The sequence below is a fragment of the Schistocerca piceifrons genome, chromosome X (assembly GCF_021461385.2).
Source record: "Schistocerca piceifrons isolate TAMUIC-IGC-003096 chromosome X, iqSchPice1.1, whole genome shotgun sequence".
In the NCBI taxonomy this organism is placed as follows: Eukaryota; Metazoa; Arthropoda; class Insecta; order Orthoptera; family Acrididae; genus Schistocerca; species Schistocerca piceifrons.
Window position 1 is genome coordinate 906,939,792 of NC_060149.1, and position 72,089 is coordinate 907,011,880.

General features: G+C 40.8%; 1 protein-coding gene across 1 annotated transcript; it reads right to left on the reverse strand.

Moving 5' to 3' along the window:
- Positions 1-16,753: 16,753 nt before the first annotated feature.
- On the reverse strand, positions 16,754-40,708 carry LOC124721450 (zinc finger CCHC domain-containing protein 10-like). Its single transcript, XM_047246431.1, has 3 exons — positions 40,488-40,708; positions 32,408-32,572; positions 16,754-18,740 (listed from the first exon to the last, which is right to left on the reverse strand). Exons 1-3 carry the CDS (start codon positions 40,529-40,531, stop codon positions 18,173-18,175), a joined length of 777 nt encoding a protein of 258 aa, XP_047102387.1. The 5' UTR covers positions 40,532-40,708; the 3' UTR covers positions 16,754-18,172.
- Positions 40,709-72,089: the final 31,381 nt, after the last annotated feature.

The window sequence follows — 72,089 nt, forward strand, 5'->3', positions numbered from 1 at the left end:
TTCAAGGACAGCTCCATGACAGATGCCCTGCAGCGTGCATGCGTTCCACTGACCCCCAAACCAATGCTATTTGCAACATCACTGGTGTCAAGTGAGAGCTCATTAGAGGGCAGGGTGATGAAAGATGGTTCTGCCTCAGTGCCAGTGATGGTCATGTGTTGGTTAGGAGGAAGCCACTTGAGGACCTGCAACCAACATGTATGTGTGCTAGTTGCAATGGACGTTCACCTGGAGTTATGGTCTGGGGTGCAATGTTGTATAACAGCAGGAGCACTCTTGTGGTTATCATATGCACCCTGACTGCAAATTGGTACATCTATCTGGTGATTCAACCTGTTGTGCTGCCATTCATGAACAGCGTTCCAGGGGTTGTTTCCCAATGTGATAATGCTCGCCCATATACCTCTGTTGTAACTCAACATACTCTATAGAGTGGTTGACATGTTGCCTCGGACTGCTCAGTCACCAGATAAGGCTCCAATAGAGCATATATAGGACCACATTGGATGTCAGTTCCAGTGTCAACATTAACCATCCCTGTATTGACAGACCAAGTGCAACAGGTATGGGCTTCATCCCACAAACACCAGCACCTTTACAGTACAATGCATGCACATTTGCATGCTTGTATTCAATATTCTGGTGGTTACACCTGTTATTAATGTACCATCATTTTGCATTTGCACTGGCTTATCTCGCACTTACATTAACCTTTGAACTTGCAAGGTTAATCACTTAAATATGTTACCTAGACAAATGTATTCCTGAAATGTCACTACTCTACATTAATTACTTTTTGATGTTGCAATTTTTTTCATCAGTGTAGTTCAGGCTTCAAATTTTTCAATACAGTATGTACAACTTACATTAGCAAAAGTTAAGAGACTCATCACAATAAATTCTTATGTTGTTTTGATGACCTTGGAAGTAATCAGAAACTTATTTGTACTGTTATCAGGCCAAATAAAGCTAAAACAGATTTCCTTTCACAAGTATAGGAATGTTTGCACAAATTATTGGTGAATAAACTGAAGTTTAGTGGACCTGTAGTTCCAGTGTATGTAATTTATAAATTTCATTATTTCCACCCTAGCATTTATTGAAGTTTAAGCACTTGATTAACAATATCAGCACTTGATTAACAATATCAGAATTTGTATGTGTGTGTAGTCACCATTAAAGACAAATGATCATAAACAGCCACACACTAGCCCCATTTGCTGAGACAAGACTGTTCACAGCAGTTAACTCATCTCCCAGGTACAAAGGCATAAGGTGTAGGACTCAGCGTAGTGTCACAAGGTTCATAACACTCTCATCAGCCAACCACTAAATTATCTACACATGCCACTGCTTGGAAGAGGATCGAATACATGTCTGAACACCATTTATAGTTTGTATGATATGATGTTATATCACATCACAATCTGCAATAGATAGCAAAACACTCCAGCTCCTACTGGATTCTCAATTTGCTGTATTTGAATTTTGCAGCATAGTGATTCCTCTGTGACAACCCAATAATCATTTGAATTTCGGTCATAAGTGCAATGTATGATCCTGGATCTGTTGGTGGCAGGGACCTGCAACAGACCACAATTTAAGAAGTCAAATCACTGAGAAACCTTATAGTATCTTCTCTTTATCATCCACATATCATATCTGCTTATGAGAGGTATCAATTGTATCTTTGTTACAAATGACATTGATAACACCATTCCATTTCTGCTTAGTGTTCTGCATTACATATTGTATGAGACAATCTTCACACATAATATCTGGAATGAGGAGTAACAGGCACAATGGATGTGTATAAATTGTACACGTGGGTCATAATTCCTTTTATGCTGATAATTGTTTAAGCCTCTCAGTTGCAAAATGAAACCCTTATATGGATATCAACTGTGGGAGCAGAAAGTGACATAAATTTACAAGGCTTTTAAAATTGCTAAATAGAAGAACACATTTTCACTCATATAGTGTAAAGATTCCTCTTATAATTACTCAGCAATTACTTATGAAGGCATGAGAGATTGATAATTATCCACTGATTAAAAATTGATTATCCCTTCTTTTTTCCAAGGATAATTAAGCACAATGAAGTTTAGTTGATGTCTAAGATCAGATGCACATGTTGTCACTGCTCTAAACATCTTAACTTGAAAGTTAAGATGTGGCATATCACTCAGTTTCTGTTTTGAAGTTATGCCGAAATAAGACATAAGAGTACCATATTTAACAATGACCATATCAGGTCAATAATGATAAAGTGAAGAGGTCAAACAGTCTTTGCTGGCTACTTACACACCCAATAAATCACAAAAGATCTTAGTCAGTTTAGCAACTGACAGTATTGGAAAATAAAAACATAAGCATTTGAAACAAGTGTAACATGATTTGCAGAGGTTAGCTGCTTTGATACACTCTTATGAAAAATAAGCACCACACGTAATATGTTTAACAAATTATATCCACTGGCTATGTAAACTTTATGAACTTCTGCTGAGGTATGGAAAAAGTGTACAGTGGTGATTTATTTCTGGAAAACATCAAATTCACTGACAATACAAATTACATTATATGTTTGTCAGTAATTTACGTGCATACCTGGGAAAAGGAAATCCTCATGCCACGGAAGTAATAAAGTATAATTTTCACTGCACAGTTGGTGTAGCATTATTTGTACCTATGGAACTGCACCTAACATGCCAAAAACATAGCTGTTCACACTGTGTGATGTTCATGTGGCAGAAGTTTATTGAAGACATGAATTTGGCTATATGAACTGGAGTATGATCCCAAAATGTTGCCCTTTGTCATTTTTGTATGCAAGTAATAAATCATATGAATATCACTTAGGGCTGTAACTGTATTGATGTGGATGTGGTTGTCTTGTGGTTAGAGCACTAGGCCCTTGAGGTCTTGGATTCAGTCCCTGATAGGGACAAAGATTTTTCCTCATTCCAGTCCCTCCAGAATGGCCCCATGTCCATTCAGCCTGCTGTCAAAATGAGTAGCAGGTAACGTTCCTGAGGGGGAAACAGCAGCCTGGTAAGCGGCCCAATATCCCTCCTCCTAGTGCCTTGACAAATGGGAAGGTTGCACTCTACCTGTAGTCAGGCTGATAGCCCAGTCACAGGCTTGCAGCACAGGCTTTACTTTTACCTTTTAGAACAGGGCTGATGGTATGGTTTTGTAGATTCTCATAATTTTATCATGCTTCCTAGGGCTGCTCTGGTGCACATTAAACATAAATCTATGAACTGCAAAAAGCATGCACCATGTATGTTGCTGTAACTACTACCAGTTTTGTGAGTGCACCGCTTCATAGTTTGTGCACGAAATTTGTGGTGGTTTTGGCTACTAGAGGCAACACGGCCTGCTAATGTGACAGTAGTTGCATGCACAGCCTACCGGCAGCACCCTCTGTTGGAACTAATGCCTATAAAGGATGGAGTGCTAGGCTCTACCAGCCACTTGCATATTGCTGATTTATTATACCTTGCCTTATACATGTGGTTACTGTTTGAGCAATAAATTACAGTGTTCTTCGATTAGAACACTGGGTTGGCGACGAGTATGGTATTCAGCTCCAGGTGTTCCACTTTAGTCATTGGTCCTGTGAGTTTAATTTCCCTGGAGGCAGTGCTTAAATCTCTTCTCCAGCAACAGCAGGTGCTGACAGTTGCTATCTCCAGTTTAACAACTACATTGGCACAACTACCAACAATATATCCGCAGCCATTCCATGCATGCAATGATGTAACAAAAGACTGGGATGTTTATGAAAAACACCTGCAGAAACATTTCCAGGTATTTGGGTAACAGACATACACTTGTGCAAGGCCCCTTTTTTGTTGTGGATTTTGTCATCGGCTCACCCCCTTACAAGAATCTTCAAAGTCTTTCTTTGTCAGCTCGCCATCTTACAAGAACCTTAAAGTCTTTCTTTTGCACAGGTGTGTGAGTTACTTTCTACTTGTCATTATAAACTTACATTATTGCTGCTTGTGTGGAGTTTCACCACTGTCAAAACAGTCATACAGGGCATGGGCAGCAGAACTACATGGAGTCAGCCATCATAATAATTTTGTGACAAGTGTTCATAAGGAATCCTATGCAGATCAAACAGTTACTGATGTAATCGTATGTTTTGCTTCTGACTTGGGAAATTCAAGTGAGTTTTACAGTGTGAAAATTCTGTGCTTTAGGAAGTATTGTGCATAACTCAGTCATTTGAAGTTTCACAGACTGCAGGTAGTCAGATAGAAGCCTGGTCCGAAGTTTCAGAAATCAGTTCCTCTTACCTCTTCCAACCTTCAGTCAGTTCACAAGGGAATGTAGACACTTTTGCAGCAGTCCAGCAGACATCTCAGTGTCATATAGGTAACTGCCATTCGCGATAACAACAGTCTGCATCACAACCATGACAGCCTCAGGTTCCACTGCTTTCATGTCCATACTACTTCATTCAATATGAACAGATCACATGTCCCAAGTGCAGGGCAATGTGTAGTAGGTGCATAAGAAAGGACACAATGTTTCTGTATGTAATTCCTTTCCACACCAGAGTCAGGATGAAATGAATATGGATGTGAACAGTGTGTCAGCAGTGACAGTGTCTTAAAGCAAGTTATACACTGAAGTGCATGTTTTTAAACAAACAATTGAGAATGTAGGTGGACACATGTGCAGCACCATCATTGGTGGATTCTCAGACTTATGTGGATTTGGCTTCTCCCACTTCGACTCCAGTGTCATGGAGGCTGGTGAGTTATACCAAACAACCGATTCCCATTCTTGGACCGTTTTCTGCACCTGTGACTTACAAGGCTGTGGTTCATTCATTACATTCCTAGTTGTGGAAAATGCTTACACTGAAAATCTGTTTGGTTTGGACATTTTTAAAATGTCTGGATTGTCCATCAGTGATGAAGTGCATTTGTTTTCTGATCAAGTAACATATCAACAGTTACATGCCCTCTGTGTAAATTTACCTATTATTCCAGGACTGGGTTGTGCAACAGAATTTCTGGTTCATATTATGATGAAACAGTCTGCCCGCTCTCATTTTTCCAAGGCCCGTCCAAGAGAGGTAACTTTACAGGATCAAGTAAAAGCAGAATTAGATCATCTTCAGTCCCTTGATGTTATTCAACCTATTTCTTCCAGTGAATGGTCAACATCACTGGTGACTGTCAACAAACCTACCAGTAAATTATGCCTATGCGGTGATTTTTAAAATTCTATCCATGCACAGTCAATCATTGACACCTATCCTTTGTCGTGTCCTGATAAGCTGTTAGCAAAATTACTGGATGGGGGGCATTATTTTTCAAAGACTGACTTGGCAGAGGCATATTTACAGCTGCCACTCAACTAGGAATCTAAATGCTTTCTAGTTATCAATAAGCAATTTGGGCTTAATCAATACCAGTATTTGCCTTTTGGTGTGGCAAACGCACCTGCTATTTTTCAATGCTTTTTAGAGCAACTTATTGTATCAGTTCCAGGCTGCATCAACTATTTAGATGATATAGTAATGTCTGGTGCCTCTACAGAGGAACATTTGCACAATCTTTGTGCTGTTTTCTGTTTTACAGTTTGCAGGGTTAAAGTGCAGTTTGGACAAGACACAGTTTTTTCAGCTATCCATTCTTTATTTGGGTTTTGAAGTGTCACAGGCTGGCATTGATGCTATTGCCATGTTGCCACATCCCACGTCTGTCACGGAATTACAGGCATTTTCAGGCAAAATAGTGTACTATCACATATTCAAATCAGACACTGCCACTGTAACACAACCACACCATGCATTATTTTGTAAAGATCTTTCTTTCCATTGGTCCCTGGCTTGTTACGAGGCATTCAAGCTGTTGAAATCTGCACTGCAGTTGGCTCCTTATTTGGCCCATTTTCAGCTGGGCCAGCACCTTGTGTTTGCGAATGACGCATATCAGTTTAGCCTTGGCGTGTTCCTTGCTCATAAGTATGCGGATGGATCTGAACGCTGTATTGCATATGCTCCTAATGCAACAGCATTTCTCAGATAGAGAAAGATCGTGTATGCTCTAAAAAAAAAAAATTCATATTTTTCTATACATGTTGAAATTTCACCTGATCACAGACCACAAATCACTTGTATCTCTTTTCAACCCTTCAGCATCCTTGCCGGGTAAAGCCACATTTCACTTACAGCGGTGGGTTATTTTCCTGTCACAATACAATTATGAGATACATTTTCGACCAAGGAGCACATGGAAATGCTGATGTCTTATCGCAATTACCGATTGGTCTGTATCCAGAGTTTGATAAAGAGGAATTACTTTGATTTCATTTATATGTGGAAGCTGAAAATGATGATGGTTTTCCTGGTACTAGCACTAAAATTACATCCTGTTTTAAGTAAAGTTGTTTCTTTTGTGCAACATGGCTGGCCCCAGACAAACCTCCGGGTCGTGCTCCTGATCCTTTGAGAAATTATTTTGTATTACAGAATAATCTTTCTGTTTGGGATGGAGCACTGCAGTTAGCTACAGAGGACATTGCTCTCAGGTTGTAGTCCCGTCCCCCCTTCACTTTCAGGTTATGCATTTATTACATACAGACCACCAGGATGCATCAGATCCAAAAGCATTAGCATGCAGCCATGGCTTTTAGCCAGGCATTGATGGGGAAATAGTGTGAGTTGTTGCAGCCAGCCCACAATGTGCTATCCACCACGTGGCACCCCATGCTTCTTTGTTGCCATGGCTAGAGCCACAGCAGCCTTGGGAATGACACCATGTACTTTTTGCGGTACCTTTAATTACTACTGGCTTGTAATTGATGCTTATTCTGAAGTTTCCATATGTGATGCGTTGTCTGTCTGCTCCTGCAATGACAACAATTTCAACTTTGTCAAAAATTTTTGAAATGCAAAGTCTTCCATATACATTAGTTACAGTCAATGGCCCCCAGTTCATATCTCAGGAATTTGAAGATACTGGTAAAAAAAAAAAAATAAAAAAAGTGGTGTTCACCATGTCCCCCTTTCCACCCTCAATCGAATGGGGAAGCAGAATGACTAGTAGGAATATTTGAGACTCAGATGAAAAAATATGTTTCGGATGTGTCACTGGAAGTAGGTCTTGACCGGTTCCTCAGTTGTTATAGGTTCGCCCCTGTTGGCAATATGAGTCCAGCAGAGTTTTTGCATGGTTGTCAGCCCCGACTCTGCTTCAGCTGATGCCAGCAACAGCACTGCAATACTTCCAGCCTGGCACAGCTGCTTTGGCTCGCAGGTTTCGCTGCCAGCCAAAAAGGGTGCAGGCGGTAATCGACAGTACCCACGGCTGACGTGTGTCGTCTGCATGGCTGAGAGGAAGGCTTCGTGACACGTCGACCAGCTACAACTTCACGTAGGCAGCTGAGCACCTGAAGCGCCTCCGCCATCCATGCATCCTCCGTCTGCCCGGCTCTCTCTTACATTTTAGCTGATGTCCTCACCTTCTCTGCTGCCCTCACTTTCTCCACTGCCACTGCTGACATTTTCACAGCTGTCTCCTCCCTGTGGGAGCCCCCTTCAGCTGTCACGAGCCACGGCGGGCCCCTGGCTTCCGTGTTGCTGAATCTGACACCTCCAACACTGCCATCTCCATTGCAGCTAGCATGACCTGTTCTGCCGTCACCTCCTTCCCTGGATTTGGACGTGGAAATAAAAGCTGCACCAGCGTCGCCTGTCCTACCATATGGCCTCTCACAGTGGAGCAGACGCCACACCTGTCTGCCCTCGCATCATTCCGACCTTACACACTGACAGTAGTGCGTTGCACGACTCTACAGCCTACATTGACCACAGAAGAAAGGGACGTGAGCACAGTGCTTTCTTCGCTAAGTAGGATAAGTGCTGTTAAGTACCAATTTTGTGTGTGTGCCACTTAGAATTTCGGGTGTGAAGCTTGTGTTTGATTCGGCAACTAGGCCTGCTTGTATGACAGCAGTCGTGCGCACAGCCTGCACCCTGTTGCAACTACGGTCTGTATAGGATGGAGTTCTATGTTCAGCCAAACACTTGTGTATTCCTAACTGTATTGTACTTTGTCTTCCAAGTGTGTGTGTCCTGTTCGCGCAATAAATTACAGTGTTCTTGGGTTAGAATATATGTATGTGTGTACTTTCACTGTCTGTGAGTAAAAGAGCGGAAACTGTTCATTTTATTGTATCGCTCAAATGCAGCATCCTGAAAAGTGCATGACACAGTAAATGTTTTTAAGCAAAAATACATAAAATGAACTATTTAATAACTTAAAGCATAAGTATTTCAGTTCTTTTTTCTAAATATGCATGTACCACCAACACGCACAGCAGTATACCTCACATACATCAACTGCCACATGTTAACAGAAAGGTGAAAGGTTGATAGTTGTGCTACAACATGTATTAATTGTATACTGTTTCCTAGACTTGTTGTTTAGAATAAATCCTGGCAACAATTATTTTCCAAACCATAGAATAAACACAAAATGAAAAAAAGGAACTATTTGCAAAAGATTTCACTTTTATTGAGAAAGTTTCCACATACATTGTGAAACACTTTGTATACATGAAGCATAAATAAATTTAAAAAAATACTGTTAGGAATAATCACAATGTATCACGCTGGTAGACAGTTTGCCTTTGGAGGTCGTACAAGATACAGTGCTAAACCCAAATGACAAAAAGAAATTCGTCAAGCATTAAAAGTGTAACACCTACTTTGGACTCAAACGTGATTGTCTCAATGTTCGATAGACAGATGAAGGCAAAGAATAATGGGTGAATAGAAAAAAATTGAGTGACAGAAACTGTGTGATTCAAGAGTAAAATAATAAACAAATACAGAGGACATTTGAAGGTATAATATTAAACAATTTATGAAAAAGCAACGACGCAGATCTTAGGTTTGACAGCTCATATCAAGTCTAAATGACGAAGGAGTGTTCCCCGTACACCCAGTGACAAGGTATGTTATTTCCGGGTGCTGGCATTAAAACTGAATATTAATGTATTATCAAAAAGCTTGGCAGGTACTAATACAAGAATTGCTCATCGTAATAGTATTGTACCATACTGATTCTGCACTCCGCTTATAATGCAAAGGGCAGAATCAAATATACTGAAGGATGCAATAAGGATGAGCCAAGACATAAATAAAGAGATGGAAGAGTTGCACATCGTGATAACCTGCTGCTCTGTGAGGCTGTTTTCCCATCTGGTCTGGTCCTTGTGAACCAGGGACAGGACGTGTCCCACTGCAAGGTGAGGCCTGGCTGCTGCATCAAGGCCTCATGCACCTATTCAGAGCTGTACACTATGTTCGAGCTGCTGCAGATCACATGCTGCTCTTGCCCAAGAAACCCAGACAGTGAAACCCTGTTCACTTGAGCTCAAAGTCAGTTCATGAAGCTGGCTGTTCATCATTGTCAGAGTGAAATCAAGGATTACAGAAAGTTGTCAGAGAGGTGTTGAGCCAACTTCCATTATGTTATGACAGAGCCGAATAACCCACTGACAAGAAAAGAGATGGCAGCAAAAATCCTGATGTCAGGTAGTTTTTAGTTGTTAGCTACAGGCCCTCGAAGGGAAACAATGAGATGTATTAGCTCATCTGCAATTCTTTCAAAAGTAATTGCTTTGTTTGATCACACAAAGGCCTTAATGAGGAACTGAAGCATTTAGTATTTCAAAAGTCACAATAGCAATGATCTAACAGGACTCTCTTCAGGATTTCTCTCCAGTATCAAGCACTGATATATTTCCTATTCAACTATCAATAGCAAAAAGCACATCATTGATCAAGGTATCAAGTCTGCACTCCATGTAATCTTCACTGGAAACACTCAGTAAAAGGCGAAATTCACATATAATAGAAAAGTTTGAATGTTTCGACACAGAGCTTGGTCACAGTCTATCACCTGCCACTGGTAACAGCACTAACATAATGGAAAGAACAAGAAAGCTTCATACAGTTACCAATGCCGCACAAAATTCAACACTAAGAAAATTTTCCAAGTAGAGTGACACATCAGTCTCGAGGATACTGCCAAGACCACCCACAGTACACTGGGACTGAACTGTGAAGATAAAGGCTCAATCAGAATTTAAAAAGTTCTGTTCTGTACGTAAGTGACAAACCTGCTTTCAGATCTGGATTTGACTGTGGTTATGATGTGGCACTATAAAGGCTAACAATATTCCCAAAAACAAAATCATCTTTCATGTAAAGTAAGAATCGTAGGACATCTGAGGTCTTGGTACAACAGGAAGCTGTGTATGTGAATATTAGCCTAGTGTGATGGAAAAGTACATTCTGCACTCAAAAGGTATGATACATCATCTCATGGGATATGGGCCTTGTCCTATGTACTTAAGCCCCCTCCCTCTTTCTTTCTTTCTTTCTAAGAAGGTTCTCTGTAGCTGACAGTAGGAGTTGCACAATAGATAAAAGTCAGAAGACAGTGTATTATGAGATGTACACTGATATTCACTTGCTTCCAGTACACACATAAACTTAGCTTACAGTATGTGTACTAGCAATGTAATATCTACGCAGTAACTTCCATCTGCTTCACTAAACCTTTCTATATAACTATGGAAAGTAAGGAGCAGTGGAAGAAAGATGCATTACATCATTCAGGTGACACAGTCTGGTTTACTGATTGGTACAAAACAGACAAAGAAGCTATGGCCAGAGTAATCCTTGACTGAAAAGTGCAATTCCTGCAGGGAAGCAGGCTGTGGTATTCCAGAGGGGGATATACACTAGAAGAGTATGCACAGAGGAGAATCTACAAAGGTGGTACAAGAATTGTAGCATCTACATTTATTTGGACAACCAAGCAACTCTTAAATTTTGTATCAGCCCCTGCAACAAGATCAAAGAGCATTGCAGAATATCAAGTACGCTTTTGAGGCTAGGGGAAACCAACAGGGTAATCCTGCCATGGTTTGTTGACGATTCAGGAATTATTGGATATGAACGAGTTGAGAGGCCGGCCAGGGCAGGGACAATTACTCCATTTGTTGGATGGAACCTGTCTTAACCATCACTTATGCAATGGTAAAATCTAAACTAAGTAGTTCGATCAGGAGGCAGCATGTAGACTATTAGACTAAAACCCAACAACAAAAACAGGGCAAGGAATGATACCATTACCATGTTTTACGAGAAGTTCTGTAAAATGGGTTTGAACAGGGAGGTAGTTTAGAGTCAGGGTAGATGTAATGACTGGCCATGGGAACTTCAGGAAACATATGCATATGATGGGAATTGAGAAAGAAACCATTAAGTGTCGACAGTGGTATGGGGGATGAAGCTGCAAATCATTTAATCTTCCAGTGCAAAGCGTTGGAGACAAAGAGAGACAGAATATTTGAATCATTAATTCCTCAAGAAATTGTGGCCGACAGAGATGTAGTAAAGCGGCTCCTACTACCATTTAATGGTACTGGCTGGCTTTTCTAGAATGATATGTAGCGATACCACACAATAAACTTAAGTTTCACTATTGGCAACAAGGGGTTAGGACCACAGTTGTTTTGTCTCCCTGGTTAAAAAAAAAAAAAGGTGGTACTATTGTAAATGCAAGGTTTCTATATGAGCTGCATCTCAAGTCGCCACTTGTGCTGTGTGATCTGTTATTGTTTTATAATTTGGTGGGGGGGGGGGGGGGCGGGGAGGGAGGTTAGGCAGTTACCAGTCCATCAACTCTCATTACTCTTAACAGAAAGCAATCAGCAATATGAAGCCAAGCTCATAAAATAATGCTAAAATGCCGTGACACAAAAAAAAGCAGAATATACTAATCAAACACAGTTGCACAAACTATGAAGATGAGCTGCTTTGAAACTCGGCTTGACTAGCTAGTCCCCTGGGACTCGTGACTCCTAGAAATAAGAAGCTAGTTTCATTTATTATTCTATTCCACAACCTTCAACAAAGCTTTTTATTCTGCTAGAATTACATTAATACATGTATGCGTATTCAGGTACTGCCGACTTACAGTGTAGAGAAGCACAGCTGCATACTGCTTGGGCTACTAAATTTATTTTTACCTTATTTCACAGTAGTCAGTGGCCAATACACAATCTGGTCATAGTTTCTATGGGATCTTTTATCTATCATTCTGGTAAAATGGAAACGAAAGTTGTTTGTGTTAATAGCATGCAAAAGCTTCTCACAGAGATTTCATAGTGGAAGTGTAGACTGATGAATAATTCTCTCAAGCAAGCTCAGCTTCAGTTCCAACAGCATCTATTATGAACAGGTGAACTCAGCCAATAATGAAAACTGCATTCAGTGATTTATGCTGTGAAATCTTCCTCTGGTTTCAATGCCTGTCTTAGACAATTCACCATACATTACACAGATAAAAAAATTGTAACTAGATGAATGACGGTGAAAATGAAATGACTGAATCGTGCAGAGAATCTCACAATGATTATAACGTGAGAAGAAAGCCTTTACACAACTCAGCTCAATTAATAAGCTGTGAAACATGACTGAACTCCCAAGCACTCAAATTAACAGGCACTTTAGAGAGAGTACTATAAATCTGAAAATGCTTCTCTTGTTTATTATTGCAGAGGACTCAACACTGTACTGCTGCAAGTTCGGTCATTTTGAGATGAAACTTGAATGAATGATGAAATAATCTAAATTGCCACCAACAACATTATTATTAATGTGTGTACTTCTCACTTCAGTGATAGTAAATCAGAGCACTCCAGTACAGACAGAGGGCAAGTGATGGCCGGAAGTGAATGGAATATTGGGCGAATGGTGGAACAAACCAAGTTGCCTCAATGACACTATTATCGTTCCAAGATTCTTTTCACTCCGGTACAAACAAAATGGAAATAATTGGCCGAAATGAATTCATCCTGATGTGTAATGTCTTATTTAGTTTATCACACTGTAAATGTAGAAAAAATTCCGAAAAAGTCGAAGTCCAATATTCAACAGGATATTACATTGCAGCATTTTCAAATTCACTAAAATATAATACAGCATTATTCCAAATGATGGACCCATTTTCAAAACTTCATATTTATTCAAGTACAAATCCAAAATGAACAAGCTTTATACCAATGGAAAGAGGTAGTTTCAAAGTTTTTAGCAGGGGGGGGGGGGGCATGGGCGAACAGTAACGGTTTCAGAAGCGGCTGGTAGAGTTTGCGCGGCAATAGGTCCGTCATTCCATTTCACTGTCAGTTGTGAGTGAGATGGCGACTGTGGAGCACAAGATTTCCTGTGTTCTTGAGTTCGCGAAAATTGATACGCAAATTACAGTGCAGCAGGCATTTAGTACCAAATTTGGTAATCAACCACCAACTCGCAAAAGCATTAGCTGTTGGTTTAAGCAATTTAAACGGATTGGAAGTGTGTGCAAAGGAAAAAGCACAGGCCGACCGTGTGTGTCAGAGAATGATGTCCGACGGATTCAAGAAAGTTTGTGTGCAGTCTCATTAAGTTTACCAATAGAGCCAGTCAAGAACTTGGAATATCCCAACCAACTGTATGGAAAGTTCTGAGACAGTGTTTGCTGTACAAGCCCTACCAATTACAACTTGTGCAGTCTCTCAACCCCAACAACAAAATGAAGCGTCTTGCATTTTGTGGTTATGTGCTAGAAAAGATGGAGGATTACGCATTTCTACAACATCTAATTTTTAGCTATGAAGCGACATTCCACCTTAGCGGAAAAGTCAACAGACACAATGTTTGCATATGGGGTTTCGAAAATCCACATTCACCATTGTTGTTGTTGTTGTTGTGGTCTTCAGTCCTGAGACTGGTTTGATGCAGCTCTCCATGCTACTCTATCCTGTGCAAGCTTTTTCATCTCCCAGTACCTACTGCAACCTACATCCTTCTGAATCTGCTTAGTGTATTCGTCTCTTGGTCTCCATTCACCATAGCAACACGAAAGAGACTCACCGAAGATCAACGTGTACTGTGCCATATTCGGTACAAAGGTTTATGGGCCATTTTCATATGCAAGGGTTGTTCCCTCAAGTTATGGAAGATTCCCAGGACTTCATTTTCGAACAGGATGGAGCTCTACCCCATTGGCACCATGATGTCCGAGGCTTTTTGAATAGCTCCCTTCCTCAGTGCTGGGTCTGTTGCAGGGGGCTTTAAGACATGGATCTGCACTTCTGGTCACCGAGATCTCCTGATCTCACACTCTGCAACTATTTCTTATGGGGTTATGTGAAGGAAGCTGTTTATCTCTACCAACTACTCTGAATGATGTGTGGAACTGGATCACTACTGCTGTGCACTCAGTAATAGCAGGTATGTTTTCGCGTGTGTGGGACAAGTTTGGGCACCATGTCAATGTTTGCCATGCAGCCAACGGTGGCCAAATTGAACATTTATCACATTTCTAATTATTAAAAACTAATTAATGAAAATTATTAAATTGATATCAAACATTATGAAACTTCCTCTTTTCACTGGTATAAAGCTTGTTCATTTTGGATTTGTACTTGAATACATACAAAGTTTGAAAATGGGTCCATCATTTAGAATAACCCTGTATTTCAGTGACCTTTTAATCATTAGCCAAGGTTGGGTGCTTCTAGAGAGATGACAATATGAGACTTGGCCACTTGATCTTCATCGACACAGGTACTCCGGTCTGCCATCACACAGTGTCTTCTTGAAGTGTTTGTATATGACAACCAAAAACACAAAGAACAGAAAGTATTGATAAAATTTTAGTGTTACATTAAGAAAGGTAAAGTACCAATACAGTTCCAGCAGTCCAGCTGAAAAGCAATACACCCTACAAGTAGGAAAACACCAACGTTCTGCAGTTCACATCCAAGTGATGAGCAACAAAAGACAAGAGATGTAATGAATTGTCAATTTTTACAACAGTGATGCACCACCCAAATTCAAATTCAGTGAGAGATTTATGAGAAATATTGGCAGATTATGTAAGTTACACCATACTAAATGACATGGCTCACTTAGAATGTACTTTGTAGAGATAAAATGAGTTATTCCATTCAACTATATAATTATCACAGCAAATTACCACAGTGAAAATATTTTGCACTGAAGAGAATTCCTAAGCAGTTAAAGGCTGTGACTGCACCATGTAATTAACAAGAAAACTTTACATAGCCACTACATATTATATGCAGTTAATGATAATTATTGATGATTACACACTTGTTACCAGTGAAGAGAAACTTACTTGTCGCAAAGAAGTTTTCTCTTGCCATACACTATGTGCCTATAGTTTTGATCTTCGAAGTTTCACTGTTAAGATTATAAATACAGTGCAAAGTGGTGTGTTTATTACTGCAATTACACGATAACATGCTGACCAAGCCAAACACGTTAACGTGCAAAAACACTGAAATCAGAGGCGGGTGGGGCATGGATGGCCCCTTCGTAACACTTGACTGCTTTCATCAGCTGAAGAGCTCTTGCATCTAAGATACGCATAAGTGATTCAAAATAAACAATAGTGATTTTTCTCTGTATTAAAGTAAGATTATGTAACTGGTAACAGAGAAATGGTTTTCAGTTTGTTACACATATCTGCAACACAAAAAGCTTGATAATTTTTTTACAACTAGTGTAAATACGGTTTTCTACAGGTCTGTGTACAATTACTAGATCTTATAGTGTAGGGACTTTTGAAATGTATCTACGGTTACGTGCTCACATGTGGATAAAGAAGAAGATAGAATATAGCTCCCCTACACTTATGCATCCATCATATTTTATTCATTATGTAGGCAGCAGTTTTTAATTTGGTTTCATGACCTGGAAGTATTTCAGTGGTTAATAGTCCACACAAATAACAGTTATTTCAATACCAAGGTTACAGGTGAGATGCAGCAGAAAGGAAGCTCTTTTAAGATGTGTTAGTTGAATGGAAATCAGATGGAAACCTGGAAAGCTTTTTACATCATAAGGTTACCTAAAAAAACCTGTATTAATTGATTCCAGAAGTGTGTGGTACTAAATACAATAATACAATGCTCAAAAGTGTCATTAAACAAAGACATTTTGTGTCTGGTGGAAAAAAAAGCTGATGACTGCATTCAAACATGTAACATAAATGAGCACTCCCCAAAACTAAAGACGTAGGGCCATTCTCCTAACTCAGAATGATTCAATATAGAGCATTCCTTCCATTCCCTGGAGCAAAATGAATACAATACATCATATCCTAAGAAATTTTTTTTTTTTAAAGAAAGCTTTATTATATAGTAAAAGTGTCACAGGTGGTACACTATTTTTATTTACACTTGCATCAGCTGAGGCTGATATGGAAGGCCATTGACATAAGTTGAAAGTGCTCATACATACTCAAACAGTGGGCCTCACAACTATATCATTTGCATCACTGACTTGGTATAATAAATCTCACACTCAGGTACAAAAACGTGGAATTTAAAGTCATACCGCTTCACAACATATCATTCCATTTATTCTTTTATCTTAGTGGACAGAACGATGTGGTGATACAGTGCTCCAGACAGAATAAGGAGCCATTTAAGATTTCAGTACAGCAATTTTCACTCAGGTTTCCTGATATACCTAAATTACGGTTTCTAACCTCTGAGATGATTCCTTCATCCACCTTTACAAAAAGTGTTCAAGTGGCCCAATTCTTGAATACTGTTACTCCTCACGTAGTTAAACGATTAAAAAAAGAGTGTAACCTCTTCTTTGTACAATTAACAGAAACAGTTTACACTCTGGTGAGACTGAAAATTTTTGTATTTCAAAAGTCACAACAGCTATGGTACATAAGTAAAAGAGCAGCTCCATTTGTATTAATAAAAAGCCTAATGCACAAAAGAAAAAAAAGATATTAGACATATCTTCATGGAAAGTAAATCATAAAGCTACACCTCAAATAAAGCAATTTTGTAATTGACAGCTTGCAATAGAGAACGCAGCATTGCCACCGCACAGCCAGCCATGCTTGACAAGGCTATGCATGTACTTATAAAAACAGGCAACGCATCAAGCATGTGGCACTTGAGAAAGTGCCCTGTCTCTTGACTCACTGAATGTTTCCATCCTTTCTGATGCCCTTTATCCAATCAATAATGGACTGGGACTGCTACAGTACTTCAATTTTCTCACAGAGACCAACCATACCTGTATACAGGCTATTATTGTGATGGGGTCACCACACCCAAAGGTATTTGAAAGCTAATGCCAGCTTCCCCACACAGGCCCTTCCCCCTCATAGGAATCCATGTATCCCATCTGTCTGTATCTAGTGTAATCACATGATGAAATGTGATGCCATTTTTCAAAGTATTTGTTCATCATGTATCTGAGGTGGGATGTAGTCCATTATTTACCTAGGAGGATATGGCAAACACCTAAAAACCACATCCAGGCTAGTCAGCGTACCAGCTCCCATCGTCAGTCTGTGAAGCAGATTCGATTCAATCCGTGAAGCGGACTCGATTCAGGGCTTGCACATATCCACTGTTCCGGAAATGGTCACTATCGTGGCAGGTTCACTGACTGAATCATCAAACATAAAGCTATTTTAATCAAATTAAAAAATCAATTTTGTTGTCCAAATTCTGAAAAAATAGCAATAACTGCACAGACAGTTTAGTCAAATTATGAGTAATACAGAAACACAAAGATATCTGGATCTCAAAGAGACACAGGCAAATAACTTGGCCCTAAATGACCAAAATATTTCAGCTTCACTGACCCATGTGGATGTAACTCAAGCTATGAGCAAGTTACAACAGTTTCTAAACAAACTTCAAAACAAGAATCTCTTAAAAGATATTAGATTCCATATACAAACTGATTATATGTATTGAATGAACAAATTCAAATGAAGCCCAATGTGGTACACAACTACAGAAACTAGAGTTGTACATTTAACCGCAAAACGAAATTATTTATGAAATGTACAGAATCTCATGTCAGATTCTGAGATCATACACTGAAAAAGCAATTTCTCACCAGGTTAAATATTGGTGAGCAATTGAATACTAAAGCAAATATGGGACTCAGTAAAAATCTCGAAATTTGGACGGTGTGTAAAAGTAATTTACTCTAATGCCGCTTTATCGGCATTTCTATATATAATAATCATTTTTTTCATGTTTTAAAGAAAAACACATAAGTTCTTGGCAATATTCACGAATCACTCCTCGATCTGTGTGCTCCTGATTTTTTACTGGACACTGCAGATAAAACATTCTTCGATTTAGGTTCTGATGAAATGTTCTTGGATTTAGATTCTGGTGAATCATTCTTGGATTTAGATCCTGATTTTTTTGATTTGGAATGATGTTTCTTGGATTTCTGACATTCATTATCTGTGCCATTTGCTGGCTGCTGTGAGGAAACTGCACCAGTGTCAGAATCACTATTGCTGCCACTGCTACTGGAGGTGCTACTGCTACTACTACTACTACTACTACTGCCACTGTCGCTCTCCTCTGAGTCACTACTGTCACTGTCGCTACTGCTATCCCCACTGCTCTTCTCACTGTCACTACTTGAGCTACTGTTACTACTGCTGCTGCTGCTTGTGCTGCTGCTGCTGCTCCTCTCAGTGCTGCTACTACTGCTGCTGCTGCTACTATTGGAATCATTTTCCTCCGACGAACTTTCTGATGATTTTTCGGTATCTTGTTTAGCAGGTTTGTCCTTTTTCTTCTTTCTTTTCTGAACCTTTTCTTCTTTCTTCTGAATATTTTCTCTGTAAAAATTAGAAAACAACAATGTTAAAATAAAATTCAACAAAATTCAGACACTTCAAAGACACACAATGCAAACATCTATTCTGGCGCAAGGTTCCCTCTACTAAAGAATATGTTACTATAAAACCAAACTTAGTGCAGTTAACTAAAATGCCTACTATTACTTCCAGAATGCAGAAACTACACAAAGCAGTATGAATATCGATCCTAAACATCGATCCTAAACAACATAAAACATTCTAGGGATTCATGCAATTAAGTCCTGAATAGTGGTCAATGGTGTTTCATATTATTTCTTCAAAAATAAACTGTTTCATACTGGAAAAGGCCCTTAACTGTTTTCCCAATACAGGCCATAATTATGTGAAAATGCATTTAGTGATTGTGAAGGTCATGCCACACTCTTGCTAATGAAACCAATCTCAGGACATTTATAATTATGTCGGTGAGTGTACCTTAGATGATGTAACACCTTTCTGGGGGAAATGCCTGTGCCACTGAGTGTGATATTATTACTTAATATGGTTAAATTACTTATTATTACTTAATATGGTTTAATATATTTTGCAAGTTAATTTTCCTCCCATTTTAACCACAAAACCTATTGAAAACCCTAAAGTCAGGCACAGATACAAGGGAGCAACATGACACCCCCCACCTCCACAGAACATTTTAGTAAAATCATTTATATTTTTACACTTGTTGGTTTACAAGTTTCTTTGACGACTTGTAGAGAATAAATAGTATGAAAACTAACTGTCTAGAATATGGCAAGAAATTTTAGGAATCACACACTGTACACTGTATTTACCACAAGATTCTTGTCAGTGGTTTGTGAGAGGATTAGTCCACTTGCACAACTTGTGGCCCGCCCACCTGCCGTGGAAAGGCACCCATTCCGAGGCTGACCACTACTGCTCTCAGTACTCTCAACAAAAAATATGACACTTTTTGTGGGTGCACAAGTAGGAAAAACAGAAGGGGAAAGCCCTTAACCCAAGAATGAGAGAACAAGTAGACTGACTTTCCACATGTAGGCAGAAACAACTGAAAGAAACTGTATTTCCCCCTTTATGTGCCTGCATTGCCATATCCTGCAGACCTATCTTCACAATCTTAGAGCTAAATGAAACACTAACAGTGGTAAGCACAAATTTTGATTTTATATCGTGTAAATTATCATGATGATAAAGCTGGGAAGAGCTTGTTGCTATTACAGTTCTTAAGTAAACTGAATAATACAGGCTCCGCTCCAATTTTCAAATGAATGCTTTTCTAATTACGTATTTCTCTCCAAATTTTAATTTCTTGGATGTTATGCTATAGCAGTGTAATGAGCACCAATGTCTTTATTAATGTAGTCAAACATTTTATATATTTCATTGTTCTAATTATAAAAATTCTGGCATCTGTGGCATATTAAAAGTGGAAGTGATGGTAAGTTATATTTGGTGTGTGTGTGTGTGTGTGTGTGTGTGTGTGTGTGTGAGGTCGCAATGTATGCTGCCTCTTGTGTTCTTCGTAAGTAAACGTTGTCCTTTGGTTGGCGGCAGTGTACAGGTAGATTCCTCACACCACAATAAATGTTGCCCACACTCAATAGTGCACGTTTTGTGCTCCCAGTCAGCATTTGCTTGGTTTGCAAGAGGCTAGGAATTCTAATTCAAACATAAAGGTTATGCTTGCAAACTGCAAGTCATTGTTTTTGTTGATCCTGTTCTCTACATATTTCTTATGCTTGCTAGTCACTTTCATGACAGTAGTCTCTGTATTAGACTACCAAGCTTTTTTCTTCATCTACATGTATACTAAACAAGACACCAATACAGCTGACTAACAGCAAGTTCTTTTCCAGTATTATGTTCAGTAGAAGTTTGTTCATTGACACTTCCAGAGCAGTTTCAGCACAAGGGGGGGAAAGACCTCACCAGTAATTTACAAGTTAGTCAGAAACAGGCTTAAGAAATGAGGTATCTGTATGAGACTGCCCACATTTTTTGGGCAAAGACTATATGAACAAACTCTTTTTCAACTCTTCAGTTTGTTCATTGATACTAAGTCCAAATTATATACACTCTCAATCCTCACAAAAAATACTCAACCTTTTAATATCTTGGTGGTTTATTTGGGTATAAACATGCAACCAGTCACTTTTTTGAATTTTTAATATAATTTATTTTCTGTGCCGTTAACTAGTTTTTGAGCCACAGAGGCACACCATCAGATGGAGCTGTTACAGGAACATTAACACTTCCCTCTGATGATGAGCCTGCAGTGGCTCGAACACTAGCTAGGCTTGCCAAAAACCAAACTGATTGCATATTTATGGACAAATTAATCAGCAATTTAAATCACAGTTGCACAGTTTCTCATCCGTAATAGATGTAATGAAATTACTTTACATATCTTTTTGGTTAAAGTTGAAAGCTGCAAAGAAATGTGAGCTGCAACCTAAAACTCCAATAAGCAAAAGTACCATCACAGATGAAGTACCTACATTTCCATGATACACACCAGAAGACAGATTATTATTAATTAAAAATTGAAGGTCTTCCATTAAACAGTTGGTTAATAACAACTACAAATTTGGGTTGAGATAAATATAAATTCATGCAAAGATTATTGTAAACTAACCTAACCTGATAACAAGGATTACTTTTGCTTTTATTTTATTAAATTTGATGTGGAATGGTGGAATGGAAAAGTTCAGCATATTTACAAGTTGTATTGCATCCTGAACACCTCAAACCCTTCAGAATTAAAAAGAATCTTCATTCAGGAATATTTCTACCTCTACATTACTTTGCAATTCACATTTAACAACAGCAAGACACTACTTTCAAACTAAACCTCCACAATTTCATTCTCGAATACTGAGTGGCTAAAATGAACACCTAAATCTTACTGTATAAACTCTGTTTCTATTTTCTCATGTGGTCATTCCTCCCTATGTAAGTGGGAGACGACAAAATATTTTGGTGTGCAAGATCAATTTGTGTTTTCTCATGATAGCTGTTCCACCCTGTATAAACGATAGGCAACAAAGTATTTTGGTATTTGGAGGAGAAAGCTGTTGATTGAAACTTCATGAAAAGAAATGAAAAAAAAACCTTTGTTTTAGTGATTGTCATCTCAGCTCTTATCACACCTGTAACATCCTCTCCCCTATTTTGTGATAAAACAAAATGTGCTGCCCTTCTTTGAACTTTCTCAATGTGTTATATCAGTCGTGTCTGGTAATGATGCCTTATTGCACAGCAGTATTCTACAAGCATGGTGCATGTAGTTTCTTCAGCAGATCTGTGGTCATTGTTCTGTCCATAAAATTCAGTCTTTGGTCCACCTTCTCTACAAAATCATATACATAACCATTCTAATCTAAGTTAATCCTAGTTGTGGTTCCCAAATATTTAGTTGACTCAACAACCTCTAATTTCGCCAATTATTATGTAATATAAATTTAACAGAATTATTGTTCAGGGCCAATGATCAACTTTCATGCAATTATCTGTAACATTTTGTTATTTGTTGTGTCTGATGTTTAATTTACTTCGCAAGATGGTAAACAATGGCATCATCTGCAAACACACTGATCTAACAGGGCTGCTTAGATTCTCCCTTAAATCATCAACAATAGCACAGAGCCTGTCACACTTCCTCGGAGAATGTCAGAAGTAACTTCATTTTAACTAGGTGACGTCCTGTCAATTACTATACAGGGTGATTCTTATTAATGTTTAAAAATTTCCGAAGAGAAGTAGGTCATGCGGAGATAATTTAATATAAGACGTGGGACTGAAAATGTCGGGGAATACCCCAAAAGCGAATGAAAAATATTGAACTTGTGACATCTTCCGATCAAGTACATTGGCGCACGTTTGAGTCTCTCAATCTGTTGCACCTGATCATCCCAACCTAAGTATTCACGTCAGTGTGGCTCTGGGCCTGTGTGCCCGAATCTAGCGTGTATGGCCCAGGGTTCGAGACTTGCATCTGGCGGGCAGGACTTTTTCACTGCATTAAACAGTTATTTCCATACGTTGTGGTAAGATTTATATTTTATTTAGCAGTCTCACCGTCTCCGCTAGTTTATTGCAAAGTACGGTGAAAGAAAAACCTATCATATTGCACCACAAGTAAATGAATATAAGCTTCTGAATTTCGTCATTACCAGCAAATGACCTATGTTTTCTTTACTAAATAATGTCTGTAAACAAAAAAAGAAGGGACAAAAGGAAAGAAACACTAAATAAGAACAGCTTTTGATTGTTTACAATGAGGACAGTAATTATGAAACTTCTACATTTCCAACAGATCACATGTACAAAAGGTGTTCAAAATTTGCACCATTGTGCTGCAACGTTTAGTACTGCCCCCTACCGGCAAGTGTAGGATCGACAAGCCCAACCACTGTAAGTGCGGCAAAGTACATCATCTGGTGATATCACATGCTCACCCCTTGTCATCCACTTTTCGGGTACTTCCATGCATTTGTGGCCTCATGCGTCTCCTATCAAATTACTTGTTGCAGCGGTGTCTAAGCCACTTCAGATGTTTTTAAATGTTAATAAGAATCACCCTGTATACTGTGATAGTCATTCTGATGAATCTACACATATAGTTAAGCTGCTTGCGAGAAACTGTGTCAAATTACTTCTGAATAAACAACGGTGTTATCTATGAACAGCCAGAATGGGCTTAAGTCCAGATCAGGGTCAGCGTCAACCACGACTGTTTCTCTACTGCTCATATGTTGGCAATGTGTCAGTTTTGTGTAGTGAGACGGATGATCCTTTCATGCAACCAATGACAGGTGAGAAAAAAGGCAATGAATTTCTTCCCCATAATTGAAATCATGCTTTTCTTCACCGCTGTTACAAATATTTGACTGTCCCCCCCCCCCCCCCCCTGAATGTCACAAATTACGAGGTGCAACACCAACATGAGAATGTGACAATATTCCTTTGTCTCTTGCTTTGAAAGATGTCCATCTGCTACCCTCCCATCGGCTGCTTAGAACCAGCAGTTAATACATCCCTTCTCAGTGCCATCGTGGTTAAAGTGAGTACTGACAACATTGCTGCATGAAAAATGTAAGTATGCCACTGGTCCTGATCTAGACTTTTACTGCCACATACAGCTAAAAACATTATATGCCAGGTCACTTCTACATGTCCTACCACAATGCTTCAACGTAACCTCTTGAAACAAAAGCAAATCCACAATTTGCGTGTCTTCAAAATTACTTATGCATGTACGCCAATAATAGGCCAACAACTGATTTTGAACATAACAAGCAATTACTCCCACAATGATGATTAAGTTTCGAAGACCATTGAGAGAAACTCTTTACCCATATAGGTCACTGAGAAAATTACGTGACAAATTGCAATTCGAGGAAATGAGTCAGAATGAACTATAGGTAACAATTTTAGGATCTCTGGTAAGGGAAATTCTTCTGATTTACATTATAATGAGCCTCTGCCAAAATGAGAAAATCTGCATTTAAGGATTGGAACATCTCCAGAATCACCTACAAGAGACAATTGTGGAGGAAAGATCTTCAAAAGAGAAGCGAGTACGGGTACAACTGTTTAGATCAATAAAATTTATGCAGAATGTAGGGTAAGATATAAAGTTTACTGGGAAAGTACCATGATAAAAGAAGTAACAATCTGCAGTGCAAATAATTTGAATAATCATGCCAAAATCCCTGGATGGAACTTTTGTATTATTTTATAATACATAACATTATTTTATAATACCAGCAAACACAAGTCACTTAAAATTTCTTAAAAACATATCATTTTCCTATGTAGCCTGTTCTCTTTTATAATCAACATCACTTTATCTCATTATTAATTATTGACAAATTTCAGGCCCTCGTGTATTTTCATACTAGATCATGTCATATATTGTAGCACGCTGCATTGCAGTGTAAAAACCAACATTTTGTGGTACTCCTAAGTAGAGTTCAGCTTAACCACAGTATGTACAGGCACAATTATTACAGATGTAACGTAAAATGAAAAAACGTACAACCTATATGCAAGTTTGGTCTTCATACCAGCATACATAACACATTAAAATATGTCAATGTATCAGCCCCAGATCTACAATATTTCTGAACCGGGCAAAAACTTAGTAGTGGCGTGTGCGCCCTCCTCCTCCCCCCCCCCCCCCCCACTTCCCCCACTCAAAAGCATTTGAGACAGAACATAAAAAATAAAATAGATTTTTCATTAATAATTTCCTTTAGTAGCACACATCTTTCTGAAGAGTTTCACATATAAAGCATATATGTTCAAGGAACTGCAAGACATGTTATTTAGTCTTTAAGTGTGCCAAAGTGCAGTGCCATGCCTCTTCACACAGTATTCTTCTATTGCACGTCACTGTATTTCGCTCTGTGGAATTCAAACACGTAATTTTGTAATGGAAACCATAAAATCCATACTCAGGACAGTGGAAATTAAAATGTTCTATGGTGCCTCCCCTGCTCCCAGGTGGCCAATTTAACTTCCCCCACTCCCCTTAAAAAATCTCAATTTATACTGGGCGGGATTGTTTGTAATTAGGAGAGTAACAACTCTTTAGAAAATCTGCACTCTCTGTTACCTATTAGCTAGTGACTTTCTCTTATGTGTGACATAAAATTAAATACACGAAAAGTAACACCAGTCAAGGCCAGAGACAAGCAAGACAATACACATTTCTTCAATCCTTAGGTCCCAACATTTTTTCTCTCTATCTTGCTACAGCTTTATGTGGCATGCTTTCCTTTCTGAGGCAGAATCTATCACCCCAAAGTTCATCATATGTTTTGCTACAGGAAAAATCAAAATGTCATTGTCTAATACTGAAAAAGCTGTCTCTGGCCGATGTAGTCATCATCCAAGTCATCAGGATGTAACGGAAACACAGTGTCCATTGTCGTAGTCGCCTCACACCCATGTACCAGAAAAATGGTGTAAATCCTGTGGTGTCTTGTTTGGCGGTGTTGTAGGCAAACGTCATGAAAGGTAGCACCTCATCCCAGTTGCTTTGCTCAACACTGACGAACATTGAAAGCATGTCGGCCAAGGTCTTATAAAGGTGTTCAGTATGCCCGTTAGTTTGTGGATGGCAGGTAGTCACAAGATTCAATTGAAAAACTTTTCCTCGATCCGTAATTAACGACCTTGGGGCACCGTGTTTTAATATCTTCCACGATGAATTTGGCTACCTCGAATGCTTAAGCTGTTTTCACGGTTTTTGTAATGGCATAGCATGTCAGATAATCAGTGCAACCAATAATCCAGCTATTGCCACTAGCAGACGTTGGAAATCGTCTGAGGAGGTCAATCCCAACACACTGGAAAGGCGTTTCAGACGGTGGATCTGGTACGAGCCGGCCAGGTGGTTTCTGAAGAACTGCCTTTCTCCTCTGGTACTCTAGACAGTGCGACACATAGTGACATACACTCCTAAATAAATCTGGCCACAAAAATCTCTTGTGGATTCTACTGTATGTCTTAATAAATCCTAAGTGTCTGGCCTCAGGTGTGTCACGGAATTTCTGTAGAACATCTAAGTGCATGTGTTTAGGAATCACTGGTAGCCACCTCTTTCCAAACGGATCGAAGTTTTTCTTGTAAAGTAATCCATTAACTACCTTAAATTGTACTATCACATCCTCTTGACAGATTTAAGGCAAGCATAATTTGAGATCTTGGCATCCTCCTCCTGCTCAGCAGAGAGAGCCTGGCGTGCAGCGAGGCAGTCACTATCTTCATCAAAGTCTTGATGGTCTTGCACAGGGTTTCCTGAGAGACAGTCGGCAGCTTGGTGTTTTCTTCTACTTTTGTACACCATGGTAATGTCCTCTTGAAGACGTAGTGCCCACCTGGCAAGTCATCCTGTTGGATACTTAAAACCTGTCAACCAACAAAGTGAATGATGGCCTGTAAAAACTGTGAATGGCCTTCCATTGAGATACTGTTGAAATTTGCACATGGCCCAGATCAAGACGTGCTCTATCTGTAGTTGAGTAGTTTCTCTCGGCTTTTGTAAGTGTCCGAGAAGCATAGGCTATAACCTTCTCTTTTACATCTGAAATTTGCACCAGAACAGCACCGATCCCATGCCCACTGGCATCTGTGTGTAGTTCTGTAGGTGTTCTCTCATCATACAGACCAAGTACAGGGTCAGTTGTCACAGCTTTTCGCAGCACATTGAAAGAATCTTGTTGAGCACCACCTCAGAGAAGTTTAGCATCGGCTTTTAACAACTCTTGGAATGGCCTGGCTTTCATACAAAAGTCTTTGATAAAATGATGGTAATAAGAATATAATCCAAGGAAGCTTCTCACATCTCTAATACTTTTAGGAATAGGAAATTCCATTATAGAGCTCACCTTTTCTGGGCATGGGCGCACACCTTCGTTTGACACAAAGTGTCCAAGTATTTTGATTTCTTTTGCTCCAAAAAGACACTTTCTTGCATTAAGTTTCAGTCCACCTTGTTGGAGACACTTAAGAATGGCCCCCAGTCTTTTCAAGTGTTCATCAAACGTCTCTGAGAACAATATAATGTCATCTAAATAACAAAGACACATCGTCCACTTCAGGTGACTTAGAAGATTATCCATCATCCGTTCAAAAGTTGCTGGTGCATTACACACACCAAACGGCATTACCTTAAACTCATACAGGCCCTCAGGGGTGATGAATGCAGTTTTCTCACGACCAGCCTCATCTTCCTCGATTTTCCAGTATCCCGGGTACAAGTCAATGGTTGAGAAAAACTTAGCCTCCTTCAGACAATCTAGCATTATCGTCAATTCGTGGAAGTGGGTAAATGTCCTTTTTAGTTATCTTAAGCTTCCTGTAATCAACACAAAAGCGCCAACTGCCATCCTTCTTCTTGACAAGAACCCCTGGTGACTACTATGGGCTCTGTGAAAGCTGAATGACATCATTCTCCATCATTTTCTGTACCTCGCCGTGAATTATTCGACATTAAGTTGCTGACACACGGTATGCTCTCTGGCTTACTCGATGATAGTCTCCAGTGCTAATCCAGTGCTTCACCGTCGAATTGTCTAATTTGTTCTTCACCTGTGGATTGAAGCATTCAGAGAACTCTTGAAGAATGGCAACTAGCTTCTTCTGTTATCCTTAGTGAGATCCGGTGATAGCCGAACTAGAAGATCTTGTCTCATAGTGGTAACACCAATTTCGCCTACAGACTCGGCAGGGGAGGTTTCTATGATGCTCAGCTGTTTGGAAATTAATGGCTCAGCGTTTACTACGCACATACGAATTGGAAGGATCTGAAGTTCTCAGCAACAGTTAACTATCCACAATTCACTGAGTCTGTTCTTAAACAAAACAACAGAGGCTGGGATGACCAAGTTATTCTTCAATGGTATGCTTCTCTTACATTCCCCTACAAGATCCATGGTTTGATGCATGGCATGAGACATGACAGTTACCTTTCTAGTGCTGACTGCAAGAATGACCACTTCATCCAGCACACAGTCTCCACACACTCGGATGCGCATCTTCCTGTCCACAGTATCTCGTCTCGTCTAGCATAATCTTCGAGTGACCGCAATCTATAATTGCCTGAGGAGCTTTCAAAAACACCCATCTGAGAATGACGCCATGACTACACTCATGTAAGATAATGAATTCTAAGGGATGTGTATGGCCACTTACACCCACACGAATGACACATCTTCCTGTAGGTTTCACATATTTCCCATCAGCCACCTTCAGCAGAGATGTTTTGTTGTCGCCGAATACAGTTTTCTGCAACTGGCGACCGTACTTCTCCAAAATGACTGAATATGACACTCCAGAGTCCACAAGAGCTTGGGCTGGTCGGCCATCCATGAGGATATCGATGTAGTTTACTATCATTTTTGTAGTGATTGATGGCGGAGGATTTTTCTCTTCGGCGGCCTCACCTTCGAGGGAGGTCACACCCTTTAGTTTTCCAGGTTGCAGCAGCTAGGTGATCAGCTGGAGCTTCAAAACGGGGATGGAGACCTGGATCGGCGTGTTGCGAAGCGTCCTCTCCAGCATCTAGCTTGTGGCGATGGTGACCTATGTCGTCCTGCACCCACATCTTCTTGTTCATCTTCGTCGTCCCGAAGTTGGCGTCAGCTGAAATCGGCTGTCTTCTGGTGCGGGCGTCATCAAATATCCGCCACCTTTCTTGACACTAGCGCATCACATGTCTCAGTCATCTGCAGTGGAAACATACTGGTTGGTTATCCTGGGTCCTCCAGACATCAGTCTTCCTTGGTGCTCAAACAGGTTCCTCATGTGGCATTGTAGGAATGTAACTTCACCTGGGTCTCGACTTTTTCACCATTTTAAAGGGTAATGAAGGATGAGATATTGGGTTCAATGTCTGTTCCACTTCCTCCCTTATGACGTCTTGAAGCGTCTCAGTTTTTTGCTCACCGTGCAATCCAAGTGCCTTCTGAACTTCCTCTCTCACTATCTGACGAAGAACACTTGTGAAATCAGTTCCTTCCTCCATCACAGACATCGATACGATGTTTGGAAGCCGTTCAAACTTCTTGTGTGTAATTCTTTTTTGATACATTGTCTCGATATACTGGCACCATTATATTAAGTCGTCAGCCGGCAAAACCTCCTTCAGGAGTAGGGCTTGATATAGGTCGTCAGCAACACCCTTCATGAGATGTGCAACCTTATCGTCCTCATTCATTCTAGGATAAAATGTTTTACACAGCTCCAAGACATCTTGAATGTAGGATGCTGTAGTTTCTCCAGGATGCTATGCCCTGTACTTTAATTTATTTTCAGCCTTGCACTTCCGTCGCTGTGTGTCACCGAAATACTTGCGCAGTTCCGCCTGGAATACTTCCCAGCTTGTGAACTTGTCCTCGTTGCTCTCATACCATTGCTTGGCAGTGCCCTCCAAGTAGAAAAATACGCTAGCCAAACACACGGTGTCATCCCATTTGTTAAATTTGGGTATACGCTCATATATGTTCAGGCACTTGTTTGGATCTTGGCCACTGTCACCAGAGAACTCGGAAGGATGTCTCATGTGGTGGCACACAGTTACTGTCATTGTAACATCCCCTTCTTCTTCTGTCTCCGACAGATTGTGACCTGTTGAATATGGCTCAAACTCTAGTTTCTCACCACGTGAACGGTGGCTCTGTCGTGGCCTGATGGGAGCCACTGTGTCGTCGATAATTAGCGCTATCACAAGTTCCAATACCCAGCATCTCCACCAGAATAATATCACATAGAAAAAGATGTAATTAGATGAATGACAAACACCTACTTCACTTAACGAAGGTTTATTCAGCACTTGCACATACAAGAGCGCAGAGTGAACTGCCTCCGGCCACAACACATACGGTACATGTACAGTTACAGGACATTCCAGTACAATGATTCTTGACATCTGTGGATGCTTCTAGAATGTACTCGAACCGAATATAAAAATTAAAACAAAAATGCAACAGTCTAGTATCATAACCACTACACCACGGTGACTGTGCTACTCAGCTTCGTCTGCAGCAATATAATTCATGAAGTACCAATATGAAATGTCTATTAGGCCTACTACAAGTAAAAAGTTTTTTATCAGGAGAAAGTTTCACACTTTATTCATATGCTCCAGTTTCTCTAGCATGAGATCAAAAAATAATAGTATAAAACTTTTATATGCATCTGGAATCGTCATATTCTTCCACATAATTTGTGTGATGTCCCCATTTCTTCTCCTCACTCATTCTAACAATCTTGTCATTCTGTAACTATTTCTGCCATTGTCAAAACTTATTCTCAAGTTAACCACACTAACCCTGCAAAATTCAGTAGTTTAGTTATCCCGCATTTGTTCTCCGGTTAGGCGTTATTATGTGATCGTAAAATGTGTTTTCCGAGCTATGCCACGAATTGAACTTAAGTGGCTGCTAACCATGGACTGTGTGTGTGTGTGTGTGTGTGTGTGTGTGTGTGTGTGTGTGTGTGTCTATAATTTTCTTGATGTATCCAAGGAAATGAAATTTTGACAGAAAATTATATATATATATATATGAATATAATAGAGGGAAACATTCCACGTGGGAAAAATATATCTAAAAAGAAAGATGATGAAACTTACCAAACAAAAGCGCTGGCAGGTCGATAGACACACAAACAAACACAAACATACACACAAAATTCTAGCTTTCGCAACCAATGGTTGCCTCGTCAGGAAAGAGGGAAGGAGAAGGAAAGACAAAAGGATATGGGTTTTAAGGGAGAGGGTAAGGAGTCATTCCAATCCCGGGAGCGGAAAGACTTACCTTAGGGGGAAAAAAGGACAGGTATACACTCGCACACACACACACACATATCCATCCACACATACACAGTGTGGATGGATATGTGTGTGTGTGCGAGTGTATACCTGTCCTTTTTTCCCCCTAAGGTAAGTCTTTCCGCTCCCGGGATTGGAATGACTCCTTACCCTCTCCCTTAAAACCCATATCCTTTTGTCTTTCCTTCTCCTTCCCTCTTTCCTGACGAGGCAACCATTGGTTGCGAAAGCTAGAATTTTGTGTGTATGTTTGTGTTTGTTTGTGTGTCTATCGACGTGCCAGCGCTTTTGTTTGGTAAGTTTCATCATCTTTCTATATATATATATATATATATATTACCTGTTATTCCTATTAGCCGTTTATTTCCACTCTGGTAGTCTGAATCTATGGATTTCACTAATAATTTGCACACCCAATCAACCACATAAACAAACAGTGACTGGCTTTCACCCGTTTGGGTATATATGGCTCATCTCATTTATTTCCATCCCCTTCCATCTGCGGAAAAGTTTTATATTTCTTGAAGCAACGGGGATTCCCCTGGCTGAGACATCCCATACATTATGTATGCATTCAAAAATCAACTTATGATTCATTCAGAAATCAACTTAGAATGTGTTCAACAAGCAACAGTGATGAGTTTCAAAACCATATGAATAATCAAAGACGAATTATTGTTGGATGCTGTGCACCTTGTGAAACAAGGTTTTTTCCTCGCAGAATATGAATTTGACGTCCCATGAAATTGCCACCTGGGCCAGATACACCAGGTTGCCCCCCCCCCAAGATCTGGGCCAGCAATGTACCCAAATGTAATACACACATTTCAACATGTGGCAACCACCTCAAACACAACAAACCAAGTCAAGGATGAAATTCAGATTCAAAGTGCAATAAACCTGTTATACCCTGTCAAACTTCTTAAATAGGAGAAATAATTATAAGAAAATCACAATATGCATCTATAAGTCACTTATAGAACCAGGTCTAACACATGCACAAGAAAGATGGATACTGACAGAAAAAAAGGAAGAAGCCCTCACAATATTCAGGAAGAAAATTCTGTGTAAAATGAGATCACAAGGAAGATACACTAAGTCCCTACAAAAGGAAGAAGACCATCAGGACAGTTGAGACTGAGATACATAGATGAGGATGGCAAGGAACATTTTATTTTAAATTACCAACTGGAATTAAAACAATAAAAAAGACAAGTTAGGCAAAAAATGCAAAGATATTACATACCTTGTAATAAGTAATATTAATATAACTGTTCACTGGGTTTAAGAGCTTAAAATATACAGAAATAGGATTAAGCCAACTTACTCTGAATTTGTTTCAGCATTTTCAGTCTTTTCTTTAAGTCTTTTTCTTAACACTGCTGTTCTCGATGATCTGTGGAGGTACTTGCGTTTGCCCTTACATTCGTATGTCCAGTGGCCATACTCGAGGCATTTTTGACACCTCACTCCCTGGGGATAAGCTGCAGAACTGAAAATGTAATTAAATATTCCATTTACAAATAGCTTCAATGTGTCTGCAACTCTACCTTTTTTACGTCAACTTATCCGCATAAAATGTTCCAGTTCCTCAAACTGAATGTTACATGAATGAGTAATTTGTATGTTTATTTCCAAGCTTCTCAGAAGGAGTATATTTGATGGTTGTCTTTCTTATTCTTAAGTCCGTATCACATCTCCTACATTCTTAACACCACAACAATTTCTTATATAACATGACATGCTCATTTCACTTCATACTACAACAGTAATGTATGTAACACAGACCCAAACTGAATTTCAAACACCTAACACATGATTCATAATTAGATAAGCTACTCCATGAAAATGAATGACTGTGTGCTATTTAACTCTAAGACTGCACAAGTGCCGTAACTACTACTCTGCTGGTCATATTTCGATTACACTTCTCACTACTGGCCAAGCATCTAAGATGCCACTAAATGGTATCAGATCTACATAAATTATTAGCTTTTACTGCAGAAAAGTGTGTGGTAAAGTTATTTGCACCAGGCTGAATACCAAAGTTCTGAGTTACATTCAAATCCTGCACAACATGCTATGGAGTAAGAGTAAGAAGGCTCTAGTGGTGAATCATTTATTAAATTAGAATTCATTTGATAATACAAAATCTCAGTCTAATCCTCCTTTCTCGTGATCATGAAACATACAATACAGCATGTATGTCACAGCCATCTCCACTAAACTTTCACATTTAAGATACTAAGCTTTCATCTTTGATGTAAACGTACCAAAGTAAACAAAGAAACATAACAATTGCACTTTTGCAGCAGAATGCAGATGCATACACCTTGGGTCTTCCAGTCAACAATATCACATTCCAACTTTCGTTTCAGTGGTTGACCACATAGGCAAACATTTATTATTCCTCAAAATACTAAATATTATGCCGCAACTTTGAAAGTGCTCATGCACAGAGGCATTATCATTTACCCTTCTAAATTAATTATGAGGCTCAGATTAGATTCTCATTGCAATTCTCTTTCCCTTACCACTTAGATTTACACAGTACACACTGAGGTCATTACTGACATAAAACTACCAATCTTTTGCACATGATGGAATGGATAGTATGGACCATGGCCTCATGGAAGGAATAATTCAAGCAGTTCAATGTAACCTACATGGATCACAAAATAAGGAAGACTGGATCATTATATAAAGGCAGTGTCTCAGTATTTAGCAAAACATATCACCATTAAGAGGCTGAGAAACACAAAAAATATACAGTTTGCCTGAGTAATTGTTGTAATACAATATTGTTAGTTACATGTTTCATACATAATTTTGACCATCCTTTAATTGAAATTATGTGGAATGAGTCAGTTTACAGGATGTGTATACCTGGTTAGTGTTAAGATATTTTTAGTCCTACTTATACAACTACACTTAAAAAACGATGGCTCTTTTTAACAGGCTACCAGTTTTTAAATAATAATTCTTCTGTGGAATAAAAGGAGTTGTCCACGAGAAATAATTTACATTGGATATGAAACTTGCTTTGCTACATGTCAAACATTTTAAGTTGTTTGGCAAACGATCAAATATTCTTGTTGCTGTATATTGAACTCTTTTCTGAGCCACTGGCTCTTTTTCATAATGCTCGTATGTTTAGACAACATTGTCTATGGAGTGCAGCGACCTGATTCTACATTTAGGTTAAAATCAACAGTCTATATCTCAACTATATTTGTTTATTTACTGGTTTCAGCTCATATTAAAGCAATCTTCAGAATTTATGGCCCCCTATGGCTGGCACTGGCAGCTCCTCGGTTTTCTCGTGATACCATGATCGTACCGTATTATCGTACTGTATGATCATGGCAGCGTGAGAAAACTGAGGATCCACCATGGCCAAAAATTCTGAAAATGGCTTTAACATAAGCCGAAACTGGTAAATAAACAAATACTGTGATCTTGACTGTTGATTTTAACCAAACCCTTTTCATGATGGGGTAATAATGGTTATACTTTCCTCTAGTGTCGCAGGTTATTTGTGATGAATTTCATTAGTGAATGTAGATACTGTGAAGGTGCAGTTAAAATGCTGAACTAAATGTTGACCAGAGGTAAACACACTTTATTCTTACTGGTAATTTCTGTGCAATCAGTACTTCCTTCCTGAGTAGTGAGTTAGCCCAAAAAACTATCCCATAAGACATCACTGAGTGGCAATATGCAAAATATTCCTGGATATTGATTCATCTGTTTCCAAGAGTAGCAATTATAGGAGAAGCAGCTGACTTACGTGCTTCTTCCAGATCAAGTTTTTATCAATACATACACCTAAAAATTTGGAGCCTTCTCTCCTACTTACTGACTCGTGCTCATGTGCTATATCAACTGTCGGTATGACTACGTGTTGTATACCATTTAATAATTCTTTGAAAAAAAAAAAAAATCATTAACAATCTCTTCTGCACCTTTCTCTCTAACAAGATTTATTATAACATCAATAATGTCTACAAAACACCAATTCTGGTTGTGAGTGATAAGTGGAAGGTCATTCATTCATGTATATAAGGACAAGGAATAGACCCAAAATTGAACCTTGTAGGACCGCATGATTTTTCGGGACTAGTGCAGCAGGGGATACAACCCGTCGGCTTTGGACAATGACGTCACAAGTCGCAAAACGAGAAGCGATTCTTCTTAGTGTGGTAGCTCCCTTCAGTAGCTGATAAGTGTTTTTTGGCTTTTTTAAAAAAAAATCTCACGAGATAGAATAAACAGATCCACTTTATTAAGCAATCAGTAAAAAAAACGAAACTGAAACATAACAGCAAAAGCGAAAATGGTAAACTGCTCTCTGGCGACTTGTGACGTCATTGTCCAAAGCCGACGGGTTGTATCCCCTGCTACACTAGACGCGACTTTTCCCATTACTAATTTTTTTCTCCTTTCAACACAGTTGGAATTATTCAGAACAACCTTCCGTTCCCTAGGTATGATTCAAAACAGTTGTGTGTAAAGCCATCAGTTCAAAAAAACTGATGCAACATAATCTGCACAGTCAAACACATGGAAAAATCACTAAAAATACCAACTGGTGATATTTCATTATTTAAGGCTTGTAATATTGGGTGAGTAAATGTAGAAATGTCATTCTCAGTCAAGAAACTTGTCTGGAATCCAAAATGTGATATGCTAAGGTGGTGGTTGTTGGGATGTTTAAGCGGGACTAAACAGCTATGGTCATCAGTCCCTGTGATATGCTAAGTAAATTGTTTCTGCTGAAATGTGAAACTATTCTTGAATGCATTATTTTTCTGAATATTTAGGAAAAAGATGTCAATACAAAAAAGAGCAATAATTATGTACGTCTTTCTTCTGACATTTCTTATAAAGAAGCTTAACTATTGCACATTTTAATCTGTCTGGAAAAACACTCCATGTCAGTGATACATTACTCATCAAGTTAAAACAATTTTTCAGAATTTTGTTTGAAATTCCATCAACACCATAAGGGCTTTTGTTTTTCTAATTCCCATTAATTTCAGTGAAGGATGTTTGTGCTACTTCTACTTGCTTAAAGTTTTGTGGAATGAGGTTTTTAATATATTCTCTTCTTCTTCAACTGAACCAAGTAATTTTATTTTTACTGCTACATTTACACTGTCCAGACGCATAAATGTGGACCACCTGTCAAAAGCCTGAGTAATCACCTTCTGCAGCTCAGACCACTGTGAGACATGCAGGAATAGATTCAATGAGGTTCTGGAAGTTACCGAGACGGATTTGGAGCCATGCTGTGGTAGGTTACATGGTTGAGGATCCATGGTGCGAACACACTGATTGAGGTGGTCCCACAGATTTAAAGCCAGGAAGTCTCATAGCCACAGGAGCAAGGTAAACTCATCCTGGTGCTCTTTGAAACACATATGTATGTTGCAAGCTGTGTGACACATCGTGTTGTAGTGCTGATAGATAGATGCCACAGTGAAGAGGAAAAACAAATTGCATGCAGAGGTGGACATGGTCCCCAAGGATAGCTGCAGAGTTGTGTTGATCCACTGTACCTTCTAGAATGACAAGAGTATCCCGCGAATGACACGAAAACATTCCCCATGCCATAACGCTCCCTCCTATTTGCAGGGTGTTTGCTTTCAGATGTTTCATGCCACACACACCAATGGCCATCTAGTCAATCGAGCATAAAATGTCATTCATCTGAAAAGGCCACCTGTCACCACTTAGTTGGCACCCAGTTGCAGTAGTCACATGACAATTCCAGCCTTTGTCGCCAATGAACAGTGGCCAGCACAGGTGCAAGAGCCAGGCGAATGTTACAGAGGCCCATACACAGCAACACTCGTTGAACAGTCGCTGAGGAGACACTGTTGGTAGTACCCCATCGATCATAATAGGCGGTCAGTTGCTCAACAGTTGCACCCCTATTTGCCTATACATATCTCCGCAGCCTTCGTTCTCCCGTCAGCTATGGACTGTGGTGCACCACAATTCTCTTGGTGCCAGTTTTGGATAGCACGATTTTGCCATGCATGGCATATCTTAACCACAGTGGCATGCAGACAGTTTACAAACTTACCTGTTTCAGGAATGCTTTATTCTCCGTCCAAAAGCCAATGAAAAAATGAAATGAAATGATCATATGGCATTGTTGGCCGGGAGGCCCCATCCGGGGAAGTTCGGACGTGATGTTGCAAGTCTTATTTCACGTGACGCCACATTGGGCAACTTGTGTGTCAATGATGATGAGGACAACACAACACCCAGTCCACAGGCGGAGAAAATATCCAATCCGGCCGGGAATCCCACCCGGGCCCACTGCATGGGAAAAAAGCCAATGATCATGCCCTTTCGGATATCTGATAAATTGCTCCATTTCTGCATTAAGATGATGACTGGACAGCTGTCTGCAACTCCCCCCCCCCCCCCTCCCTCGACACCCTCTGTATACACTCCACTGCTAGTGCTGCCCCTGCCATCAGTGAGTGGTTATTTGCAATTTGACATTGAACATAGGCAGTGCTCACATTAATGTCACTGGACTGTGTAGAAAGTGATTGTTAAAAATCTACACATTCATAGCTACACCGTGTGAACCACTGTGAAGTGCATGGCAGAGGGTATATCCCACTGTACCTGTTATCAGGTTTGTCACTCTATTCACATATGGAGCATGGGAAGCCTTTGTGCATGCTGTATTTAATTTAATCTTGTTTTCACAATGCCAATGGGAACAATATGTAGATAGTTGTAGTATATTACCAGTCATCATTTAAGGCCAGTTCCTGTAACTTTGGTAGTAGTGTTTCTCAGGATAGTTCCCATCAACCTTCCCAAGAGCCTGTCAGCTGAGTTCCTTCACCATCTCTGTGATACTCTCCTATGGGTCAAACAAACTTGCAACATTTGTGCTGCCTTTCTCTGAAGATGTTCAATATACCCTGCTAGTCCTATTTGGTACGAGTCCCACACACTTCAGCAATATTCAATGATGGATCACAAGAGTGACCTGTAAGCAATCTCCTTCGTAGACCCACTGCATTCTACCAATAAACTGAAGTTGTTACCTGTTTTACCCACGACTGAGCCTATGTGTTTGGTCTCCCTACTAAGTATTACACCCAGGTACTTGTACGAGTTTACTTCCAACCAGTGAATTATCAATCACAACACTGTCATTAAGTTTAATTGTTGTGGTATCTTGTACACTAACTGGTTGTACTTGTCTCCCGTTTCACAATATCTCACAGGCTACAGTTTCTATCTTATTATCTGCATTATTAATTTCTGCCAAACATGGATACTTCTGTGCATTTTTGACGACTTCCCTGCAAATATTATAGTGCTTTTTGCAGAATGCAAGTAACATCCAATCTTGACTTATTCTGGCATCTACATAAATTTCCCCTTTTCTCTTACATGAAATTTTAATCCTTTTAGTTAACAATGGCTTACTTTATTTTAATGGACTTTTTGGTTAACTGTTTAGAAAAGTAGTTTTTAAATACAGGCAAATTTACAATCGAATGAATTTAATTTAAAGTTAGCACCTCTTCCTGTATCTACCTCATCCCATACTACCTCTTAACATCTTGGCAAAACCTTGTACCCTCTCCTCATTAATAGGCCCTACTACTTTGAATGAATATGCCTCAGAGCTGTAAGTTGCTACGCTGTTGTTCATTAACAATTACTGTGCATCATAATTAGGTGGTCCACTAACTGGGTGCACATTAATTGTTTCAGCACTGTCTATAAAAATATTACCAACTACTGTCCTGGTATCCTGTTGCACACAAGCTGAAAAATTTACAGCTGAAATCAGACCGAAACAGTCAAATAATGATAAACTAACATACAATGTTTACTTTCATTCTGTAATGTCACACAGGATTAATTTTTGGGGTAATTCACCAAGCCAAGTTTAAGTTTTCCCAAGCCCCTCCTGCAGAGGCCTGTTTAGGAAACTAGTGATGGTAACTACTCCTTTCCAACATATTTATTCCTTGATGTAATTTATCATTAAAAATGTATGCCTTTTTCAAACCAACAGCTCAGTTCAGGGAATCAATACTAGACATAATAACAACAATAATAATCTCCACAAAGATTTAAAGCTAATTAGTTTTATCTGGAAAGGTATCAATTATTCAGGAACACACATTTTCAATAACTTGCCGGCAGCCATTAGAAGTTAAACTACTAATAAAGTTAAGTTTAACAGCCTAAAGGATATATCAGTGGCCAGCTCCTACTATTCCATTAATGAATTTCTTAGAAGAACCAATTGATGTGTATGTGCTACTAATAGTATCAAATAATGAGAGTATTACACCAAGTACAATCTGACTTCCTATTTGATACCACATGGCTAAAATAACCTCAGCATTATCATATGCACGTCAGTGTATTAAACATTTCCATGTTTTGTGACAAGATAATTACTACCTTTTAAATGAAACTGTGTTTAAGATTTTTTTGTTCGCATCACTTGGAATCTGTGGAAGATACATTAACATATTTGTTTTTAAATGTAAATATTTACTGTGTATAATTTTTTTCTGACATCATCTACTTCCTGAATGCTCTAGTTACTGTGCCATCTACAGAACGAAAAGTTCATGAACATGATGTACTCTAACCGAAATTTCCACGAAGTCCTAACTTTCTTTTTGTCTGACAGATAGCTTGATAATGCATTTACATTTCTCATACATAGCTGAAAGTTTCCTACGAGGTATATGCAGACTATGACAATTACAAGACGCTGCAGTAACAAAACAACTCAACCACATTCATAAATAGTGCAGAAAGTGGCATCAAATGAAAATACACGAGAAGAGAACAAAAGGCTGCACTGGAAAAAAAAAGAAGTATTGAATCAATCGGTGCTAACATGGGGTTGAGATCGTTTCAACATTACTTTAAAGAATCTACCTTCATCATTATTCAGAAAGAAATTAAATGCCTGATCTAATTTGTTGTACGGTAACTGAACCTGATGCTACTTCAAGTTTCGATTGTATCAGTGACTTATCACTACCTAGGAAATGAAATACTTGTAAACGCTTGAAATGTGTGTCTAAAATTTAATAGTAAATCGTCTACACACTGTCCCTTCTTAAAGAGCAAACTTCTGCTGCCTCACAACTATAAGCTGCAACGCGCCAGTGGAATACGTCCAAATAAAGCTTAAAAGCATATTGCTCACTCCGTGAATATACCGGAAATACATGAATATACAGGTAGCTATAAATTTACATAATGATAACATCAGAGACGAAACTGAGTTGTTCCACGTCTGTTCAGATCAAACAAAGTACACATTATCTTTTTCTTTCCGGGGCAACGTTGGCAGAAGTGAAAAACCGAATCTGTAAAATCTTATCACTTACTCTTTCCGCTGCTGAATTTTTTGTGCTTCAGTAATTGGTGACATTTCTGTTATAATGGCAATCAATCAACTCCTCATTCTGAAACAGCAGCCCCAACACGAATTACGGGCGCACTTTGAAACCTAATTTCTACGCTTCTCTGCATGACTACCTCTAGCACTAAAATAAACAAACAAACAAAAAGTTAACAACAGTTCCGACGCCGCGCTATCCAATATGGCGCCTCAATGCTGTAATCTAAACTGACCAACCACGTTAGTTAAATTTAATGACGTCATACCCGGACCGCCAAATATCTTATCAAAGATAAACCAAGCCCAACATTGTAAATTGTACATTGTACCTCAACTAAAGAGCTTCATTAATAAATAAATTTTTAGAAGGCAACTGTGTTTTGTAATCTGATTACAATAATTTTGATCTGATAACATATGAATGTATGCCCTAAACAGTACGTGTTACGAAGAAAAAATGTTATCTTGTTATGTGTGTCATTACATTTATTTGTGATGGATAAAAAGTTTGTATGCTAGCTGATGAAATCCCATATTCCGCGACAGAGCGTAGGGGAACGTACTAGGTAAGGTCCTAGTGGAGGTGGTTTGCCATTGCCTTCCTCCGACCGTAAAGGGGATGAATGATGATGATGACAACACAACACCCAGTCATCTCGAGGCAGGGAAAAAAAATCACACACGCCGCCAGGAATCGAACCCAAGACCCCGTTCTGAGGAAGCGAGAACGCTACCGCGAGACCACGAACAGCGGGCTGCATGTCAGAAGCCAATAAGAAATAAAATAATAATAAAAAAAACACATTGTACCTCGTTCCAATCATGGAGGTATAAAATGAGAGAGGCTCTGACGTCGTAACTGTAAAGCCAAGGAATTCTATGAGGAATTTAGTGGGTAGCCACTTGATCCGACAAAAATACCGCCGTTATAAGCTTCTGTGCAAAGGGTTGCTTAGTTTCTGGAAACATTTTGAGTTATAGTGCTGATGTGCGTAGTGTTTGGGTGCGCGAATCGTTCCGAATGTGACGCGAAATCTAAAGGAATAACATTTCATATGTAATTTGTCTCGCTAACGTGTTATTTTGCCACTTTCATTACAAATCTGTGCTACTTCTTTACTTGTAGGGGCCTAATGTAGCGTATTTTCCTCTCGTACTGTTTCAGACTTCGGAAAGACGAAGGTCGGAAAGACATGTATACAGAGCCTGAAGTGCAACTGCGGCTCCACGCTTACGAAGCCAGCCGAGCTTCTACGAAACGAGCCGAGCTTTGGCGGCACATAATAGACGAACACTTCCGCAGCGCTAACACTAAAGCGTTCTCAATTTTACTACCAACCACTACACTGTAACATTATTGGAAGTACATTTGAACACACTGAAATTAAAGTAACAGTGGAAAGCAGATCTTTTACTTGCTGCATTACATATACGTTCTCAGCGAGACTTTGTTCCTTTCTTAGTGAAACTCTGCAGGGACCAATTCTTTGATGATGTGTGTTGGAATCAACAGCAACTAAAGTACCTTCCAGGCTTGACATCTGGCGTTTGAAACCTGCTGTTTACTTGGAGAAGATGTGTCAATCAGATCGTCAAATTTTCTCTTCATTTTCTCCTTTTGCTGATTTAATTCTCGATAGTTTAATTTTCGCTGCTAAGTTCGACCAACATACTATTTTTCTCATTTACTGATTCCCCTTCTTCATAAATATGTAATGTACCCTCTTGGATGTCGTAATTAACGTTCGCAGAATTAGATGTCTCATTTTTGTAGGCACACAGAGTGAGTATTTTTACACCTGTTCCATGTGACACTGGAATCTTCGCACGAGCATGTATATCGTTGTATGCAGGCGTTACACTCAATTCAAATCGATTTACAGTCGCAGTCGTGCAAACTTTTCTGAACAAAGAAAGTGACATACACCCCAGAAGCAGATAATACAAGCTAGCCATTTCCTTCTTCAACAATGAGTTCACGAATCACCTCTGCACTTCGTGCTTTGTACGAATATCCTGGAGTTTACTTATAAGTTTTCCCTTTTTCAGAATAATGAGTCTGTCATCTAACTTACCTCAGATGAAGCTGATTGATGCATGCACGGATTTGTCTAGACATTTCACATTTTTACCACCCAAATGTACACCGATCAGCCAGAGCATTATGACCACGTACCTAATATCCGGTATTTTCACCTTTGGCACGGATAACAGCTGCGACGCGTCGTGGCATGGAAACAATTAGGTCTTGGAAGGTCGCTGGAGGTTGTTGGCACCACATCTGCACATACAAATCACCTAATTCCCTTAAATTCCGTGTAGGAGGGGGCGATGAGCTCTGACGCCAGTTCGATCGCGTTCAGGTCTGGAGAGTTGGGGGGGGGGGGGGGGGGGGGGGGCACCACAGCAAAATTGGAACTCGCCACTCTGTTCCTCGAACTACTCCATCACACTCCTGGCCTTGTGACATAGTGCATAATCTTGTTGAACAATACCACTGCCGTCGAGAAACGTAACAGTCATCAAGGGGTGTACGTTTTCTGCAACCAGCGTACCACACTCCTCGTCCGTCATGGTGCCTTGCACGAGTTTCATTCGACCCATGGATGCCCAAGTGAATGTTCCCCACAACATAAGGGACTGCCGCCAGCTTATCTCAGTCATGCAAGAGAGGTGTCACGGAACTGTTCCCTTGGGAGTCGACGGATTCGCGCCCTCCCATCGACGTGATGAAGGGGGTATCGGGATTCATCAGACCACCCAATGCTCTGCCACTGCGTTAACGTATTGTCGATGGTCACATGCCCATTTCAGTCTTAGTTGCCGATGCCATGGTGGCATATGGATCATCGGCTGCGGTGGCTCATCGTCAGGAGTGTTCGGAGCACTATGCTTTCAGACACACTTGAACTCTGCTCAGCATTAAAGCCTCATGTTAGTCACGCCACAGTTCGCCGCCTGTCCTGTTTTACCAGTCTTCCCAGCTTACGACGGCCGACGTATGTTTCCAGGGGTGGACGCCCAACACCACGACGTGCGGTAGTGGTTTCACCTTGGTTTCGTCACGTGTTGAGGAATACGACACATCTATCGACACTGAATTTTTTTAAAATAATTATATTTACTTCACATTTTCTTCATAATACACTCAACAGCCGGCCGGAGTGGCCGAGCGGTTAAAGGCGCTACAGTCTGGAACCGCACGACCGCTACGTCGCAGGTTCGAATCCTGCCTCGGGCATGGATGTGTGTGATGTCCTTAGGTTAGTTAGGTTTAAGTAGTTCTAAGTTCTAGGGGACTTATGACCACAGCAGTTGAGTCCCATGGTGCTCAGAGCCATTTGAACCATTTGAACACTCAACACAATGAAGAGGAGTACTTTCCAGTTGAGTGTGCAAGTCTCAACATTTTTTCATTAGACCATACTGTCTTATAAAAATAACCGCAACTTTCATCATAATTGAAATAAGTGTACAATTCATTTTTTTAGGTAAATTGAATATCTGTTTCGCTCATCCCTCCATTTAATGCTCATAATGGAGAAAACTCTCTCCGTGAGTGCATTTGAAGGAAATATACTGAAAACAAATGTGACTAAAACACTGCACAATTTTGATGCGCCAATCATTTCTTTAACGTAGACACATTTCAGGCCACATTTCGGAAATGTGACTGACGCCCGAACAACAGGGAGTTACATGCGTCGAGAATAGAAAATAGTGCATTGAGAATGGCTAGCCACTAGCCGAAATCTGGATTTGCGTAATAAAATCTGAAAAGGGACGACATTGATGTCAGTGCTGGCGTAGCTAAGATGATGTTAAACTGTGTGAAACGGGAATGTAAGCGGAGACGCTATTATCTGAAAACGAAGAAAGAAGCACTAATAACAGTATCTTTTTATAATTGCCGAAACAGGTCTATTATTACCTTGAAAATTAGAAATGTTGAAATTAGCATGTACCTACTACATACTTTGCCTGCTTCAACAGAGTCCACCTTGTAGAGACTTTTCATCAGTGTAGTTTGTACTGATGTTAAGCGTCTGCGTTTGTGGCTGACACCGTTGAAAAGGGCCTAACATCGGTTAAGCCGCCGTGCGAAATCGAAAATCCCTCTCCAGCTTTTCCAACACATAAGGTACATCTTGCTTTATATACATTTCCTGGAACTGACTGCAATTCTGGAAATTCTTTTTCTCCGAACTGAACAATACACTTACAGTCTACTATTCCGGTATGTGTTGGTTTGAATATCTAATTTTCTCTTAATGGAATTTGTCGCAGTCCCATCCATTTTGAACGCACTGCTTCCACAAAGAAATAAATTCTAAAACGTAAAATTTACGATATCTTGCGATAAAATGTTGAACCTGCGTCCGAAGTGGACGAAACAATGTGCCTTGTCGCATGGAATGGAAGTACAGCTTGTTCACAAAAAGAAAAAAAAAAATCTGAGTGGGTGCAATGTTTGGAGAACAAGCCGCACTTCCGTGACGCAGTGCTAGTACTACAATCGCACTTACATACAGGTGACAATTTATACCCAAGAAAGGCAGTTCTGCTTCTGACGTCACATCTGTCTCACTCTGTCTCATCTGCCATCGCATGCGCGCCCTAGCATGAAAAATGTAATCTGCATCGTAAAATTTGGTACTAGACGGTTAAAAAATATAAGTCATTATGCCTCGTGTTCAAAACCAGAACATTTGGCGCACGGTTAAAAGTTTGCAGCGTGCCCGGAACAATACGGGAAAATTTCGTGTTGTTGTCCGCCTGCTTAGCCGGGTGGCAACGTGCTCACCTCCCATGCAAGCGGGCCCGGGTTCGCTGCCTGGCCGGTTTGGAGATTTTCTCTGCTCGGGGTCTGGGTGTTTCTACACACAGAAGGCACACTCACTGATACTACACGCGCAGTGCGTGTGTCTGACTATACTCCGTTCATCGTAAAAATAAACCTGATGCAAAGAAACACAAACGCGATGATGTTAAATGAAACTTTAAGATATTCAAATCTGTTAACAGGCATCAACGTTTTCCTTCATCACACTTTAGCTAAGTTGTTTTTATTTCAAAAATCGTGTGCAGTCACAGCCTCTGCACCCTTGTGCTCTGATTGTCGGGCTGTTAATACGCAGTATGGAAATGGCTGGGGCTGCTTCCTGTTCCAAAGTGAAACACGGTTAAAAAGTGCCGAGAATCCTGTTCCATGGTGAAACACGGTTAAAAAGTGCCGAGAAATAGGTAGTTGTTAGTGTTTTTCTCAAATGTACACAGATAATCGGCTCTGAAGTTTTTCGATGATGATGATTGTTGTGGGGCGCTCAACTGCTCGGTCATCAGCACCCGTACAAAGTCCCAGTCTTTACACAATCAAATCTACCCACTTTCACGAATGATGATGAAATGATGAGGACAACACAAACACCCAGTTCCCGGGCGGAGAAATTCCCCAACGCGACCGGGAATCGAACGCGGGACCCCGTAATCCAGAGGCAGCATCGCTAGCCACTAGACCACGAGCTGCGGACGAAGTTTTTCGAGAGACTGTATTAGATACAGTTTAGATGCAAGAACCCAATGAATGCAGTGCGGAGCCGGCAGCGCAATAGGTTGACAATTTACTGCAGTTCGCTTATTCAAGTCTCTCTCAAGTCTCGTTCAATTTGAAATACCTACATCTTGTAATCGTAAAATTCGTCATCATTTTTATGAATAATGCACGTCTTCTTATTTCTGATTACATACTGCACGCGTAATTCCTGTCTCCATTTCAAATATAAATTCTTAATTATCGATATTTTATGAAAGACTGTTAATAAAGGTTGCTTAAATTAAGAAAACGTAAACATCTAATTTTTTAAAGCAGAAATTAAAAACCAAATACTCTTTATTTGGACTATGTCCATTGTTTTATACCACGGATGTACATAAGTGTCGTAGAAACATGAAAAACAATCATTTTCACAGCATCGAACACACCATACAAATGCTGCATTTTTACATTTTCCACTCTACTATTACAATATGAACCCAACAGAACTGATCTGGAGCTAATTCAAGGGATTTGGTCCGATAAATAACAAGACTGTTTAAGCTGCCAGGCGCACTGGAACTAACGCATGCAACTTCTTCACACGTCACTACCGAACGCTGGCGGGATGTAGAACAGCACGCCATGAAAGAAAAGGAGAAAATGCGGCTCCTGCTTGGCTTCGTGGATTCTGTCGTTGATCGACTCGTTATCAACGTAGCGGATGACAGTTCCAAAATTGAAATGTAGTTCTCGGATTCGGATAATGAAGGTTACCAGACGACTGACTGTAATTAATACCTCCAGTGGCTTCAGTATTCAACAGTACGGTAAAATCCAAGCAGTATTCTTTTGCGTCACACGTAGCTCACTCAGAAAATTATCCTGTGTTTAAGTTATGGAATTTTCATCACTCTTGTTTACATTAGAATACTATGTCAGGTGGAAACGAGAGCATTTTATGCTTCCTGTCTGGTCACCTAAGAAGCGCGCGGTAATGCTTGAGTTCTGCCGAATATTATTTCATTATCTTTAAAAATGAAATGACATTCGAAGCTATATTGTTTCTTTGCTCGTTTGTTTTTAAGTCTGAACTGCAACTGCACACATAATTGCAGATTAACTGGTCCGATGGCTCGCCCGTGTGTGTCCAAGTTTAATGCGCCGGTAACTTGTCAAATGGCTCTGAGCACTATGGGACTTAACAACTGTGGTCATCAGTCCCCTAGAACTTAGAACTACTTAAACCTAAATAACCTAAGGACATCACACACATCCATGCCCGAGGCAGGATTCGAGCCTGCGACCGTAGCAGTCGCGCGGTTCCGGACTGCGCGCCTAGAACCGCGAGACTACCGCGGCCGGCGCTAACTGGTCCCGCAGTATCGCTCAGTCCTCGTAACACAGCATACAATGCATCCTAATGATCGTACTTGACTGTACTGGTCACAGCTTGGCTTCCGCTCCACGTGAAAAGAAATCCAGTGAAATTCAAGCAAAGGCGGAAGAATACATGGCGTAATGTTTACATCAGGTTTATTCTTACGATGAACAGAGTATAGCAATCATTCCTCTCCAAGTGACGCTGCTATCGCCTGGACGGGTTTTTACCGATAATAGGTCGATGGTCATAATGTTCTGGCTGATCAGTGTATGTATTTTATTGTTCGGTACATACTTTCAATACGCATGATTGTGCTGATAACGCTGCTGTCTCTTTAACAGTATGCCCAGCGCCTGATGCTTTTACAGTAATATTCCTGAAGATTTAACCCAAACGCTGCTTTAACAGAATCTGAAATCAGTCGCTACAGTGCTAAAGGAAATAGGTGCTCAAGTGTTATAACGCCTCCTTCTTGCATCAAACTCCTCACTGGTTTATAAGTTTCAGCTTGTCTTTCCTTCGATTTGATATTTGCACATATGTTTTTTCTCTATGCCCTGCCCTGCCCATGAGCAGTACAGTCTGTCCACAATCCAAACTTTATAAAACGACTCAACTAAATCTGACAAACACCTGACGACGCATTTTTCCTACTGCATTTCACTAAAAAAATGATAGCACCTCTTGAGTAGACTTGTTTGAAATAAGAAAAGCACAACGTTGTCTCAGGTCGTCAAGCACAAGAAGTGTAATTAACTCAAAACCGTAACCATCGATGCAAATACAGTAACTGCCGTACTTCTTCAGAATTTCACACTGAGCATTGTTGATAATGATGAGGACAAAGTCTTCCCTTTCTCAGAAGTGGATGATGTTGGCTGCTTGTATATTATGGTCTGTATAATAACGAAAATTCCTAAGGGACCAAACTGCTGAGGTTATCGGTCCCTAGACTTACACACTAAGTAAACTAACTTAAACTAACTTATGCTAAGAACAACACACACACCCATGTCCGAGGGAGGACTCGAACCTCCGGCGGGAGGGGCCGCGCAATCCGCGACATGGCGCCTCAAACCACGCGGCTGTAGAATAACGCACAGGGTTTATCGACAGCATTGATTTCGTTTATCCACGGTTCCACAGTGGTGACTTCGGAACGTAAATCATTACACTGCTCAATGTTATATATATCCTTTTTTGTCAGCAGATGGATACGCTCTAGCTCGAAATCAGATAAAGTGTCTTATTTTTGTCGAGTATCGCATGGAACTGAATTCTGTTGGCGATGTGAACAGCTAATGTGTTTCTTTCTTCTTCTGTCAGATCTAAACGTCTAACAACATTTTGATGTCCCACATGAGAAACCACACATTCCTTTTGCAGCTACGATGTCCAGCTTTGGTTACTTCAGTGCTGGAAGGACAGACTACATCCTCCTTTGTTAGATCCTTGGATTTTCATGTGACGTATGCCTTTACATTTAGATACATATTGCCCTGAACGATGGCATACAAAGAAATGCCGAGTGATGTTGTCCGAAGTACGATACGACCCACACTTTTTGACTTAAAGTGATAACGACTTTCTCTCAGTCGGCTTCTTCCAGTTACCGAATTCCTGAGTTCTCTTCTGAAGCGATTGACACAGAATGTTTCATTGACAAGTGATCATAATAGCATTATGGGAGAAAGGATAATTGGCCCCCATTTTATCGATGGCAATCTAAATGGTGCAATGTATGCTGATTTCCTACGTAATGTTCTACCGATGTTACTACAAGACATTTCACTGCATGACAGAATGGCGATGTACTTCCAACAGGATCGATGTCCGGCACATAGCTCGAGTGCGGTTGAAGCGGTATTGAATAGCATATTTCATGACAGGTGGATTGGTCGTCGAAGCACATGGCCCGCACGTTCACCGGATCTGACGTCCCTGGATTCCTTTTGTGGGGAAAGTTGAAGGATATTTGCTATCGTGATCCACCAACAAGCCTGACAACATGCGTCAGCGTATTGTCAATGCATGTTGGAACATTACGGAAGGCGAACTACTCGCTGATGAGAGGAATGTCGTTACATGTATAGCCAAATGCATCGACGTTGACGGACATCATTTTGAGCATTTATTGCATTAATGTTGTATTTACAGGTAATCACGCTGTAACAGCATGCGTTCTCAGAAATGATAAGTTCACAAAGGTACATGTATCACATTGGAACAACCGAAATAAAATGTTCAAACGTACCTACGATCTGTGTTTTAATTGAAAAAAACCTACCTATTACCAACTGTTCGTCTAAAATTGTGAGCCATATGTTTGTGACTATTACAGCGCCATCTATCACAAAGCGAAAAAGTGGTCCAATTAAAACATTCATATTTCTTTACGTACTACCCGAATATGTATTAAAAAATGGGGGTTCCTACTTAAAAACACACAGTTGATATCCGTTTGACCTATGGCAGCGCCATCTAGTGGGCCAACCATAGCGCCAACTGGTTTCCCCCTTCACGCCAGACAAGTTTCGTTTTTTGTAGTTTTTTCATTTGACACTTATTTTGTGAGATATTTGGCCCGGTCACGATCAATGGACACCCTGTATACCGCATGCGTGTTCCATTTCCGCTCCGCTTCATCGATTGAGGCGTAAAGGTGTTCCATTTGTCTAGTCGGCGGATTGCGAACGCGCCTTTCGCCGCTTGAAATCGGCGTTGCTTTCTAATACTTGTCTCACGCCATTCGATCCCACGAAACCTCTTCTGTTAATGGTGGACGCATCAGATTTCGGGATCGGTGCTGTGCTTGGGCATAAAGATGGTTTGCGCGATAGACCTATTACCTTTGCGTCAAAATTGCTCACCTCTGCGCAAAGAAATTATTTGCAGATCGAGAAAGAAGCATTAGCTCTCATATTTGGTGTGACGAAGTTTCATGACTTCTTATATGGTCGTCACTTTACAATAATCACCGACCACCAACCACTGACATCGCTATTTCATCCGAACAAGCCTGTACCTCCACGTATGACGCAGAAACTTATCAGGTGGTCTATTTTCATCTCGCAGTACCGCTACGATATTTTGTATCGGTCCACTGCTAGCTAAGCACGGAAACGCCGATGCGTTGTTCTGTTTACTTGTTGCTGAGGATACAGCATTCGATTCTTCCGAAGTTGCTTGTATATTATTTTCTTCTTAAATCTTATGGGACTTAACTGCTAAGGTGATCAGTCCCTAAGCTTACACACTATTTAACCTAAATTATCCTAAGGACAAACACACACACCCATGCCCGAGGGAGGACTCGAACCTCCGCCGGGACCAGCAGCACAGCCCATGACTGCAGCGCCCCCTAGACCGCTCGGCTAATCCCGCGCGGCCGCTTGTATGTTGACCGACACTGAAACCAATGACGTGGTCGAATCTTTTCCGATAGATTTTCATCGTGTAGCCACAGCCACGGCTGCCGACCCTGTCCTTAATATTGTTCTGCGATATGTTACAACGCAATGGCCGTTGTCAAAGTCACGGATCTTGGACCCGTTGGTTCGCCGATTTTTTGCTCACAAAAAGAGACTTTTTGTTCGCCGTGGTGAGTGTTGTTGTGCGTACTGGTAATGATCAGTCCAGGGTAGTAGTGCCCAGTTCCTTACAGTCCTCTGTTTTAAATCTTCTCCATCGAGGACACTGGGGTATAGTGCGCACGAAACAACTTGCTCGCCGACACTGTACTTGGTTCGGAATCGATGCAGCGATTACAATGATTTGCTCTTCTTGAACGGTTTGTACAGAACAAAAATCAGCACCACCACAAAAATTCTTTTCATGACCGAAAGCCACATTCCCTTGGCAGCGCTTACACATACATTTTGCTGGCCCATTCTGGAATACTCGATGGTTAGTTGTGATTGATTCTTATAGTAATTTTCCTTTTGTTGTCCGGATGTCTTCCACGACATCATCGGCCACCATCCAAGCATTATCTGCTGTTTTTTGTATTGAAGGTCTTCCACAGACAATTGTCTCCGACAATGGGCCGCAATTCATTTCCGTAGAGTTTCAATCACTTTGCAAATCCAATAGTATTCAACATCTGGCGTCAGCGCCGTTTTCGCCACAGTCCAACGGTGCAGCTGAAAGGTTGGTCAGGACTTTCAAATCACAGATGCTAAAGTTACGAGACTCACGTTCTCTGGAGGACGCATTGTTACTCTTCTTATCCTCATATCGCTCTCAGCCCCGAGATGGCCGCTCGCCGGCTGAATTACTCCATGGCCGTCCTCATCGGACTTCGATGACGTTGTTACATCCACCGCATCGTGTTACTTTGCCACGGCGGACTCCTACTTTTGCTCCTGGCGACATTGTTTATTACCGCCAATGTCGTGGGTTTAAACGTTGGCTTCAAGAGCACATTCTTCGCTGCCTCGGCCGCGCTATGTATGTGGTTTTGGGTGCCTCTGGTGAGGTGCGTAGGCATCTCAATCAGTTGCGCCTCTGTAGTCGCAAGGAATCTGCCGCTCGCCCTCTGCTCTCAGCTACGGTGCCGTTCGCTCAGCGCCCCTGGGAACCATCTACTGCCTAGCCTCTTCCCCCGGTGCTACGACGATTCCTATCATTTTGCCACACGACGATACGCCGGAGCAGACGCATGCTATCGCGCCGGAGGCGCCCACAGTGGAGGCATCGCTGCGGCAGCCTGGCGCCCCTCTCGGTCAAGAGAAGAAGATCGATCCATGTGAACACTTGTCCTCCGGAGCGGAACACTCCAGAAATGATGTCGTCTTCGCTACTCGGGTGCCCCGACCCGATGGACATCGGCCCTTCGGCCATTGCCTTAGCTGTAAGGGCGCCGACACCTCACGCTGGCGTGCACCCTGGGGGAGGTTTAAAGGCGTTTCCTCTTCCTGCGGTCCGAATGGCGGGGTGCGGGTAGCACAGCCTCGCCTGCAGTTCGGCTCCCCGCCTCCTCGCATACGTGAGCATGGGGTCCTCTCCCGGGCGGTCGTAAGCTGTATTCCACGGCCGTTCGCCGATTTGCGGGGGAGGAATGTGGTGTCACCGCAAGGCACCACACTTGCTAGGTTGTAGGCTTCAAATCGTCAGTACACATCGGACCCGCGAGTCGCCACTGTCGACTCTAGCAGACCGAGCGCCGCCACTCGGCTGGTCTTACGAGACAAGCTAGCGCACTGCCTAGTTCTACAGCCGACTTTAATAGGAATGGTTCACTTATTATAGCTTCAGAGATCTCATTTCCAGAGAAACTAGTTAGCATAGCCTTCAGCTGAGTCAGTAGCTACGACGTAGCCAGGCGCCACATACATTTTATGCATTGACAATTGATCTATATGTGTGAAGCAATCAGAATTGTAAAGAAGTATTTGCAGATCAAACTATAACTGCTCTTGTAAATATATTGTACAAAGTCAAGATCGACGACTTTCATCGCTGATGCTGAATTAAAGCCAAGTATTTAATTGCATTCCTGTATACTAACTTTCTGATCACCTAAGATGCTCCAGATACATCCCGTCAAGTATAGTTCATTGATCCTCACGTCAGCCTACGTGATCAACGCGTGCAATTAATGGCCACACCTCGTGATCAGACTAAGAGTCAAAGTGCGTGACTCAGCCAGGTCACCCTTTTTCCATGAGGCCCATAGTTACGCCTCATACATAACAGCCATGACAGGCAGTATCATATCCCAGTCACTTTGTTCAGTGTCAATGTACAGTCGTGCTCAAAAGTATCCGAACGACCTGAAATGCATTTCACCTGATTCGCATGCAACCCGCAAAAGGCACCTGTCTAGCAGGTCCTCTAATCGCTCCTCAGTACAGTTATTTGACTATTGAAAATGGTTCCAACAAGTCACCACTAGAAAACACCGGACTGTATCGCAATAATACAAGATGTAAAGTAATATCACTATACTACAAATATCACAGATAAGACTGTCCTTAAGGCTTGCAAGCTCACATTTATTAAAATAAATGACATACCTGAAACGTAACCACTCTCGTTATTGCGCCAGATAGGTAATGCACGTAGTAAGTTCGTCGTATTCAGGATTTCCTCTTCAAAGTAACATACCGTACTTATTATTTAACACAAAATGACATTAGAAATTTAAGTTATTCACGAGCAGCTAGTTGAGAATATGTGTGAACTTCAGATGACACGACGAACCGTCTCATTCTGCATATGGCTTCAAAGCCAGGTCATGAAGACTAAGCAAAGATTTCGAGACTGACGGAAACTAACAGTCATTCCTGACTAGTCATACAGAGAGTGATATACCTCGATTTTAGACAGTATCAGTTAGCAAATATCAGCATTAATTTCATAACCTAAACATTTTTAATGGGCGCGAATTCCTACCCAACATCTATTGTCCCTGTTAACGAACAACGAGAGATGTTAAATATTGCTTCTTCACAAGTAACTTACTTGAAATGCCGTGAGGTAAACCTTTGTGTTGGACAGGGATTCGAACTCATAACCTAATCGGATTACCATCGAAGCACAATCAACTGTAACATATCGAATTTTCTCGACAGTAGCTAGATATTTTAACTGAAATGACGAGACGAAACAATTTTTTCCTTCCCAGGATTCCAACCTGGCACCTATCGCTGTTGTATTCTAGAGAAAACGAACGTTAAATATGGGTTTGTTACACCAGCAGCGACGTGTGAGCATGTTTGAACTAGAAATAATATGACTCAAGAGTTCAGTGCTGATTGGTGATCGAAAACCACACATATCGTTGTTGACTACACACTAAGAGACGTCAGCTACCGAATTTTTCTCCACCAGCAGCTCGGAATAACATCCTTAAACTTACAGTGATTTCGAAAATTGTTCTGTGTCTCACTGGGAGTCAAAAACGTCAGATATCGTTAGTGTTGACAACGAATGAAAACATATTAAAAATCAAAATTTTTGTCCAACCAGCAGATAGGTGTTCTCATGCTAAAGCTTGATAATACATATTGAAAACTTTAGTGCGGAGCCCGGATTCGAACCCATTCACGCGCAATATGTGGAGCTGTTGAGGAATCTGCAGTTTTGAGCAAACAACAAATTGTAGTCGAGCAGTATTGTCACGAAGGGATCAAATTCCGCGTCAAGGGCGGTCTGAGTTGCATTCCCAGTTCAGATCCAATTTTATCGACATACAGAAGCTCAAATAAAGGATGGAATAAGTGTCCTGTTAACCTACATAGCGTTTGTTTCGTCACTAGAAATAAATAACTAGTATATGAAAGGTTACTGGTGATAGAATTTTTACATGTCGCCACTCCTGACTTTATTGTTGTTCAACTTAACGTCTACTTGGTAGAGAAGGAATATCATGTTTAATGTGAGTTACAGACCACAATGCCATTATACCTTCTTCACGTGGCGTAGGTAGAAGAGAATAGAATCTGTCTCTCCCTATCAAATATCATTGACAGAAGTTGGAATCGAAACCAGACCATAAGTATATGAACCTATCATCAATCCAACAGACCACCAAATCCTCTTCTCTGTGACTCCTTCTTCTATCGTAATGCCGTTGCACCACACTGGATGAGAATTCTGAAACACAGGCTCCCTGTAGTGGTTAGCAGCATGTTCAGTACATTCATTTACTTGGTTGACAGAATCGCCATGAACTAGCTGTCTCTGCTACCCAGTGCATACATTCGACTCTGTTTTGTAATCACCGAAATAAAATCACGTAACTGCCACCTACACAGAACTGCCAACAGTGTAGGGTGCAGAAACTTAAATAAGAAGTGTTCCTCTCCTCTTGAGCTACTCTATTGCGCTATCTGTTTGTTGAAAACGTCGTGCAGTGCAAAAGAAAAGCTGAAACTGTCTGTCTCTCAGAAGTCTAGATCCGGCCATATGCATTATCTCATAGCACTGGCGAATGCGGAAGTTCTGGAGCAATTGTTGTTAACTTCTGGAGCCGCTGTAGCTACGTATTAGCTCGTAATGTAACGGAAAGCGTCGCGCACCGTAGAGAAGACGTCGCGAGTTCGAGTACATTCACTGCTACATTTTTTAAAACGCAATTCTGCTGTCTGCTGAAGTTATCAATCTAATGGAACTTTCAACATAATTCCCTTCACTTCTCAACCCAAAATAATCGCATGTAGAAAAAGGGCTAACTTCTGTGACATTTTGTTCTTTTCAGGTTTAACTGACGGCCAGGCAGCAGATGCATTTCGAAATTTTTGTATTATGTATGGGGAGAGCGCATCGTGCCAAAGTACATCAGAAAAGTATTCACTACATTTTATGTCGTGTGGTAGTGGCATTTCATTCTTATTCAAACCTTGTTTGACAGCTTTAACTCAGAACAAATTTTCTACATGCATATAATCAATAAACTGCATGTGCATTGTCAGATTGTTATAGATAACATCAGAGAATTCGCATATATCGTTGATGATTAATTTCTCTCTCAGTATTGTTTTAACAACACTAAAAGAAACCTTACGAAATTGGGCACTGTAAAAAGAAACCTTACGAAAATTGTGCGCTGTATTATAAGAAATGAAATAAAACTACCCACGATAACTGTACGACGAATGTCTGTTTTAATAGAACTGAGTATCTGCACACAAGTGTGCGTCTATCGGCACGAATTAGTAAAATACTACTCACTTATATTTCGAGTCGGGCTGTGTTTAATTGGTATGCTGTGTCACACTCAAGAGATATACAAATGTGGCATTTCATAAATAAAGTTATGTATTACTAGAAACCCAAAATTTGATTGTCAGCAGCGGAAAGATACGTTACCTGTTGTGCAGCACTGTAAGTTTTTCATCATTGCACTATGAGCCAAACTATTTTCTTGCGATTTCCTTATCGATGTTTGATGTGACTGCTTGTAGCTCTTTCACAGAAAGAATAAGAACGTTACAGTCAGCGAGACTGGAACCGCGAACCATAACAGACGCTTTTTCACAGGTCAGCAGGTTACCACAGAGCTATCGAAGAGGTATGCGACTTCACGAGATTGGTTGCGATTTCCAAGTCGGCGGGGTCAGGGATTTTCTCTGCCTCGTGATGACTGGGTGTTGTGTGATGTCCTTAGGTTAGTTAGGTTTAAGTAGTTCTAAGTTCTAGGGGACTGATGACCACAGATGTTAAGTCCCATAGTGCTCAGAGCCATTTGAACCATTTTTTAAGGATACAAATTTTTGTGCCTGAGCGAAAATCGAACCGCATACCTACCGTCCTTCTTTATCATCCACGAATATACATTACTGGCCATTAAAATTGCTACACCAAGAAGAAATGCAGATGATAAACGGGTATTCATTGGACAAATATACAGCACTAGAACTGACATGTGATTACATTTTCACGCAATTTGGGTGCATAGATCATGAGAAATCAGTATCCAGAACAACCAACTCTGGCCGTAATAACGGCCTTGATACGCCTGGGCATTGAGTCAAACAGAGCTTGGATGGCGTGTACAGGTACAGCTGCCCCTGCAGCTTCAACACGGTACCATCAGTAGTGACTGGCGTATTGCGAAGAGCCAGTTGCTCGGCCACCATTGACCACACGTTTTCAGTTGGTGAGAGATCTGGAGAATGTGCTGGCCAGGGCAGCAGTCGAACATTTTCTGTATCCAGAAAGGCCCGTACAGGACCTGCAACTTGTGCTCGTGCATTATCTTGCTGAAATGTAGGGTTTCGGAGGGATCGAATGAAGGGTAGATTGGTTCAAATGGCTCTGAGCACTATGGGACTTAACATCTGTGGTCATCAGTCCCCTAGAACTTAGAACTACTTAAACCTAACTAACCTAAGGATATCACACACATCCATGCCCGAGGCAGGATTCGAACCTGCGACCGTAGCGGTCACGCGGTTCCAGACTGAAGCGCCTAGAATGAAGGGTAGAGCCACGGGTCGTAACACATCTGATATGTAACGTTCACTATTCAGAGCGCCGTCAGTGCGAACAAGAGGTGACCGAGACATGCAACCTCTTGTGGTTGGCAGGAGAACCAACACCGTGTTACTAGAGGAAGCCGAAAGGCACGCGTTTTAGCTCACGCAGGCTGGCGTGAGGTCTGGAACAGGACAAGGAAATTAGAATTTATAAAAACGGACGTAGCTGGTGGAATACTTAACTTTAATCCATTAATGGTGAACGTCGCTCTTGACGGTACATGATTCACAGTATCAATAGTAACTGGTAATGTCGCCTTGCTAGGTCGTAGCAAATGACGTAGCTGAAGGCTATGCTAACTATCGTCTCGGCAAATGAGAGCGTATTTTGTCAGTGAACCATCGCTAGCAAAGTCGGTTGTACAACTGGGGCGAGTGCTAGGAAGTCTCTCTAGACCTGCCGTGTGGCGGCGCTCGGTCTGCAATCACTGATAGTGGCGACACGCGGGTCCGACGTATACTAACGGACCGCGGCCGATTTAAAGGCTACCACCTAGCAAGTGTGGTGTCTGGCGGTGACACCACATAACCAATTGCACCCCGTACGATCACGCCGGGTGATACGCCAGTATGGCGAAGACGAATACACGCTTCCAATGTGCGTTCACCGCGATGTCGCCAAACACGGATGCGACCATCATTATGCTGTAAATAGAACCTGGATTCATCCGAAAAAAAAAGACGTTTTGCCATTCGTGCACCCAGGTTCGTCGTTGAGTACACCATCGCAGGCGCTTCTGTCTGTGATGCAGCGTCAAAGGTAACCGCAGCCATGGTCTCCCAGCTGATAGTCCATGCTGCTGCAAACGTCGTCGAACTGTTCGTGCAGATGGCTGTTGTCTTGCAAACGTCCCCATCTGTTGATTCAGGGATCGAGACGTGGCTGCACGATCCGTTACATCCATGCGGATAAGATGCCTGTTGTCTCGACTGCTAGTGATACGAGGCCGTTGGGATCCAGCACGGCGTTCCGTATTACCCTCCTGAACTCACCGATTCCATATTCTGCTAACAGTCATTGGATCTCGACCAATGCTAGCAGCAACGTCGCGATACGATAAACCGCAATCGCAATAGGCTACAATCCGACCTTTATCAAAGTCGGAAACGTGATGGTACGCATTTATCCTCCTTACACGAGGCATCGCAACAACGTTTCACCAGGCAACGCCGGCCAACTGCTGTTTGTGTATGAGAAATCGGTTGGAAACTTTCCTCATGTCAGCACATTGTAGGTGTTGCCACCGGCGCCAACCTTGTGTGAATGATCTGAAAAGTTAATCATTTGCATATCACAGCATCTTCTTCCTGTCGGTTAAATTTCGTGTGTGTAGCACGTCATCTTCGTGGTGTAGCAATTTTTATGGCCAGTAGTGTAGCTTAAGTATCAATTGCTTACTCACCAACAGTAAGATGTGTGCTTGTTTGACCAGAAATAATGACACCTATTGCGATTGTTGGCAACACATGTTTGTTGTTGTTGTTGTGGTCTTCAGTCCTGAGACTGGTTTGATGCAGCTCTCCATGCTACTCTATCCTGTGCAAGCTTCTTCATCTCCCAGTACTTACTGCAACCTTCATCCTTCTGAATCTGCTTAGTGTATTCAATTCTTCAGACATTAAAAATGCAAGTTAATTTTCACTAGCAGGCCGGTGTGCACGTCATAGGGCTTGAAATGAAATCATAAATATTTTTGTACTGGATCGGGATTCGGACCCATATACTTACCTTGGGATGAGACCCAGAGAAGACTGTAGTCATGGGAAAAGGAAAGAAATGATTGAACTATACTGTTCCGAGAGATTCAGATCCTCGAAAGAGGAGATACGAATTCGAATCACAATGCAGCACCAAATTTTTCAGCGTCTCTAGTTCAATCAAGTACAAGTAAAATACGTGTTCCTTTAAATGGCTATCAGTTCATAAAATAAAATAAAATTTTCTAATGTAAGTAAGCTTACTGGCGACAGTATTTCTGTTTACCATGACTTCCGTCTATGTCATTTCCCAACGTAAACCGGCTTTGCCCATTTGGTAATGAAGGAACGTGATATTTAATGCGGATTCTGGATTATAACGTCTCTTGAGGTTACCAGAGGTAAAGTAAATCTGTTTGTGCCTCTTAAAAGTAAATGCCTGAGCCCACGCATTGCACCTGTGATAGTTCGTTCCACCAGACAATCGTGGTCACATTTCCCAGCCCCAGGAGTGTGCAGTAATGGATGATGTGCTTAGCTTACAAAATTAGTCACGGTGGAAAGAATGCGAGTCTATTTAATGGTTAAGTAGAAGCAAGCTTCTGACGTGGAGATTATGCTATTCTCATGCCAGCAGGGTGTAATGACTGCTCTAGGTATCACAGCCTCGATGTGAAGCCATTTTGAAATTTTCACTAATTCAGAAAATTTCTTAGTTCGAGAAAATCCACTGTGAAGTGTGAAGTTACCAGATAATTCGAGTATTGCCGTCATTATTACTATCATTTTCTTCATACCGCTGCTGTAACACATGTGCTTGAAGATCATTTAATGCCTTTTGGTCATTATAGAAGTAGCTGCCCAAGGACAGGTTCTTTCCCTGTCTACGGAATCCTTTTCATGTTAATATCAAGCATCAGCAATTACTCTTAGATTACATTAAAACTAAAGTAATTGATGAAGACGTTACTTGATAACAGAAACGCGATACCTTTCTTCATTTACTTACGCCTAGAATTGGCTGTCGAGTACTGCCAGTCATAAAGCCAAGGGATCTTACTGCCTTCCGAGATACGTCGCTGTCGGTTCTTCCATATGATTTGGCCGACGGTGACCTGTTTCAAGTTGTGTACGACAGAGAATGTTTTAGAAAATCAATTGTTTTCCTTTACAATAAACAGAAAGATTTTCATTCTAAGCTATCCAACTTCAAAATTTTCGCAATATTAGTTCAAATTTAATATTCGCTTCTATAATGTAGGAAAGTATTTCACAGTTGCAAAACCAGCATCCGACTCATTGATCTTACACTTAGTCGCTGACTATAAATTCTAGCTCAGAGTGACACCTAATGTAGTGAAGACTGTTTGCCAGTGCTCTTTCTCACCAGACAATACGCCATTCATTCATTGGGCTCCGTAAGTACACTGTAAGAGTAATTTTTGTGTGTATGCAATGCATACGGATTGTAGAATTTAGTGGTGCTCTCTCTTCAACTTCTGTATACAATACGCCTGACCTAAACGGACCATTTATCGTTACAGGCCCTGGGCAGTGCACATCATACTGACAACAGTAATGTGCTTATACTGACAACCTCATTGCTCGTTTTACCTGATTTTGTAATCATTTAAATAGAACATCACCTTCCACTGGGAGACATTTTGTCCCCCTTTTCATTCCGTGAAATTTTTCAGTAAGCTTTTTGCCTTCCAGCCAGCGAAAGTCTGCAGAGTATGGCTGGTAAACGATTCACAAACCACAATTTAGTGGCGTTAAGACGATTTCTTTAAACATTGTCGTAACTGAAAGAATTTAGTTTCTTCTTAAATCGTCTTATGCAGCAACGATCACAGATATCTCAAATAGGAAAAGCTCTTTATCCAGAGACGAAAGTAGTAAAACAAACTTCCCACAGTTTTTGTCGGGTTGCGCTTTTCGTCTGATAGCACTGCGTAAGTATTTTGTCTAAGAGGTATTTATTATAATACATTGCACAATTTTCGTAAGGTTTCTTTCAGTGTTGTTAAAACAGTACTAAACATGACAGAGAAATTATTCATCAACGATATACAGGATGTTACAAAAAGGTACGGCCAAACTTTCAGGAAACGTTCCTCACACACAAATAAAGATGTTATGTGGACATGTGTCCGGAAACGCTTACTTTCCATGTTAGAGCCCATTTTAGTTTCGTCCACCTACGCTCAATGGAGCACGTTATCATGATTTCATACGGGATACTCTACCTGTGCTGCTAGAACATGTGCCTTTACAAGTACGACACAACATGTGTGCTTCATGCACGATGGAGCTCCTGCACATTTCAGTCGAAGTGTTCGTACACTTCTCAAAAACAGATTCGGTGACTGATGGGTTGGTAGAGGCGGACCAATTCCATGGCCTCCACGCTCTCCTGACCTCAACCCTCTTGACTTTCATTTATGGGGGCATTTGAAAGCTCTTCTACGCAACCCCGGTACCAGATGTAGAGACTCTTCGTGCTGGTATTGTGGACGGCTGTGATACAATACGCCATTCTCCATGGCTGCATCAGCGCATCAGGGCTTGCATGCGACGGAGGGTGGATGCATGTATCCTCGCTAACGGAGGACATTTTGAACATATCCTGTAACACAGTGTTTGAAGTCACGCTGGCACGTACTGTTGCTGTGTGTTTCCATTCCATGATTAATGTGATTTGAAGAGAAGTAATAAAATGAGCTCTAACATGAAAGTAAGCGTTTCCGGACACATATCCACATAACATATTTTCTTTCGATGTGTGTGAGGAATGTTTCCTTGAAGTTTGGCCATACCTTTTTGTAACACCCTGTACACGAATTATCTGATGTTATCTATAACAATCTGACAATGCACATGCAGTTTATTGATTACATGCATGTAGAAAATTTGTTCTGAGTTAAAGCTGTCAAACAAGGTTTGAATAAGAATAAAATGCCACTACCACACGACATTAAATGTAGTGAATGCTTTTCTGATGTACTTTGGCACGATGCGCTCTCTCCACACATAATGCAAAAGTTTCTAAATGCATCTGCAGCCTGGCCGTCTATTAAACCTGAAAAGAATAAAATGTCACAGAAGTTAGCCCTTTTTCCACATGCGATTATTTTGGGTTGAGAAGTGAAGGGAATTATGTTGAAAGTTCCATTAGATTGATAACTTCAGCAGACAGCAGAATTGCGTTTTAAAAAATGTAGCAGTGAATGTACTCGAACTCGCGACGTCTTCTCTACGGTGCGCGACGCTTTCCGTTACATTACGAGCTAATACGTAGCTACAGCGGCTCCAGAAGTCAACAACAATTGCTCCAGAACTTCCGCATTCGCCAGTGCTATGAGATAATGCATATGGCCGGATCTAGACTTCTGAGAGACAGACAGTTTCAGCTTTTCTTTTGCACTGCACGACGTTTTCAACAAACAGATAGCGCAATAGAGTAGCTCAAGAGGAAAGGAACACTTCTTATTTAAGTTTCTGCACCCTACACTGTTGGCGGTTCTGTGTAGGTGGCAGTTACGTGATTTTATTTCGGTGATTACAAAACAGAGTCGAATGTATGCACTGGGTAGCAGAGACAGCTAGTTCATGGCGATTCTGTCAACCAAGCAAATGAATGTACTGAACATGCTGCTGACCACTACAGGGAGCCCGTGTGTCAAAATTCTCATCCAGTGTGGTGCAACGGCATTACGATAGAAGAAGGAGTCACAGAGAAGAGGATTTGGTGGTCTGTTGGATTGATGATAGGTTCATATACTTATGGTCTGGTTTCGATTCCAACTTCTGTCAATGATATTTGATAGGGAGAGACAGATTCTATTCTCTTCTACCTACGCCACGTGAAGAAGGTATAATGGCATTGTGGTCTGTAACTCACATTAAACATGATATTCCTTCTCTACCAAGTAGACGTTAAGTTGAACAACAATAAAGTCAGGAGTGGCGACATGTAAAAATTCTATCACCAGTAACCTTTCATATACTAGTTATTTATTTCTAGTGACGAAACAAACGCTATGTAGGTTAACAGGACACTTATTCCATCTTTTATTTGAGCTTCTGTATGTCGGTAAAATTGGATCTGAACTGGGAATGCAACTCAGACCGCCCTTGACGCGAAATTTGATCCCTTCGTGACAATACTGCTCGACTACAATTTGTTGTTTGCTCAAAACTGCAGATTCCTCAACAGCTCCACATATTGCGCGTGAATGGGTTCGAATCAGGGCTTGGCACTAAAATCGCCGTGTTGGAGTCCTGGGAAGGAAAAAGTTAATGTTTCGTCTCGTCATTTCAGTTAAAACATCTAGCTACTGCCGACAAAATTCGATATGTCACAGTTGATTGTGCTTCGATGGCAATCCGATTAGGTCCTGGGTTCGAATCCCTGTCCAACACAAAGGTTTACCTCGCGGCATTTCAAGTAAGTTACCTGTGAAGAAGCAATATTTAACATCTCTCGTAGTTCGTTAACAGGAGCAATAGATGCTGGGTAGGAATTCGTGTCCATTCAAAATGTTTACGTTATGTAATTTAAAGTTGATATTTGCTAACTGATACTGTCTAAAATCGAGGTATTTCACTCTCTGTATGCCTAGTCAGGAGTGACTGTTAGTTTCCGTCAGTCACGAAATCTTTGCTTAGTCTGCATGACCTGGGTTTGAATCCATATGCAGAACGAGACGATGCGTCATGACATTTGAAGTTCATACCTATTCTCAACTTGCTGCTCGTGAATAACGTAAATTTTTAATGTCATTTTGTGTTATATAATGAGTACGGTATGTTACTTTGAAGAGGAAATCCTGAATACGACTAACTTACTACGTGCATTACCTATCTGACGTAATAATGAGAGTGGTTACATTTCAGGTATGTCATTTATTGTAATAAATGTGAGCTTACAAGCCTTAAGGACAGTCTTATCTGTGATATTTGTAGTATAGTGATATTACTGTACATCAAGAATAATTGCGATGCAGATCAGTGTTTTCTAGTGGTGACTTGTTGGAACCATTTTCAATAGTCAAACAACTGAACTGAGGAGCGATTAGAGGACCTGCTAGACAGCTGCGTTTTGCGGGTTGCATGCGAATAACGCGAAATGCAATTCATGTCGTTCGGATACTTTTGAGCATGACTGTTCATCAAGGCTATATGTGTCAATGTCTTATGAAAGCATCCTGTGAAGCTGATGGTAGACACTTGTCATACTATGGACGATGCTGCATTGTGAAATTAGTTCTGATAGCTGGTGACATGAAGGACATGTAGCCACCACTTGCCAGTAACATTGCCAAATCCACATAAACGTATATGGTATGTTGTTGTTGTTGTGTTTTTCAATCCTGAAGCTGGTTTGATGCAGCTCTCCATGCTACTCTATCCTGTGCAAGCTTCTTCACCTCCCAGTACCTACTGCAACCTACATCCTTCTGAATCTGCTTAGTGTATTCATCTCTTGGTCACCCTCTACGATTTTTACTCTCCACGATACCTCCTCATTAGTTACGTGATCTACCCATCTAATCTTCAGCATTCTTCTGTAGCACCACATTTCAAAGCTTCTACCCTCTTCTTGTCCAAACTACTTATTGTCCATGTTTCACTGCCATACATGGCTACACTCCATACAAACACTTTGAGAAACGACTTCCTGACACTTAAATCTATACTTGATGTTAACAAATTTCTCTTCTTCACAAACGCTTTCCTTGCCATTGCCAGTCTACATATCCTCTCTACTTCGTCAACCACCAGTTATTTTGCTTCCCAAATAGCAAAACACCGTTACTACTTTAAGTGTCTCATTTCCTAATCTAATTCCCTCAGCATCACCCGACTTAATTCGACTACATTCCATTATCCTCGTTTTGCCTTTGTTGATGTTCATCCTATATCCACCTTTCAAGACACTGTCCATTCCGTTCAACTGCTCTTCCATGTCTTTTGCTGTCTCTGATAGAATTACAACGTCATCAGCGAACCTCAAAGTTTTCATTTCTTCCCCATGGATTTTAATACATACTCCGAATTTTTCTTTTGTTTCCTTCACTGCTTGCTGAATATACAGACTGAATAACATCGGCGAGAGGCTACAACACTGTCTCACTCCCTTCCCAACCACTGCTTCCCTTTCATGCCCCTCGACTCATATAACTGCCATCTGGTCTCTGTGCAAATTGTAAATAGCCTTTCTCTCCATGTATTTTACCCCTGCCACCTTTAGAATTTGAAAAAGAGTATTCCAGTCAACATTGTCAAAAGCCTTCTCTAAGTCTACAAATGCTAGAAACGTAGGTTTGCCTTTCCTTAATCAATTTTCTAAGATAAGTCGTAGGGTCAGAATTGCCTCACGTGTTCAGACATTTCTACGGAATCCAAACTTATCTTCCCCGAGGTCGGCTTCTACCAGTTTTTCCATTCGTCTGTGAAGAATTCGTGTTAGTATTTTGCAGTTGTGACTTATTAAACTGATAGTTCGGTAATTTTCACATCTGTCAACACCTGCTCTCGCGGTCCTGGAGGTCAGTTCTGTCCTGGCTGTATACTGGTGTCAGTAATAGAAGTGCCATCAGTTTAAGTGTTGTACTTGATTGCCGACCCTGCCTTTAGAATTGGACTTGATTGTTGTTTCGGCTTGACACAATTATAAGCTATTAAATTTAGGTATCTGGATACTTTTTGTTAAATATGCTGATACTCCTTATATGTGAAAAGATGATACAAGAGTAAAGCATTGTTTTATTTTATGCAATGTGCTTTACTTATAATTTTTTCCATATTGTACATCGAAAACAACCAATGCTGTATCTAAAAATTCTATGTATGATATTTTCGATGCTGTATTATGGGCTCAAATCCAAAATATCTAAATATGAAATTTCTTGAAAACTCGTTGTAAGTTGCACACAGTTCAGCCATAGACAAAAAGTACCAATGAACAAATACTTACTGTTGATAGACTACACCAGCAATAAAAACCATACGCAACAGCTTGGTTGTAGCACTTTTCAATCAAATTCTGTTTATAATCATGCTATTGCAGCAGTTTCTGTACATCTATATTCTTGTGTACTTAACTCTGCGACAACTCCGATGATTCCGTGATGTATATGTTTATTCCACACGTTCAAGAATAGAATCACAGTGAGATGGTATGTAATAATATAATTACAGGCTCACCTAGACGTAAACACCTATTTTACTGCACATATTGACCAATCAGGAGAAGTGTTTAAGTGTACAGTAATGATCGTTACTGGAGTGCTCTAACAGCAATCACGTTTGCAGAACAAATTATATAGGACTGTGTTTTGCCTGTTTATGCTTCTTCTTCTTCATTCTTCTTTCTTTCTGGCTTTATACCATATACCCCCCCACCCCCCGACCCCCCCCCCACCCCCCCATGAACCATGGACCTTGCCGTTCGTTGGGAGGCTTGCGTGCCTCAGCGATACAGATGGCCGAACCGTAGGTGCAACCACAACGGAGGGGTATCTGTTGCCTGTTGCGAGGCCACACAAACGTGTGGTTCCTGAAGAGGGGCAGCAGCCTTTTCAGTAGTTACAGGGGCAACAGTCTGGATGATTGACTGATCTGGCTTGTAACACTAACCAAAACGGCTTTGCTGTGTTGGTACTGCGAACGGCTGAAAGCAAGGGGAAACTACAGCCGTAATTTTACCCGAGGGCATGCAGCTTTACTGTGTGGTTAAATGATGATGGCGTCTTGTTGGGTAAAATGTTCCGGAGATAAAATACTCCCCCATTCGGATATCCGGGCGAGGACTACTCAAGAGGACGTCGTTATCAGGAGAAAGAAAACTGGCGTTCTACGGATCGGAGCGTGGAATGTCAGATCCCTTAATCGGGCAGGTACGTTAGAAAATTTAAAAAGGGAAATGGATAGGTTAAAGTTAGATATAGTGGGAATTAGCGAAGTTCGGTGGCAGGAGGAACCAAACTTTTGGCCACGTGAATATAGGGTTATAAATACAAAATCAAATACGGGTAATGCAGGAGTAGGTTTAATAATGAATAAAAAAATTGGAGTGCGGGTAAGCTACTACAAACAGCATAGTGAATGCATTATTGTGACCAAGATAGACATGAAAACCATACCTACTACAGTAGTATAAGTTTATATGCCAACTAGCTCTGCAGATGATGAAGAAATTGATGAAATGTAAGATGAGATAAAAGAATTTATTCGGGTAGTGAAGGGAGACGAAAATTTAATAGTCATGGGTGACTGGAATTCGACAGTAGGAAAAGGGAGAAAAGGAAACATAGTAGATGAATATGGATTGGGGGTAAGAAATGAAAGAGGAAGCCGTCTGGCAGAATTTTGCACAGAGCATAACTTAATCATAGCTAACACTTGGTTCAAGAATCATGAAAGAAGACTGTATACATGGAAGAATCCTGGAGATACTAGAAGGTGTCAGATTATATAATGGTAAGAGAGATTTAGGAACCACGTTTTAAAATGTAAGACATTTCCAGGGACAGATGTGGACTCTGACCACAATCTATTGGTTATGAACTGTAGATTAAAACTGAAGAAACTGCAAAAAAGTGGGAATTTAAAGACATGGGTCCTGGATAAACTGACTAAACCAGATTTTGTACAGAGTTTCAGGGAGAGCATAAGGGAACAACTGACAGGAATGGGGGAAATAAATACAGTAGAAGAAGAATGGGTAGCTCTGAGGGATGAAATAGTGAAGGCAGCAGAGGCTCAAGTAGGTAAAAAGACGAAGACTAGTAGAAATCCTTGGGTAACAGAAGAAATATTGAATTTAACTGATGAAAGGAGACAATATAAAAATGCAGTAAATGTAGCAAGCAAAAAGGAATACAAACGTCTCAGAAATGATATCGACAGGAAGTGTAAAATGGCTAAGCAGGGATGGCTAGAGGACAAATGTAAGGATGTAGAGGGTTATCTCACTAGGGGTAAGATAGATACTGCCTATGGGAAAATTAAAGAGACCTTTGGAGAACAGAGAACCACTTGTATGAATATCAAGAGCTCAGATGGAAACCCAGTTCTAAGCAAAGAATGGAAAGCAGAAAGGTGGATGGAGTATATAGAGGGTCTATACAAGGGCGATGTACTTGAGGACAATATTGTGGAAATGGAAGAGGATGTAGATGAAGATGAAATGGGAGATACGATACTGCGTGAAGAGTTTGACAGAGCATTGAAAGACCTGAGTCGAAACAAGGCCCCGGGAGTACACAACATTCCATTAGAACTACTGACAACCTTGGGAGAGCCAGTCCTGACAAAACTCTACCATCTGGTGAGCAAAATGTATAAGACAGGCGAAACAACCTCAGACTACAAGAAGAATGTAATAATTCCAATCCCAAAGAAAGCAGGTGTTGGCAGATGTGAAAATTACCGAACTATCAGTTTAATAAGTCACAGCTGCAAAATACTAACACGAATTCTTTACAGACGAATGGGAAAACTGGTAGAAGCCGACCTCGGGGAAGATCAGTTTGATTCCGTAGAAATATTGGAACACGTGAGGCAATACTGACCCTACGGTTTATCTTAGTAGCTAGATTAAGAAAAGGCAAACCAACGTTTCTAGCATTTGTAGACTTAGTGAAGGCTTTTGACAATGTTGACTGGAATACTTTCCTTCAAATTCTGAAGGTGGCAGGGGTAAAATACAGGGAGCGAAAGGCTATTTACAATTTGTACAGAAACCAGATGGCAGTTATAAGGATCGAGGGTCATGGAAGGGAAGCAGAGTTTGGGAAGGGAGTGAGACAGGGTTGTAGCCTCTCCCCGATGTTATTCAATGTGTGTATTGAGCAAGCAGTAAAGGAAACAAAAGAAAAATTCGGAGTAGGTATTAAAATCCATGGAGAAGAAATAAAAACTTTGAGGTTCGCCGATGACATTGTAATTCTGTCAGAGAGAGCAAAGGACTTGGAAGAGCAATTGAACGGAATGGATGGTGTCTTGAAGGGAGGATATAAGATGAACATCAACAAAAGCAAAACGAGAATAATGGAATGTAGTCGAATTAAGTCGGGTGATGTTGAGGGTATTAGATTAGGAAATGAGACACTTAAAGTAGTAAAGGAGCTTTGCTATTTGGGGAGCAAAATAACTGATGATGGTCGAAGTAGAGAGGATATAAAATGTAGACTGGCAATGGCAAGGAAAGCGTTTCTGAAGAAGAGAAATTTGTTAACATCGAGTATAGATTTAAATGTCAGGAAGTCGTTTCTGAAAGTATTTGTATGGAGTGTAGCCATGTATGGAAGTGACACATGGACGATAAGTAGTTTGGACAAGGAGAGAATAGAAGCTTTCGAAATGTGGTGCTACAGAAGAATGCTGAAGATTAGATGGGTAGATCACATAACTAATGAGGAGGTATTGAATAGACTTGGGGAGAAGAGAGGTTTGTGGCACAGCTTGACTATAGGAAGGGATCGGTTGTAGGACATGTTCTGAGGCATCAAGGGATCACCAATTTAGTATTGGAGGGCAGCGTGGAGGGTAAAAATCGTGGAGAGAGACCAAGAGATGAATATACTAAGCAGATTCAGAAGGATGTAGGCTGCAGTACGTAATGGGAGATGAAGCAGCTTGCACAGGATAGGGTAGCATGGAGAGCTGCATCAAACCAGTCTCAGGACTGAAGACCACAACAACAATAACATCCTCAGTTTCATAGCCATCTCTCTTAAGCGTAAAGTTACGCAAAACAAAACAGGCTTTTACATTTTCTTCAAAAAATGGTTGAATCCACTGTATTTTGTTTCTCCTGTTTACTTTCGAACGACGTTAAATTGAAACTGATGCAAACATTGTTTACGTTTTATTTTCCTGGCACAGCACTGAGAGACTGGGGAGGAATGAATGAAGAAAACTACCATTCTGCTCACAATGGCAATCGCATAAATATGAAACCACTGCGGGGGCGTACCGCGTACGCAATGTCGTCAGACAGCTGCCAAACAAGTCTGGCACTTGGCTTGCACTGAGGTAGAAACTTGGGTGGAACACGCAGTCTAAAGGGGGCAGCACCTACAGGACTGAAGCGACGTACCCGCGTCTCGTCTGCCATTCCACAGCGCTGTCAGATGAATCTGATGTGCTGAGCTTTCCCACGCTAGTAGTCTATGCTACGTATGACAATTTATGGAACGTTCTCCTATTGTTATGCGATTGTCTGTGTGCGCAGGAGAGTAAGAAACGATCCTGAGTTCAATATTCATTCTGTTGGTCATGTGAATCACTTTAATATTCAGACACTATGTTATGTTAACCTTGTAGCATCATAACATTATTCGAAACAAAACATATAATCAAGTATTATATTCCGTGATGTGTCTTGTAAAAAAAATGTTCAAATGTGTGTGAAGTCTTATAGGACTTAACTGCTAAGGTCATCAGTCCCAAAGCTTACACACTACTTAACCTAAATTATCCTAAGGACAAACACACACACCCATGCCCGAAGGAGGACCCGAACCTCCGCCGGGACCAGCCGCACAGTCCATGACTGCAGCGCCCTAGACCGCTTTTTTTTTTTTCGTTATAGGTCGTTGCAATTGTTCGTGGCGGACGTCCCCAGACGCCCTTCGAAGTTCGTTATTGATCCATTCACTCAGTTTTTTTTATTACAGAGGGCAGCTAACCCTCTGACCGAACACGCTGAGCTACCGTGTCGGCTAGCTTCTGTTTTTCGAAATTTGGTCCTGTTGGTAATGGATGTGTTAACCATGCCTGTGTCCCCTACTGATAAGGGGTTGGGTTATTTTTGGGGCAGGAGACCAGACAGCGAGGTCATCGGTCTCATCGGATAAGGGAAGGACGGGTAAGGAAGTCGGCCGTGCCCTTTCAAAGGAACCATCCCGGCATTTGCCGGAAGCGATTTAGGGAAATCACGGAAAACCTAAATCAGGATGGCCGGACGCGGGATTGAACCGTCGTCCTCCCGAATGCGAGTCCAGTGTGCTAGCCACTGCGCCACCTCGCTCGGTCTATCCGCTCGGCTAATCCCGCGCGGCGATGTGTCTTGTAAATAATAGCATAAACTTTATTAAGATAACGTACATAAGTTCTTTTATAATACTATTTAAATACAATTCGGTCCTATATTCACGTTACTTTAATATTCGGACACTGATTTTGTGGAACATTAAATGTTTCAATATCTTGTCGGGTAGCCATTCATTTTTATCACTTCTTTCAAACGCTGTGGCACACTGCAAATTATCTTTTTTAAATAGTCCGCATGCAGACTGTCCCATTCTTCTTTTAATGGACGCTTCAGAGTTTCCTTGGACGATGGTGGTGTTTTTCTAATATGTCGCTCCAGTTCTCTCCACACATTCTCAATGGGGTTGAGATCTGGTGACTGAGGTGGTGGTTATAAGACTTTGGGGCAACTGTACAACAAATATTCCTGCACAATGCGAGCCTTATATTTCAGGTCATTGTCCTGGTAAAACTCGAACGTGTTTGATATCCCCATGGTTTCAGCACTTTCCCGTAAATTCTTCTTTAATATGTTCAAATAAACATATTTGTCCATAATACTGTTAATGAGCACCAATTCTCCTGGTCCAAATATCGATATACAGCCCCAGACAAGAACGCTACCACCTCCATGCTTTACAGTCGGTTTAATATTTGTGACTGTAAATTCTTCGTTCTTCCTCCACCACGCCACGCTTCGTCCATCAGACCCAAAAATGTTAATTTTACTTTCGTCGGCAAAAGTGACGTCTTTCCACCATATTTCATCCTTCGCAATAAACTCCCTGGCACAGTACAATCTCTTCTTTCGATTCTGTTCATTTACACACGGTATCTTCCTGGCCACTTCTCCATTTTAGCTGCTTTCATTCAATGCTCTGCGAATCGTTTGAGGATGTACCTTCTTACCAGTTTCGTTTAGCAGCTCACGTGCTAATCTGGGTG

Excerpts from the sequence above, each read along its gene's own strand:
- LOC124721450 (XM_047246431.1), bottom strand. The coding sequence starts at position 40,531 with ATGTCACCAATTACTGAAGCACAAAAAATTCAGCAGCGGAAAGA. Across the intron at positions 32,573-40,487 it reads AAAATTCAGCAGCGGAAAGA|TTCTGCAGCTTATCCCCAGG; the intron begins GTAAGTGATAAG and ends TTACATTTTCAG. Across the intron at positions 18,741-32,407 it reads AATGCTGAAACAAATTCAGA|AGAAAATATTCAGAAGAAAG; the intron begins GTAAGTTGGCTT and ends TAATTTTTACAG.